Genomic DNA, 72,089 nt, shown 5'->3' on the forward strand with positions numbered 1-72,089 from the left:
GGGACCAGTGTGGTCGATTTGAGGAAGCAGTACGTCGAGAACAAATCATCCAAAGCCTGATCATGCCGCGAGCAACAACCCGGGTGATACGGCAACCCAGTCCAAGGCCTCAATTGCTCCAGCAACAGAGCCGAGCCAAGGGGGCAACGTCGAAATCCTGCGGCACTTTATGGAGGAGAAGACGAGGGAGATTAGCACCAAACCCTACTTTGGTGGCTACCATGAAGAGGTTGTTCGAGGGACAATAGAATAAGATGACGAATCACATAGCAAGACATATTTTTGATGTAATTAAGTCGATGGTCGTCAATGCGATCAACAATGTCATCCTAGGCTTGGGACATATAATTAGTTCATACCGATCCAATAGAATACGACGTCTTACGGGTATGTTCCTTCAACTTTTAATTAATTGAACGGCGGAAATAATTTAGGCCAATTGATCCCACTACTAGTGAGAATTTTACAAAGGCCTGAAAATCCTATCTACTATGAGCTTAGGATGCAAGAAGGTCAAGTTTATCGACCTATCTACCCTTAACCTAGGGGGTAGGAAGGGTGTCGACTTACAAATCCTGATCAATTGATTAAACTCGTATTACAACAATTAGGTGCTGATAGAGGAATGGTCATGGTAGTATATAAGAAGCCACATCCTGATTGGGTTGACATTTTACCTTACCCAAGAAAATTCAAAATTGTTGACTTTGTTGTTTTCGCTGGCGAAGAAGACTAGTCGACCATTGAACGCATTGGTCGATTTATGGCCCAATGCGGAGAGGCGGGACAAAATGAATTCCTGAGACTTAAGTTGTTCCCTTTGTCTTTTTATTTGATATACGAATTTATCTCCTAATTCAATCCATACTTGGGCTAATATGGAAAGACAATTCTATTCTCAATTTTATAGAATAATGCCTGAAGTATCAATTGCTAATTTGGCCAGAATTCATCGATGCGATAATGAATCAATCCTTCAGTTTGTTGCTTGATTCAAGAGGGCTAGGAATACATGCCTTACTTCACTCTCAGACAATGAATTCACAAATTTGGGTTTCAGTAGATTGAAATTTAATCCTAGAGAAAAATTCGAAGCCAAAATTTGCCGATTTATTTCAATTGGCAATGAGAGTGTCTACGTATGAGCAATTACTTAAGGACAAAGATAAATGGCCACATGAAGACTTTACACAAAATGTGCCTTCGTGGAAGAATAAAAGTCATATGATGAATCTGACCAAAATATAATTCGGCAAGAAAAAACCAAATTTGCCGATGACAAGGGAACACATGATGACCCTTTATTATCTAATTTAAAATAATCGAATGATCCATGAATCATTCAACTCTTTTAATGGGGCATTTGTTTGCACCAAAAAATGACTAATTTTTGGTTATTGTCGACGGGTGATAGACTTAGTCGATGATAACAAAATTTGGTCATATATGAACATAATTATCGACAACTTGAACAATCGACAACCAAAAGGAATTGATAAAATGTGGAGTTGACAATCTCGAATCCAACCGTCAACGTAGCGGAATAAAGCAACCATCAAAATAGTGGATTGAAGAAACTTTATAGGTAGTGGAGTAAATGTAACCATCGATGTAATTTTTCAGTAACCGTTTGTATTCTCCCCTTGTAACCTCCGTTGATAACCCTCAAATGTAGGTTTTAAATAGCTACATTGTACTCTTTGGAGCCCCCTCCTCCCCATGCGCGCACACACACACAAATAAACAAACATGTTATCTTTCAATCTTGCACAGTAGTTATAATTTTCAAACTCGCGTCGTCGATTAAATTCCAGCGATGCATATTTGTGTTCTCAAGTTTTGTCGTTGATTAAATTCCGGCACAGTTTGTATTTGTTTGGTTCCGTCTGAAGTGATTATGGTCAAAATCTTTGTCGTCGACTAAATTTCGACACGATTTATGTACGTTTACTTCTGTTTGAAGTGAAGTTATCGGTTCTCTTGTTTACCTGTGATATTTTTTGTCTGGAGTCACTATAGAACCTTCCTCCTCTTATAAAAATCGAAGAACGACTCTCGGTGAAAGATATTTCATCGTCAAATCCAATTCGAGAGGGCAGATTCTTTTTCATGGATTGACAAAAGGCAAATTTACGAAAATAAAAATCTTGACAAACCCTAAAGTGATGTGAATTCAAGCGAATGGTAGCATTTTAACCAAAGTACAAACATCTTGCACATGAAATAACCCGAATTTCACACGTTACCACAAATTGTCAAGCTCTATCTAACTTGTGTGTCTCTCTCTCTCGTGTTGGAGAAGGTGGAGGAGAGACTAGGCTCATAACACAAGTGCGATCCTCCTACGTCAATAATTGGATCATTTATTCGGATTTATGCTGATAACACAAGTTTTTTTCCTCCTTAAAAAAAATATGGAGATAAAATAGGATGTTGTATAAGATGACGAAACCCAACTCTCTTATCTTAACTTGGATTATGTAGATGCTACCATATTTTCCTCAGTATCATTTCGTGTTGAACAAGGTATATGAGTATCTTGTAACATCCAACTACTTTGAAATGTGGTAGATCCCCGTCGAATAATCATATATTATAGCAAAATGACCTTAATTTAAGGTAGTTTGAAGGAAGTTATCTTTTTCGAATGACTTTTCCTTAGCAAGATAGAATCTTGGCTGGTTAAATTCTTTTGAGTACTATAATCTTGTGTGCACGATCATAGGCACTGAACAAAATATGAACACGATTGCCATCTACACAAGACTAGCTAGAAAGAAAACTCTATTTCACACGTAAAAAAAGAAAGTTTGAAGTTCTTGATTGGTTGAAAGTCATATCTTACAACTATTGATGGAGTGTCATATCTGGGCACTTGATTGCATGCGTCAGAGGTCACGAGCGCCGACGACAAACGACAATTTAAGGCTTTGACGTTTAATCATTCGCCTCTTCTTTCCTCAACAGTCCTCTGTGCCTGTTTGTCTCCCTGCCGCCATCGAGCCATCGAGCCATCTCCGGTCCAGTCACGTTTCTGAAGGCAGAGGAACAGACTCATTCTCACTTTTTGTTTACGGATTCAAACCTCTCAAACTTAAGGATAACTAGACCTAATCCGAATAAATGAATTGACCAAAATTCCCTTGGACTTTACCGATAAATTTACCCTAAAGTCTAAAAATCCTAAATTGTGCGCTTGTACTCTCTCTCGATCTTTCGATACCGTCTCCCTTCCCTCGGTCTATGTCACCACTGCATTAGCTAGACCCCGTGTTGCATTGCCTTGCCGCTGCTATCGTTGCACCCTTGTCGTGAAGGCCAGGGAACTCGCAACCGTAACCATCATGTGAACGACCGCTCCAACATTAGGTGACCCCAAAATTGGTGAGGTTTGAGGCTTGGGACCTCGGATCTTAAGTCATGACCTCTCGTGATGGACACTTGATCATAATTGTAATAAGAAAGCAAAAAGGATTGTGCTGTTTACAAATGCAAGTCATTCAAGAAGTACTTCTTACTCCAATCTTTGAAGATTGTTTGACATGTGCATACATGAATAAATATCTGAAACAAACATACTTATGAAAGATCCATCGACTCGTATAATAATATCTTTACACAAAGAACATATGCAATGTAACTATACAAATATCTCACACATGCAATCCTAGAGATAAGGATAAATCGGTATTACAATCATTGTCCGGCGTCCATATTGATGCCAAAACTATCATTAAAATGGTACAACTTTTAGAGTGACCATATAAGTAACTCCAATAACTTAGTTTACTTGGAATTTGATGTAGCTCGTCAAAATTACTTTAACAGACAGTTTTAAAAATTGCCTTTATAAAGATTGTTCATAAAGTTTAGACACTAAATTGATCATTTATAATTTTTTGGTCAAACTTTTTAGTATTAGAAATTTGAAAGAACAACATTGTGACCCAAAAGAAAAAATCACAAACCAAACATTTTGGCTTTGCTAGTTATTTCTTTTTAGGAAAGAAACTATAAAAAAATCTCAATTATGTTTACTGTGACACATTTACGCTGAATTTTTTTTGTGACATCAAAACCTCAAATTATACCCGTTGTGATATATTTACCCTAAACTTTTTTTGTGGCATAAAAAACCCCGAATTCGTACTTATGTGACACATTTACCCTCTATCAAGATTTCGTTAAATGATTTTGCAGCCAAAACAACAGTTGTTTTTATTTCACTTAAGTTCACGTAGGCGGATTTTTGATAGTTCTCATTGATAGAACTTTGACGGAGGGTAAATGCGTCACACATGTATAACTTTGTGAAAAGTTTAGGTAAATGTGTCGCAATGATCATAGTTTAGGGTTTTTGGTGACTTTTTGTCTTCTTTTTTTTTTTTTTGTAAGAAACAACCAGCAATTGCAATTTACCTGTCAATCGAGTATAAAAATAAAAAAATAATTATAGAATACGAATTTTTATTACTGGTTGAACAGTACTGGCCGAAAATAATATTTATTTTATAAAATAAAATAAAATCCTTAAAAAGTGGAGGCCCAGATAACCAGTATATTTGACCAAAAAAAGAAAACCACTATATAAACCAGCACTCTCGTCACTCGTGCTCATTTCTAAGCTCTCCTACCGAAAGAAACTCAGAGCTCTCTGAGCCCAGAGCTCTCCTGAAAAATCAATGGAAGCCAACCCGTTCGACTCTCCTGCTCATTCCTCAAACTCACTCGCCGGGAATAATGCACAACACAAACGAAGAGCCTCCTCTTCCGACATCAGCTCCCTCTACTCACTTCGCAAGAAGATGAACGCCATGACACCGAAGCGGCCTTGCAAGAAGATGCACATCGCGCCGATGCCACCCGTCCCGAAGCGGGTGTACACGGTGGACTCTGCCGACTTCAAGGCTGTCGTCCAGGAGCTGACTGGCGCACCCGCAATGGCCGCGGCGCCGGCACCGGCACCAGCACCTCCCAGCATACTTCCTGGTGCCAACTGCCGTCTCGCCGCAGCAGCGACCCCTCCAAATGATGAAGATGATCACATGAGCAGGCCTTTTTCTGCTGTGAATCCAGGTTTGATGTCCGAAGCATGGATGGAATATGCAAGTGAAGATTCTCACGAAGTATCAACAGATCAGAGCTCCGGGACAGCTAATAGCGATCCGTTTGGGTTTAGTGCTGTGGCTTCTAGTCATGGTTGGTGTTCGGTTGATTACCACGTTCTGAGTCCTGGGACTATGGCGAGTTTCGACCCAATAAACTCAGTCCTCTATAATTAGTTTTTTTCCCCTTTTTTTCCTCGTTTTGCAGCTGGGTTGCTGCAGTACTTAATAGGGAAAAAAATATTTGCAGGGTCATTCTCTGCAGTTCTTTTGTTTTTTTTGTCTTCCTTGAAGGTTGAGATATGGTTAATGGAATCTTAAATAACTCTTTCTTCTGTGGAAAAGAATAAAATGATCTTTCTTCTTTTAATTGCAATCGCCCTTTGATGAGTCCAAAAGAAGATGTATTAGAAGCTTCGGAGGCTAAAAGAAGGAGGCAAAATCTCTAGTCGCCCCTCTCTCTCAAGAAGTTATTAGTGCATCTGTTCGATACATGTGAACAGTTAGATTTCGTGGGATTCACGTCAGACCCACGTCATAGAATGGTTGAGATTTCCCTCTCCCTCTTAGATGACTGAGTTGTCCACATCATCTTCACCTATGCAAATCTGGTCGAGACATCATCGGTCATTGACGTGTGATAGTCACTTGTGCAACGCTGGCCATCGACTATGACTCTATCTCTCTCTCTCTCTCTCTCTCTCTCAAATGGTTCTTGAGTATTGTAATCTGTAAACAAAGAGCTTAAGAGTAATAGAGGTGATTGTGTTTTAGTAGAGATATCCGCTAGCTTCAAATACAAGTAGCACCTGCTACTATCTGTAACTTCCTAAAGTGGATTCAACTTGATTCTCGGTTATTAGTTCATAAGAGTGGATGTAGGCTTGGTTATAAGTCAAAAATTTGTATAATTGCCTGCAAAGTCTCTTATCTCTTTAAATCATTCTTCTACGTATTTGATAGAAGCATAAATTACCAATTTAATCGTTTCTGCTTCTATTGAAGTATCCTTGCAACCATTCCACAGAAAGTTATAAATTTTATTTAAAAATAACCTATTCTCCCCCTTTAAATTGTGGTGTGAGGCCTAAAGCTTTCTCTTGCACCCTCAAAGAGTTAACTTCCTCATCAGCAGGAGGCTCGTCTTTTCTCTGCCACATGAAAGATAATCAGATTCATGTGGTCCATCTTTGGCATAAGGGCACCAAAGATCTCAGAAGTTATTGGGCTAGTTCCTGCTCGGCAGTACTTTTCATTTCTCCCCTCTAACTTCCGACAACTAGAGGTACTTGACTCTCAGGCATCTGGTTTTGGCTCACCCTCTTCCTCCCTTAGAGGATCCAAAATTGGCAACTGCGATGCGAGGTAGACGGGTCACGTGCGTTCCTAGTTCTCCTAGCCCTAGCAATGGATTCTTGCGAGTTTCTCACTCGACACTTATGCTACATTTGATAGTCGGGATAAAATTCAGAATATAATAAATTTTATCTTATCTCGTGTTTGGTGCTTGCTGAAGACAGGATAAAGTCGGATATAAGAGAGGGATATAGCTCGGATAAAATTATCCCTTGGGGGAGATGAAATAAATATGGATAGGATTTCTAATATCTATAATATAAAAAGTTATTTTTCTCGAATAACAAACTTGTTAAATTAACAAATTTAAAATAATATTTGAATGTAAATCATATTTAAAGTTTAATATAAAAAAATTCAAAATAACAAAAAAATAACAATAATTTCATTGTTATTTATTCTTATTTTTATTTATATATTCAAATTTCTTTCTATCTTATGATATTAATCTCATATATATATAAATAAATACATTTAGTATTTATATTTATTACATATTTTAGGTATATTAGTATAGTTTACTGTTTAATAAAATTTTATTAGAGAATGATGATGGAAGGGGAAAAGAGAAATAAAAAAAGAAAATAAATAAAAAAATAAGTAAATAAAAATAAAGTATGTGAGAGTGCTGCGAGAGATTTTTATTATCTCCGTTCGTCCAGTTTTTATGTTCATTTACATTAATATAACGTTTATAGCAAATAATGGACATGGTAAGATGTGAAAATATCCGACTTTATCGTTGCGACTCATCAAACAGTAGATAGGATATAACAAATCTATTGAATTTCATATCGTATCCTTTACTATCCAATCCTATCATGACTAGAAATTCGGACGACCAAACGCAGCCTTAGAGATTGAAGGGACATGATGTTTCTTATGTTCCCATAGATGGGCCAACTTTTTAACACGCTACCTTCCTCGTGTGGATCCCAAGTTCAACAAGCTCGTAGCTCCATGTGCCCTGCACATCACAAGCCAGAAAGTCCCCTAGGGAGGACGAGGAGGAGGAGCACGAGCCTAAGAATGACGAACGATAGTAATAGAGTAACGGCAAAACGCGTGCGAAAATTTAATAGCTCAGATGGTTGTATCTGGGCTTATTTATACTTACTTTGTTTCTGGGCCTTTGGTTCATGAACCAGCCTTCCTCATTTCATTGGCCTTACTAGCGAGCCAGGTCAATGGGCTCACTTTTGACTGTTGTTGGGCTTTATGCAAGATTGGTGTTATCACCGTTAAATGGTGGATATATTAGACAGATAAATAAGGGGAAAAGTATAAAAAAAGGGCCTAATTCCCTAAAAAATCCTAAACTTTAAGTCTAGACCCAAATCTGCCCCAAACTTTTTTTTGCTACATAAAAAACCACCAACTTTGTATGGATTCCCAAATCTGCCCTCCGTTACATTTCCATCCGATCTACATCGTTAAGTCCACTGTTGTGCCACGTGTCAATCTGTCTTCTTTTATTTGACTTTTTCTCTCTCCTCACTATCTCCCAAGTCCACCTTTTTCATAATTCTCGCTCTTTGTCACTCTCTTTCTCTCTGTCCCACATTAACGACGTCGAAGGTGATGACCCCAACGACGTCGTCGAGAGCGAATCGGGATCTGCAGCTCCAGTCGTCTATATCATCCTCCCTCTCCGCTCTGATCTCCGATCTCCAGGACCACCACAACGGCAGCCACGCCGCCGCCGCCGCCGATAGCTCCGGCGCTGTCACCATGGACTACCTCCTCAAGAACATCTACTCCGACGACAGTCCCGCCACTGCCGACCCCTCGCTATTCAACCACGGCGGGGTGTCACTGCCGGGCGGGGGCGGCGCCAGAGTCGGGACGACGGTGGATGAGGTGTGGAAAGAGATCGTGGCGGGGAGCGACCGGGCAAGCGGCATGTTAGAGGAGGAGCTGACTCTAGATGATTTCCTGATGAAGAACGAGGCTGTGAGGGAAGAGGACGTGAGGATTGGTGGTGGTGGTGGTGGTGGGGGAGCAGGGGGTTACTGCGGGGACGCGGCGGGGGATTTGAACGGGCATTTGATTCAGGTGGGGGGGACGGTGGGCGTGGGCGTGGGCGACGGCGTTAGTAACAACAATGGCGGAATTGTGGGGAGATTGATGGTCGGGAGAGGGAAGAGGAGGGCCGTGGAGGAGCCGGTGGATAAGGCCACGCAGCAGAAGCAGAGGAGGATTGTCGACGAGGTCCCGAGAACGCAAGCAGGTAATTTCATTTGGTCTTCTCTGTGTGTCATGAGCTCTCTCTCTCTCCCCTACAACACCCAGATCTGCCCTTGCTCGACAAGCTTCCACACCTTTTGGTCATGGAGGAGGGAATCCAGACTCCCAGCATCGTCATCGTCGGCAACCGGTCTTCCGACAAGTCGAGTGTCCTCGAGTCCTTCGCTAGCATCAACCTGCCATGAGGGCCTTGTACAGGGTGCGGACCACCATACGATTTGTGGACTCATGGTCCTCCGGATGCTGAAGAAGAAAATGAAAATTTTCTGCTAACCTTTGCTTTGGGTTCGATGGAGAGAGAGAGAAGATGGAGAGTTCCAACAGTCAATGATGTGGAACTTGGGCGAGGGTGGGGGGAGAGAAAATGAAAAGGAAAAAAACGAATAAGAAAGTTAGACAGGTACGTGGACTTTAACGTGTACATTGGACGGAAACCTAACGATGGGGTAGGTTTGGGAACTCATTAGAAGTTTGTGGTTTTTTAAGGGACAAAAAAGAGTTTGGGGTAGATTTGGATTTGAACCTAAAGTTGGGGGTTTTTTAGGGAATTAGGCCAAAAAGTCCTAAACCTTTGATATTGATGTCAATTTAGTCTTAAACCTTTTTTTTTGGCGCCAATTTAATCCTAAAATTTTTGTATTGATGCCAATTTATTCCTAAACTTTTTTCTTATGCCAATTCTGTCCTAAACTTTTTGCATTAGTGCCAATTTATTCCTAAATCTTTTGTCTTTATGCCAATTCAGTCCTTTCGATCAATTTTGGTCGGATTTTGCTGACGTAGACGCCAACCGGCCGGTAACCGGTCACCGGCATTGACGTGGACAACTTTTAATAATATTTTAATATTTTTTTGAATTTTTATTTATTTATTTTTTCTTTTTTTTTCCCTCCCCTCCCTCCTTCCTCCAGTCGGTCGCCGAACCGACGACTAGCCATTAGCGAGGCTCGCCCTTGCCAGCGATGGCAAAGGTGAGCCTCGCCATGTCTAGGCGAGGCACGACCTCGCCGGAGGCTGCGAGGTCGAAGGCCTTTGGCACGGCCTTCGGCGAAGGCTTGAGCCTCGCTCGCCAAGCGTGAGGCCGCCCTCGGGCCATTTGGCGACAGCGAGCCTCGCCAGTGGCCGGCGAGGCGACCTCGCAGCCATCCAGTGAGGGCGAGCCTCGTCGGCCTCTGGCCTTTGGCCGTCAACAAAATTAGCTCAAAATTGGCCGAAAGGACTGAATTGACACAAAGACAAAAAATTTAGGACTGAATTTGCACAAATACAAAAAGTTTAGGACTGAATTGGGACCAAAAAAATGTTTAGGACTAAATCGGCACAAATGCAAAAGGTTTAGGACTGAATTGATACAAAAAAAGGTTTAAGATTAAATTGGCGCCAATTCAAAAGGTTTAGGACTTTTTTGACACTTTTCCCAATAAATAAGGATAAAAATCACAAAAAAACCTCGCTTATGATTGCTGTGACATATTTATCATAAATTATTTTTTGTGACGCCAATCATCTTAACGTTGTAGCTGTGTAATGCAGAACCGTTTAAAATCTACCTACGTGGACGCCAAAAAGCAAACAATATTCACACAATTTAAGTGAAATAAAAACAACAGTATTTTGATTGAAAAGTTATCTAACTGAATATTAACGGAGGGCAAATGTGTTACATAGATAGTTTGGGCCTTTTTATATCGCAAGAAAAAAGTTCAGAATAAATGTATTACAGTGGGTATAGTTTATGATTTTTGATATCACAAAAAAACCGTTCAGGATAAATGCGTCGACGTGGGTTTAGTTTTGAGTTTTTTTTTCTTGTGGCTTTTTCCCGATAAATAATTTGAAAATAGATAATGAATTTTCATACCGCTGGACATGGATATTGATTCTATCCTCGCAACCTCCTCCGGATACGAACGACGCACGAAATCGGCAACAGAAAAATCACGCCCCGTAAAAACGGCGTCGTTTCGAAAGGAAACTATTACGATATTACGCGTCCGATGTCGAACCCCAAAGCTGAACGAAACCCCGCAAAAGTCATGATTGCTTTGCTGAGTTCGTGACTCGGTGAAACCACCGAAGCGCCCCCAACTCGATCGCCGCCGCCGCCGCCGCCGTCGCCGTCGGACTCGCCGCCGCCGCCGAATCGCCGCCCCCGACTCGGCGACCATGTCGTGGCTGGCTAGATCCATCGCCAACTCCCTCAAGCTCGACGACGGCGACGACGAGGGCGACGACGATCGGAGCCCTCGCGCCGCCGGGCCCGATCCCTCTCCCCTGCCGAAATCGGCCGCCGAGCCGCCGTCGGGTTCGCCGCCCTCCCCGTCCGGCGAGTCCCCTAGGGGGGTCAAGGAAGACCTCTCGGAGCTCAAGAAGACCCTGACCCGGCAGCTCTGGGGCGTCGCCTCCTTCCTCGCGCCCCCGCCGGATCCTTCCCCGCCTTCCCCGGCGCGGCGGACCGCAGATCCCGATCGGAGCTCCACTCCGCCGCCGCCGCCGCCGCCGCCCGGTGGGCCGGCTCCGCCTCGGGAGCCGTCCGATCAGGAGGATCCCGACGATGAGGCGCTGATCGCCGGGATACGAAGCGATTTCGCGGAGATTGGCGGCAGGTTCAGGAGCGGGATCTCCAAATTGTCGAGCAACAAGACCGTGTGGGAGTTCACTAAGATCGCTTCCAATTTCCTGCAGCTCGGGCCGGAGGGGGATTCGGTGGATAAGGATTTGGTGGGAAATGCGGTTGGAGTGACGGAGGAGGTCTTAGCTTTCGCGAGGAACATCGCAATGCATCCCGAGACCTGGCTTGATTTCCCTCTACCGAACCATGAAGATGGTTATTCTGATGGTATAGTTGCTTTTCGATTCTATGGAGTTAATTTGTTATTGTGGGTCACGGAATCAGTCGTTCCTGCATCAGTGTTGTATTGCTGTTTGGTGGGTACAACGTGCTTTCAATTCAAATCTTCGATTTAGTGGAGTTTGATTTAGGTGTTTGACTGTGTTGTCAGTTAAATTGGTCGCATTGGCTTTATCTTTATTTGTGGGTTTTTGCTGGAGTTTATGTTTCTGGCGATTTTATCACATTTTGTTAGTGAAAAGGTAGTGGATACTGAGTTTGTTTTCATGACTATGATGAGTTGGGCTATGACTGGACTATAGAACATTGTAGGGTCGGTCGACAGCACTTTGTTCTTCAGAGTAAGAAAAAGAACATCTGTGTTTTCAAAAGATCACTTTCTATCGCTTGACACCAGGAAAGAGTACTGGAAGTCGCAGAGGATTATAATGGAAACGGTTTCCTATCGTTTTGTAGCCCAATCTTCTTTGACAACCCATTCAGCTAGTAGTGGATGATGATTGATGTCAACGGTAGCATGCGTTAGTAATGCATGCACTAACTGCTTTAACTCCTTCCTTGGGAGTAATCCAGATGAAAGTAGTTTTACAAGATTTTCAAATTTGTGTTTTTGAAGTGTTTGTTTAAATCAGTACAATTTTAAGTTGTAGAAGCCTTCCGTTGGAGGATGGACGAGCATCATTTTACTTTGTGAGTAATCATGAGAACTCGGTTAACTTTTTTCTTGCTTTGGCTATAATCAATTGAGGTAGGCTTGAGGAGACACAAACACGTGGCAAGTAATGGGGTAAACCATTATTTTCAGTCTGATTTTAATTTTCATTATACATATCATATTGTGGCGTTATCTTGGTCGCAGTTGTGAGTTATTTCAGTCTGCTGGGCTTGTTTTGATCTTCATTCTTTTGCCAGATTTGTAATTACTGCATATAGTCATGTTGAAGCTTGATTGTAGATTGATAGTTTGGAATCAGTAGCCTCCTTGGCCCTCTTTACTTATGATGGACATAACATTCTATAGTATTGTTGATGTAGCCACATATCTTTAACAATAACTAGTTTGATTTACATAGGCAGAGTCCACGGGAAATTCTCCTTCTCTATCTCTCTCTCTCTCTCTCTCTCTCTCTCTCTCTCTCTATGTCACATACACAAGCACAGTCTTCCTAGAATAATTGATTTGGTTTATAATTTTATATGCTTGGTGTATACCAGTTAAATATGTTATTCTCTCTGTTCGGATTAGATTTTTTTTCAAAGAAGCTTATCTTTAGGAGTTCTGCATTAATGGAACTACCTAAATTGCTTCTGTAGAATTCGAACTGTCTGATGCGCAAGAAGAGCATGCTTTAGCTATTGAACGGCTTGCTCCAAGATTAGCTGCTCTTAGGATGGAACTCTGCTCAGAATACATGAGCGACGGTTGTTTCTGGAAGATTTACTTTGTTCTTTTGCATCCCAGACTCAACAAACAAGAAGCTGAACTACTTTCAACACCACAAGTGAGTAGTTTCACGCATTAAAGTATTTTGTGAAGTACATAATACTTATTGATTGATGGTTATGGTTCTCTCTTATGAAGAAAGTGAGTTATGCATGATCTGTTGTGGAAATGGGTCACCCACTCGGCTACAGAGGTTGCCTTTTGTGAGCGCATATATATTTCCAATCATGATCTGGCTTTCTTAGGGCAATGTCCCACCACTTTTATGTAATGGTTGCGATGCTGTATTGCATTATAGATCCCAAATTATTATATATATATATATATATATATATATATATATATATATATATATATATATATATATATATAGTTTCTCTATTACATGATAAATGTGATCAAAGTGTTCATTGACATTACAACAATGTCTATTTATTTTAGGTGCATTTGATGCTTCATGGATCAGGTAGCCATGAAATTGCATGTCATCCTGGTCCTAGTAGCTAATCCACGTCAAATGATGACAACTAATATAAGTCACTAGTGTTGAGCATGCGCTATGCCTGTTTGCAAAGTTGAATAGATATGTAAGAAAAAAAGAGATTGAGAGTTACCTTAGAAAAGAAAAAGGGCAGTTATTCTTTGAGGGGAGAAAATTGGTGAAGGATTGTTAATTTTTTGAGTGGAGCAAGTGGGTGGTGCTTGGGTGGTGGATGGAATTTAATTGTTAGTCTTTTCATATTATATCATGACGGGTAATTTTGGAAGAATAAAAGTGTTGTGAGATGAAATGTGTTTTAACTTAAATATACAGATAGTTCATATATTTTTGACCTCAATTCCTTTAATTTCAGATGTTACCCTTCATATAGTCTTCCAGCCAGAATTAGTTATTTTGACATGCTAGTTCTCCACTGAGCTACAGCATTGATGTCCTTTTTGTACTTTCATTCTTGTTTTTTATTACGCAAGTTATATTCTTTAAAGGCTTAGTGGGATGTGGCAGGAAAAGTTCTACGACATTGTGTACATCTTTTGTTTAACAAAATGCCTGTTGATCAAATAACTATGACAATATGGAAATTTCGTGCAAGAGATGTGACTTTCTCCAGCTGTATGCATATACTTGGATTTGATACTTTTGCAGAAAGAGCAAGTTGCTAGCTGACTTTTGCTAAAAACAAGCGGGTGTTTCGACTGGCTTTTCTTTTTGCGTTAATTGTGTGATACCTTTTTGCATTAACCACTCAAAATTGTTAAAACACGTATGAATATCGGCATATGAAATTACCCCACTAACAATTAACATTTGAACATTGTTTAAACGTTATATATGAACAATGTTCAAATGTAATTCGAAATCACCCAACTAACCTCATGGACCAGGTAAGACGCAGGCCATCCAATATGCACCATTGAACCATAGGTGCGGACTGTCGAGCATTCTTGTCGGTTCAAGTGCACTTTTGTTGATTTCTCCATTTTGAGTGCTTTAATCTCACTCTTATTTGTCCTAGAAGAAAAGAAACTTCTTATAGAAATTTTGTTTTTCATGAGATTTCAGTTATGCAAATTATTGCCATCGGTCTTATTTTTTCCTATTGAGTGTGAGATGCCGTGTGTCACCTTCCTTGGTTGCAGATAGTGGAAGCAAGAGCGATGCTGATGCAGGAATTACAGATCCGGGGCAAGGCAAAAGTTGAATCAGACTGGTCTGGAAGGGATCTAAGAACAGACTCGGGGGATTCATCACATGAAGAACATTTATCCGTACCTTCAAGTGCTCAATTTGAATATACACCTTCTCAAGTATCTGTTGCTGGAGCAGCTGAACCCGCAGCAGTGGCTGTCACTGAGACGGAGAAACATCCAGTGGAGACCACTGAAATACAAATTGTTGACAAATCTGTTGTCGAGGAAAAAACAATGGATCAGAAAGAGTATCAGCATTCACATTCTGGATCCTCTTCAAGGGTCTTGGACGATAAGTCTGAAGATGATGCTGATGATTGGTTGAGGGAGGAGGAGACTTTGGAAGGAGCTGATGTCAGAGGAACCACCATCCATATAGAGAATGACGAGGACGTATCATTTAGTGATCTTGAGGATGATGATGGAGACATGCCCGCAACTTATAAGAAAGTTGCCTATGGGTCTGATTCGTCCACAAAAGATTCGAGAGACTGGGTTCAGCTTGGTGGAAGTTCTGATGACTCTAGCAAAGAGGTGAATCCTGGTGGTAAGAAAGGTGGTAAATCTGAGAAGGTGACTGATCGTGATCTGGAGATTAAGGAATCAAATGATTGGCTCAATGTTGATGACATCGATGAGGTATGATTATACAATTGTACACTTCCAAGATGCTTATGTCCGTACATTTCTTTCAAGTTGCCTGTTCTATCGTCAAATACTTCAGTTATGGTTTTCTCAGTCTAATTAAGGCTCTGGAAACTGATGTTTGTACATAAATTCACGTCTGAAATCTATCATTGTGTATGGAATGTCCCAAGTCCATTTGCTGCAATTCAGTGCAACTTGCCCATCGTTCCCATCGTTTGTTTGCCAAACTTTTTTTTTTTTTGGTGACCCAGGGAACCCCCGCACGGCCGACAGCCGGGAGGTAAACCCTGGGGGCGACACGTGCTAGCCACCACACACGTGCACCGGTTAAGTCACCCTGCGGCACCCGGGATTCGAACATTCAACCTTTTGCGAGAGGAAGAGTGCGCGCTCCGGCAGCGCCACCCAGGTGGGTGGTTGTTTGCCAAACTTTGGTCATATGAAAATAAAAAAAAGTTAATTGAAGGCCTAATAACATTGGGACATTGTTCAAATAGCTGTAAAGACATTATCTGAAAGAGAGGCCAAGATTGTATGGGCAGAGACTTAGGTCATCTGCAGAAGTCCACTCTTAAAATTAAAGACCCAGGAGAAATGCAAACCACTGTATCCATGGCAAATCACCGATACATTTCCTGAGTTGCATAGGTGTTATCAGCTCTAGTTCGTGGTTCATGCAAACCTGACTGACTGAAAAAGCCTGTTCAGGTTTTATTATCTTGTTTAAGAGATTTCTTGTTCTGTGAATCATCTACTGGTGATCATAAATTGCTGTTAATAACGTAGACAATGCCTCAAGGAGAAAATTGCGTCTCTTTTTATCACTTAAGTGAAAATTTTTAGCACAACTTGGTTGGGGATTAGGCTTAATATGAGGATGATTCTGGAGCTGAATGGAGAACCTCTACTATGCTATGTACGTGTTTTACTGTAGACGATCTTCGGACTTGAGAAACTTTCCAATGTTGTCTATATGATCCAGTTGTAGCAGAAGGGACCGTGGAATTGGGTTTGGAGTATCCATACACATGAGATAACTTAGATGGACTATATTTTCCTCTATTCCTAGTCGGACATCATCCACGTGCAAACCTAACTAAAATATAATGTTGGTGATGTTCAAGTATTTAATTCATACTGTTATGTATGGATTCATCGGAATGATCATTACGTGGATGAATCATCCTAAAAATTTATGCGTAAACTTCATTCACTTTCTTTGAGATTATTGAACGAGGATTATAAATGCGTTGAACATCAAATCTATTAATGATCGATACACTGTAGCTCGTTGGTAAATTTGTGTGGCAATCTTAGTCGGTCTGGCAGATATGTGGAGCTGATGTAACGTTCAATTGAAGCTTCATTGGCCTAAACGTCAACAAACAAAACCAAAGGAAAAGGGAAAAAAATTACACAGTTGCGAGGCAGCCGCTTGTATCATGTCCTCCTTCGACTTATCTTAAGTTTTATGGAGATCTCTGGAATCCGAGGTAATTAGTGTGCTATTATCATATATTCGCGACGGTTATTATTGTCCTTTCATGTCTTCAATCAAATGGTTCAATGTAATTACACAGTGACTTAGATTAAAAAATGGGCGAAATACAACGGTTTATGTCAACTCAAGTTAATCGTATTGTATCGTGTTCAGATATCTCTAAAATATTCAAGTTGTACTTGACATATGTTATCTCGTCGCGTTCGGAAATTTGCTCTTCATTAAAATATGAGTCCAATCTATGGATTGACCTAGTCATTTCATCAAGTTGCCATCCAGAAAAAAGGGAAAATTGCCAACCAAGGAGTTCTCTCCGTGTGCTAATTGAATGTGCTTTGAAGGATAAAATGACGGATTTGGCTGGTCGGTGAAACTTTTTTCCTACTTTTCCGGGGGATTGATCCCCGTCTCTTATGACCAAGTCGGATGCGCGGTGGTGCTAGGTGAGGAAAATTGATTTCGAATAGGAGGTGGTTGTACACGCTCCAAATAGTTAAATTGAAAACTGGTTCCGACACCACGCTGGCAAGAAACTTGAACCTCGTTATTTAGGAGTGAGCATGGTCCGGGTTGGGCCGGTCCAACACCTACCCCAAGGACTAATTCGCATAGTGTTGGTCCTCAATTTTTGAGATTAAGGACTGACCTTATTGAGCCTGGACCGAGGACTGGACAGACCCAATGGGTCCGGTCTGGTTCTAGAGTCAACCCGGGACCAAACGATTATTTTTTTTTTTGGTTTCATTTTTTGTATTCTTTATAATGACAAATACACTATTTCAAATTACATATCCATCAACAATGCGATATTGATCAACCAAACTATGAACAACAGTACATAATAAACATGAATATAAGATAGGGTAACAACATAATGTCACACTTGCTAAAAGCAACAAACCATGAAGACAAACACGTGAAATACAATTAAACCATAAGAAGAGCAAAATACATAATATAGGCGATTAATTATACGACTTCATGTCATGTCCGTTCCTAAAAAAACAACACGCGAGTTGAGCAAGGCGAGAGGCCGAGGCGAGCGAAGAGGGTTTCTATTTTTTTTTTGGTCGAATTAGGGTTCGGTTTCTTTCTACTTTCTGATTTACATGGCAAACTGAACTACATAAAAAAGAAGAGAACAGAGGAGGAGGCGCTAAGATTTAGAATAGACAAAAGCATATAATATAATATATAATATATATAAGGTTGGTCTAGGTTAGATCAATCCTAAACTCCCAGGTTCAAGGACCAACCCGCACAGTGCAGGATCCAGGGGTCCTAGGACCAAGGACTAACCTAGTCCCCTTGGGAACCGGAGCAAGACCGGCCGGGTTGGGCTGGTCCAAGGTTGGTCCAGGGTTGGCCCCAAACCGGTGCTCACCCCTATCGTTATTTACCTTCTCAGTGTGGAGAGCAACTTCCAATCCGGAGTTGGGCTGACCCCTTTGCCTGTCGGATAGAATGAAGCTTTTGATTGTGGGCTTCTCATCAACAACCCAGTCAATTAGGACATGACCCAACATTATCTTTTAGTTCAACCGTGAACTAGCTCCAACCTTAAGTGGAAAATTGCTAGAATGGTCCTAAATTTATTGCAATCGTGTCAATTCAATCCTAAATCTTTTTTTTTATGCCAATTCAGTCTTAAACCTTTTACATTTGTGTCAATTCTGTTCATCCGGCCAATTTTGGCCAATCGGTGCTGACGTGGACGCCGATCGGCCAACGTTGATCTGGCGAGGCTTGTCCTCACCATCGCTGGCGAGGCCAACCTCGCCAGTGGCTGGGCAAGTTCAACCTCGCCAGTGGCTGGGCGAGTTCAACCTCACCTAGTGACGGCAAGGTTGAGCCTCGCCAGAGGCGAGCGAGGCCGACCTCGCCAGTTGCTAGCGAGGCTCGACCTCGCCCAACCAGGGCGAGGCTTATCCTCGCTGTTGCCAGCAAGTATGAGCCTCGCTAGTGGCTGGGCGATGTCAAGCCTTGCCAAGGGCGAGCGAGGTCGGCCTCCCCCCGCCCCCGCCTCTGGCCGGTCACCAGCTGGAGGTTGAAGATGAAGGGAGGTAAAAAAGGCAAAGAAAAGAAAAAAAAATAAGGAAAAGTAAAAGAAAATAAAAAAGTCATAATTAAATAAATTTGAAAAAAATTAAAAAATTGCCATGTCAGCATTGATCGGACAGCTGGTGTTGGCTCGCGTCCACGTCAGTGCCAGCTGGTCAAAATTGGCTAGATGGACTGAATTGACACAAATGCAAAAAGTTTATGACTAAATTGGTACAATTATAATAGGTTTATGACTATTTTGGTAATTTTCACCTGAAGTTGTTGCTTGTGGCTTCAAAGGTGTTTCTACATTTGGCGCAGCTTTGAACTTTTGGGTCTCTAAAATCTCATATATTCCCTTGAATTAAAGTTGGGGCGTTGGAAAATATTTTTTTTTTGTGATTATTTTGAATGAAAGCTAGCATTGACAAAGTCTAAAGCCTAAGGAGGCTGACTTTATAGCAAAAAACCCTCTCTAAGGATTAATGAATTGTCGTTGCCTATATTGCTCTTAAAAATTTACTAAAATTTCACTTTACCACCAAATGCCCCTCTGGGTACTGCATGGTCGAGATCTGGTGCGACTAGGGTCAACTAGCCGAGGCTTGATTAGCGGAGATGTGGTGTGACGAGGCTCAATAAAAGCAAAATTTGGTCGTCGAGGGTCAACCATTTGAGGTTGAGATCTGGTGCGACGAGGGACGATCAGCAGAGATCTGGTCACTGAGGGTTGACCAGTTGAGCATCGACCAAAGTCGCCTAGCCCACGGTCACTTTTGGTTAACATTGATGCTTGCCTGTGGTTGTTGCCGAAGCTCACCCAATGTCCTTGCCCTCTCTGCCGATGCTTGCCTAGTTGTTGCCTTTTTTTTTTTATAACTAAGTTGCTTTATAAAATATACGCTAAAAGTTAATCATCTAAAAGCTATTTGCCATGGACATGAGCAGGTTCTTAAAAAGCTCAAGGAGAGACAAATGAATGAACTCTCGAGTATGGTGAAGATATCTCTCTATAAGTTCTCTCCGTATTCCCTCTCTCAAAGGAAGAAAAACAATGGGAGGGAACTTAGGAGGATCTTGAGTGGGGAAGGTAGACTTTACGTTAGATTTGGCTGGCTATTGCCGGGTAGGCATATAAGTAGCCTCTCGCGCCTGGGGTGACAACATGGAAGGCTTGCCATTGTGCGTTGCTGGCCTGTGCTACGAACACTGCTTGGTAGCCGGTTTGTCGGCAACGTACCCCCTAAAGCTATTTGCCTTAAGCGGATACAACTTTAGTCAAAGGTATGCGGGGAAATGGCTTTACATTTTGTGAAGGATGTACAAACTTGGGGGTTATGGTTTCATCCGCAGCTCAAGTTGCACTCCCGTTTGCCACAAACACAACTACACAGGTTGGGGGAAGGGGGCACCAAGTTGAAATGCCAGCATCAAAGCTGCGAGGTTTCGCTCACATTATTGCGAAGAAGCTTGGCATTGTCTCTTCCATGTCGAGTGCAAAAAGTAGCAGTGCTTTTACTATTCAGAGGTGTCCCAAATGTCATCGAGCCGAGATGCAACAGAATATCCTGAGGCATCAACATCTCCACCCCCTAATCCTCAGGTATACTGTGTTCACTACTCACCATAGAATCGTTCAACTTGTGTCCTTTTTTGTATCATACTAAAAAATCTAGGGCGAGGGGGTGGCCCCAGCAACGATCCCTTAGTCGCCATGAGAAGCCTCACTTGGAACTGTCAGGGTTGTGGGCGTGCATCGACAGTTCAATAGCTACAAGACCTTCTAGATGACACAACCGGAATTGGTTTTTTCTTTCGGAATGGTTTTAATCATTGTTCTGTGGTTTTCCCAACTGGTTCATAAGGCGGTCTATTACTCGAATGGCGTGGAATTGGAGCTGTGCGAGTAGTTGTCACCTGTCAGTACCTAATACTTGTCGAATTTGGGGCCGTGAAATTGTTGTGATCTGGGACTATACGACAGATGTTTTGGGCTACCATAATGGAAAGGTCATCACGCAACATGGGGCCGATAACTTACTGATAACACTTGCTGTCGGGTTCAATCCTGGATGGGCCACTACCTGACGCCTGCAAGCAAGTTGATTCTCATTAAATCAGTGGCACAAGCTATTCCTTATTGAATCAGTGGCACAAGCTTGGAGAGTTACTACAAAATTTGGGTGGGGTAATGATGACCATAGCGATCGGATTCATTTTATTCGGTGGAGCACAATCACAGACCAGAAATTAAGGGGAGGTTTAGGTATATGCCGGATGCATGAATTTGATCAGTCTTTGTTTGCCAAACAAGGATGGCGTGCACTAACGAATCAAAACTAGGGGCAGACAAGACCCGCAAAATGTATCTTCACTGGACATTCTTTTTTGCAAATACTTGTCTGGTTCACAAGTACGGAAGGACTTGATGCGAATAAAAAGCGTCATTCTACAAGGTGGCCAATGGGTAGTTGCCGACGGCAAAAATATTGAGTTTTGATTTGATCCGTGGTTGTGACTGGGAAAACCATTAATGCCACCGAGATGGTCCCAAACAATATCAGACATGTTTCTAACACAATAATACCACCGAGAGGTCATGGAATGTCGAAGTTATTTCAAATCAAGACCTATGTGATTTGATCCGACTCCTGCGTAGAGTCCCAACCTCTCTCATATCATGCTAGTCAGGATACTTTAACTTAGTCTCCTAAAAGGTTTGAGCAGTATCCAGTTAATTCTGCGTGTAACTTTCTCTGCCACTCCTTGTTTGCACAAACAAGCCTCATCTTCCACTTAGTCCAGATACTCCCGGCATCCTGCTGATTGGCATTCTGGAAGGCCAAACTGATTCCAAAAATCAAAGTTTTCCTTTGGAAATGCCTAAGCAACTCTACATCGACACGCTCTAACATCCATCATAAGATTCCGGGGATCGAGGACATGTCCCGTGTGTCGGATTGACCCCAAAACGACTTACCGTCTATTTTGGCAGTGTCCCTTTGCATCCTGTGCGTGGTTTGCGATGCCTATGTCATTCACACTACTCATCTTTCATGTTCTAATGTTGCAGAATGGCGTTTTTCCGGGAAGCATCAACATTCTCCTGAGTTGGAGCAACGATGCTTTATCCTAAAATGCATAAATATTTGGTTAATCTGGCTGGAGCGCAGTTGAGTCTTATTTAGCAATGTTGAACAGTCCATTGATCGAGCTGCATCTTCTATGTACTTTTCAAGAATGAAAATGTTTGTGCAGTGGAAACATTAAATTCTGTTTTTTCAAGGGTGAAAATGTAGCACCTCGAATCTTGCATATCGGGGTTCACTAGATAGTAGTGCCGGATCCCTAGGACTTACCAAATCCTAGATTCGGGTAATCTACAGAATCAACATATGGTTGTGAACTAAAATTGTTGAGGAAAACTCCTAATGAATTTTGAAGCTGACAAAACTTTCTATGTTTATCTTGTGAATCTGACATGCATTCCATTCCAGGTTAATATATTCTGGAAGTTCAGAAGGAAATATTAGACTTTACAAGTTCTCAGAACTAAAAGTTCAGACTCAGAAATGAGAAGTTCTGACTTTACCATAAAAGTCATTCAGATTCTAATTTTGAAGGACTCAAATTTTACTGAAGACCTACGCTGACTCAGGTTCTGAATGTAAAGCAAGAATCAGAAATTCTTCAGACGCAGACGCAGAAGTTTTTCAGACGCAGAAGCAAAACTCATTCAAAATGAAACACAACAGCCAGTGATCTGGCATGTATTTTACAAAAGGAAAGTTTTGATTGTCTCAATCTAAAGCTATAATTGATTGACAATCAAACATTATGACAAGTATACATTACAACGGATAAAACTCTACTTATGGAAATCAAGATTCTGATTGTATGGGCGACCAGAATTAGCGGGATTCAGATTTTATCAACCAACGGCTACTCAATCCATTTTATACAAATCTGTCCAAGATGAAGATTGGAAGATGATCCTCTGAAAACTGTCCAACGGCTAGTTTGGGAGTGAAGGAGTATAAAAGGAGATCTACGAGGAGCAGAAGGCAATGTACGAAATCGAGAATCAAAAGTCCAAAGTCTGAGCATACTCCGATCCTTTCTCTTGTCTTTCTTGAGCTAAATATTAAGATCTTGAGGGATACTTTGTAAGAGTGATTGTGTGAGATAGAGAATCCTATCATACACAAGAGTGCTGTCACTCAGAATCTGTAATTCCTCTTGATTACATAGTGAAATCCAGCGAGTAGGCTGTCAACGTGGGAGAGTGGACGTGGGCTTGCTATAAGCCGAACCACTATAAACTTGTGTGCAGTTTTTCTATCCCTTATCTCTTACTTTACATACTGTACATCAAGAGCACTGTCTATATAAACTGTTTTGAATTTGAATTTTATTCAGACTCAACTGTGATCAATCCTTTCCGTTATAAATTGATCAAAATTGTTTAAGATCACCTATTCACCCCCCTCTAGGTGATCCTTGCTAGCTACATAAAAAATAACATATTAGAGTCATCACCAATCAATTTAGGTAAACTTAGGTCGATTGGATACCCATATAGCCCGAATAGTATCGGTAAAGTTAACTACCTTGGTGCACTTGTGAAGGAGTAGGTCAAATGAAAGCCTGAGATCTTAAGTCCAGGGGTTCTGTTAGGCATGCATAGGTTAGCATCCATGAAGCCCTTTCAATACTGCAATCTTATTTTTGATTAAGTCCTAAAGCATTCATTAATCAATTTTTTGTTTAAAATCTTGAAATGTCGCCTATACACTTATTGAAAAATGATAAACGAGGCCATTTTATTTTGTGTGATGGTGTGACTCCATTTGTGAGTCGAAACCGTGTATTTAGATGTCAATTAAGATGCAAAGTTCAATCATGGCATGCAAGAATGACATGACATAACAATAATCACATACGGCGAGAAATGACAAACCAGATGCAACAATCACAAGTGACATGACTTGGCAAGTTGGATGAAAGACATAACGATGAAGTGACAAGACATGGCAATAACAACATGCAGCATGACATGGCAATTAAATGACATGACAAGGTAATAATAATCACATAAAATATGGCATGACAAATTAGATGGAAGACATAAGGGCGAAATGACATGGCAATAATCACATACTGCATGACAGACGAATCAAATGAAATACATGGCGATAATCAACTAGAGCATGACATGACATATCAAATGCAAGACATAATGGTGAGAAGACATGACGTTGCAATAGCCACATGCAGCATGACATGGAAAATCATATGCAAGACATGGTAGTGAGATGAAATGATGTAGTAAATATTACATGGAATGGAAATTGAATCACATGCAACATGATATGGCACATTGGATGCAATATATGGTAATGAGATGAGATGACAAGGCAGTAGTCGCATGTAATATGACATGTTAAATTAGATGCAAGACATGACAACAAGATAACGTGATTTGGCAATAGTCACATGTGACAAGACATGGCAAATCGGATACAAGATACGACAATAAGATGTGATGTGAAGGCTACACTATCTAAGCCGTCATTCATTTGATTAACCGCTTTACTTGGACATGGTGACGTTTATGTAGCAATGCATCCGTTCCTTTTGGCCAAGTTAAGACAATCATTTTTCGAATTAAAATCATGAAATGAATAATGGCATGCACAAGCCTAGTTCATGGATTTGAATAGCGATAGCAATTTCGACTTTTGGCCTTATTGTCATAGCCTATCCTATGCTCGAACCCAATCTCCAGTATATGGCCTATGAGTTGGCTATTAGATAAACGGGTACTCTAATGCATCAATGCAATATATCTACAACCTTATATCCCCTCCAAACTACACAATTTGTATATAAAAAATAACAACAACACGCATTCTAGCGTATTTTCATTAGAGCCATAAATGGGTTCTCTAAGAACATGCATTTTTCAACTATTCAAACAAACAGTATGATGACATATCCTAAGCTTTCGAGATTTTATTTCGACCTTGCAACAGCCTAAGAGGTTTTTCAACTACTCATACATATAGCATAACGCTATGTTGTTGATTCTATGATTCTAAATATATATTATGACAGTCCTAGCATGCATTTTTGTTTGAAATTGAAAATAAGGGAGTCAAGACTTACTTTCAAAACGTAAGAGTTTCGGTACCTACACAGACAGAAAAACACACGAAAGCAAGAGCAATGTGAGAACGGAACTCAATTTAAGAGCAAAAGGATAAAACATAGACTCAACATCCGCCTCCAGATGGGTTTGCTCACTTCATCTCGAAGCGTGTGCGCCTTCACTCGACGCTTGCTCTTTTCAGGCCTTTTTTGTATTCCATGCAAAGTTGGACTCAAGTGATTTCTGCGTCGTGGGAATGCTTTGATCGATATCTTTTGCACAAGCCAAATCTTGCTAGGTGAAATCGCCAAATTACAGAGCCAAGATTTCAATCAATATTGGGGCCTAAGGCTTTGGGTCTATGAATCGGCCGCTGTGCTTCAGTGACTTATCATTTTCAAAAATCATCATTCGCCATAACTTAGGGAACCAAAAACTTTGCTTTGATTCTGAGACCTCTAGAAACGATTTTGCGCTTTAGGGCCTTTCTTCGAGTATCAAAAGGTTTGACCGAAATTAGACTGGCAATTACTTTCTTATCTGACATCTGTTTAACCTAATTTTTGTTGCGTGGGAATGCTTGGATTAAAAATTGATCTGACAGATTCGGGTGGTAACATAGGTGTCAAAAGACTGGTCTTTGCTAGTAGAACCTATATTTGAGGCCTTAAATCTGTTTCGTGCCTTGTATCCCACGGATCAACCTTTAGTCAACGCGTGATCTGTCAACGGGTTGGCATGCAGAGTAGATGGAGCAACTACTGTACAGAGGATGGTGTCAGTAGAGTCTACTGGGCTGGGATACATTTTGATGAGACCGGATACGTGGCAATAGTTGCCATTGACTAAAGGCCTAGGGCGATCCCCCTTTGGCAGAGGAGTGGCCTGTTATATCAAAACCTAAAGGATGATGATACAAATAATCCCTAAACTTTAACTTAATGTACAATATGATTTATAAATTTTTAATTTATTCAATGTAGTCTCTCAACTTTAGTCTAATGTTCAATGTAGTCCTTGTACTTTTGGTACATGTTCAATATAGTCTATGAATTACATGAAAATATTTAATGTAGTTTCTGAATTTGAATTCATGAAAAGACTACATCGAACATTTTCATATAGTTCATGAACTAAATTAAACATGTATAAAAAATTCAGGGATGATACTAAATAAATTAAAAGTTCAGGTACCACATTGTATATTGGGTTAAAGTTTAAGGACTATATTGAACGAATTAAAAGTTCAAGGACCACATTACACATTGGGCCAAAGTTCAGGAACTGTTTGTGTCATTTTCCCAAACCATAATAAAGCTTGCTGGGAGATATGCTCCAAGACCGACGCTTTTGTTGACAGACAGTTAGTAGCTAGTGTCCGCCTTGGTCCTAGGTGCGCAATGGCCTCTCCCACTTTTGAGTTTGAAGCCCGATTTAAGCTTATCAAATAAACTCTCGCAGACAGACAAAAAAAAAAAATCTCACAATCATGTTCAATATAATTGTTTCATCGGAAAGGGAAAAATACCTTTCAAAGTATGGATTGATTGGATATAGCCCGATAAAGGTTGTGAAGGGTACTCTATTGATTAATAAACAGGAGATGTAAAAGGCAAGAAATCTAAATGTACGAATACCGAGAACAATCGTTGTCAACAATGTAAATGTATTGGAAATGTAATGATAAGCTGAAAGTAAAGGTGAGCAGCGTGTGTTCTTTGATCGATCATTTGCAAGATTACAATTTAGGTATTTGTACCTACAATTGGTAGTTACATAAATAGTGACTAAGAAATCAAACATGCCCTAGGACTCTGTTTGTTTCGCGAAAAATAAGTGATTATGAAAATATTTTTCTAAAAAATTGCTTGCATCGCATGAAATAATTAGCCAATAAAAAATATTTTCGTGGATGCTGGAACTATTTTTCGTTCGTTCATTTGTATGCGATATAAAAAATCATTTTTTGAAAAATATTTTTCAAATTATTTATTTCCGGAAAATAAACGGAGCCTAAATGACTTTTATTGTCTAGCAATGCTTATCTATAGACGGTTATAAAATCCGAGATCGTCGACAGCACGTTCTGACGATTACATCCTGTGCTTCTCCTCAATCGAGCAAAACTTGGTTTCCATCTGATGGCTTCATTATTGGGTCTTCTTGTTGTCTAGGTCTTAGCTTATTTGTAGTTCATAATCTAATAGAAGCGAGTTGATTGCGCTTGACTAGAGAGTCGACCGATTAACATGTACGTTAGAGTCTACAGGTTGTGGATACAGTCGACACTATTTTGTAATTTTTACTGCTCGAGTAATGAGCAACATATTACCCAAAAAATAAATAAATAAGAGAGCAGCAAACAGCACGGCCACCCATTTTTCTAATTGCATTTAACATGATATCATTATTATCTTTCTTTAAATAAAATAAAATTGACTATCGATTCCCTCTTATGTTATAGTTAACCCTTTATGTCTTTCGGAATCACAAAATTTCACTCAATAAATCCAAAATATCAACATGTCACTAATATAAAACCTAAATTGGCATGTACATTTTTTTATATTGGGAAAATAACACAATTGGTTCATGAACTTTGATTCAATGTGCAATGTCCCCAAACTCTTAATTTGTTCAATGAGATCCCTGAAGTATTGGTAAATGTTTAATCTAGTCTATAAACTATATAAAAATGTTCAATCTTGTCCTTCCATTACTTCAAGTTAAATGAATTTTACTAATGTGGTTTTCAATCCGTTAAGTTTGAATGGTAAACAAAAAAATTACATGTAATATTCATCTCAATGCAAAATACAATAGTCCATGTCATCAAATAATGATGGGCATTTTAACGCCCTAATTTTTTTTCCTTTTCTAAAGTAAATAGATAAAATGATGAACATATCGACTCATCGTTTTTAAAAAATCCAACTTCGCAAATAATAATTTACGACATCAAATAAATTCTGATTTGTTGTTTGAATAAAGGAAAGGACTATATTGAACATTTATCTACATTGAACAAATTAAAAGCGTATGGATCACATTGTACAATGAACCAAAGTTTATTGATCCTTTATGTCATTTTCCTTATTACATTTTGTGTTGGACCTCGTAGAATATATGATATCATAATGGTGCCCTCGTGCTAGAGAAGGTCATGGCGAGACGAGCTGTCTATAGCGTCACAGTAATATTACGAGGGTGGGAGACCGCGGGGACAACGTCTAAGAGAGTTGCTTTTCTTGAAATTGGAACTTACGATCATACTTTCTGAATTCTTTGTCAGGTGTAGCTTTTTCAAGTCGGCATCTTTCTCATGGTACATGGGTTTTACTCCATTAATTTCATTAATGTTTGCTTTATGCTCTGTATGTTTTCATGTTTTATATATGTACACACACATAAACAGAGTATTGAATTCTTACGGATTTCTAGAAAGATGTAAAGTAAGTTGACAATGCACTAGTGTGAAAGGAAAGGGCACTAAGGTAGAAAAGGACACACTGCAATCACTATGTTATTCCGGATGCTTACAAGAAAGAAGAAAAATGTAAAGTTGACTCTCCAAGTCGACGTAATTTGTCTTGGTACAGAAGTATCCTTACAGAAGAGAATTTGAACTAGATAAAAGTTTCACCATTCTGCCATCATCACTGTCACTCAGCACTAGAAGGTGGCAAGTCTCCTCAGGTCAATTCGGAATAAACTTACAAGTCAGCTTGTCGTTTTTCCTGTGTGCTATCCGCTCGCATATTCGTCGAGTTCTTTTTAACATAAGAAGAGGATGCAAATACGAAGGCTCGATTGTTTGGAGGCTCATTTAACACCCTTTAAGTCTAGCTAACTAGTTGCGTCCAGGTCTTTGATTTGTGCAGGTGAGCATGACCCATAGCAGTTCGCACGCATTTTGTGAATTTTGAACTGGTGGCCTTTTTCGACCAAAAAAAAAGGGACTGGTGGCCTTCAATACCTGAGTTAATAGTTTTTGACGCCCAACTAACTATGGGTTCGGATGCATCTAGTTACTCTCTACAAACTTAATATATTGCCATCATATTCTTTTAGCATGGGACATACTGATCTCTCAAACCACGCTTTAGCATGTAGAAGTTATAAATTTGATTGCTAACCCGCAAAATTTACAAAAGCGCTAACTAGAGGAGTATTTGCCGGGTCGCAACTGTTGATTGTCAAGTGATCTCGAGTCTAATAACCAAAGATCAAGTGATTAGAATGCCTTTGCCTTAGAGCTAGGGAGGTTCTCAATGACCAACGGAAAAGTTGGGATGTGACGCTTTGCCGGGTCCTAAATTTGCCTAGTCGTTCTAGTAATTGATTAACCTTTGAACATGTGGTCAAACCTCTGTGTGACATTCTTTCCCCATAATTATGTGCGTTCTCTATGATTCAAAGCTAATAACCACAAAAATATAAGAACCCCCAAAATGGAAGACCAGTTCACATGATGTCTGTTGTCTCTTATTGCGCCTCTCCCAACATACATTTGGTGGAAAATGCACAATCCCAACATAACATCAAGCACTAATTCTCTTTTGTAGAATAATCTCTCTCTCTCTCTCTCTCTCTCTCTCTCTCTCTCTCTCTCTCTCTAAAGTTACAAGCAGAACAAACTCTCGTGCCGTCTTACATGGGCAACTGATGGACAAGCCCTTTTTGGGTTTGGTTCTTCTTGATTAAATTCCTGTGGTCGTCCTAAATCAGCCATTATTTTTCTTTTCGAGCCAACAAGTATCTTCCCTGGTTGTCTTGATTTCACACCCATAAACCATTTGTCTTTGCTCCCTCTTCTTTGGCCTATAAATACCCCCCACATGCATAGTTCGCTTCTGTGATTCTCTCAGCTCTTGCCCAAAATTAAAAGTAAAAGCATCCAACTCCCAGAAATTAAACATGGCCAAGATGGTTGCTCTGTTCTTGATGATGTCTCTCCTCCTCTGCTCAACTAAAGCCTTCGGGGGGCGACCCGGATCAGCCTTTCCTCAAGAAAACCCCATGACATCTCACCACGAGGTTAGTTGGTTTTGTCCAGAAGCTTTCATATGAGAATTGAAAGGAACGTATGAACCGAGTGATGTTCATTTTTGGTTTTCTTGTTCCTTCTTTTCTTGTTTTCAGAGGGTCGAGGCGGAACACGTTGAGGGGGTTGAAGAGAGCTGCGAAGGAGTTGGCGAGGAGGAGTGCTTGACGAGGAGGACTCTCGCTGCTCACCTCGATTATATTTACACTCAAAAGCAGAAACCATGAAAACATTAGTTGGATTCTTGTGATACATATGTAATACTTTGGTATATATTAAGAAAATCACTGTCTTCATCGAGTAATTGCCCCCTGTTTAGCTGAATCTTTGTGTTCTTCTTCAGTCATCTTCTCGTGTTTCATCGTGTTTGGTGCAACGATGGGATCAATTCTATGAATCTAGCGTTCGACTTCTGCTCGAATTTTTCTTCTCTCTGGGCCTTCTCTGGTTGAAGCTACCGTTGTTTGAGGGATCATATAAATGTTTGATAAGCTTTTGAACTGAAATTTCTCAAAATAACATCAAAGGCAGCTTCCGATATTTTTCTATTGGAGTAATTTGTGATGGTTTGAATTCCGATATGGCTTATTCCTTGCTGTTCAACCCAATTTACACGTGAAGAGAGGACGGACGTCAAAATTTTTGCATATCACTGATAATCTATTCCGAAATTTAAGCTTTTGGGCCGGTACTTAATTAATTGATCTAGAAACTTCATAAGAAAAATTATGTTCCGTGTGCACCAAGAACAGCAATGAAATTTAGCTAAAACTGGCCAATGCCCCATAGCCAGCATGTGACTACAAGCCCACCAAAAGCGCGGTTATGAAACATGCTGGTTCATCACACCAACCAACTCATCCTCTGTTCTGCTCAATAGTTATTGACCTCCGAATAAATATAGTCTACGAACAGAACCAAAAGGGGGACGATGGATTTCAATCTTTTTTGTGGGTTTCATACTGTTTCATCTGTTTCCACACGTTCCGAATTGAATGTAAGCAACCACTTAGATTGATTCTGGTTGAAAAAAGATAATGAAGTCGCAGCAGAGGAAGACGGTTGACAGTTGTGTGTGAACGTGATTCCTGGCCTCATTGTGTGGTAAGATGGCGTGTGCGTGCGTGCGTGCAGAGCCGTCGACATAAATGTAGAGAAAGAGAGAACTCTTGGAAACTGTTTGTGTTTTCAGGACTAAAGATATGAGATTTCCATGTGCTTATGGACGGGCATGCGAGCAATTTGAAGGGACATGACAGAAGGAGTAATCCAAGAAAATGTAGGGTTGATAATAAGAAGAGAGAAAAACCAGGTTTTACATGCAAGAAAATAGCATCCCTAGAAAGGGTCCATGCCATAAAAATAGAATATCATTTTTATTTAATTTAGGGGGCATGAGTGCTATGACAAAGTAGCGTTGCGATGGTGCTAAAGAAAACTGAGATATTAATAATATGAAGTGCTTATTTGATCCTTTTAGTTTGGTTGAATCTGCGAGTTAGCTCTTTAACTTTTCCAATCAAGTCTTTTAATTCTTCCGATTCATGCAATCGAGTTCTTTTAATCACTTATGGTTACTAGTACCGTGAGAAATCGATATCCTTTTAGAGAGAGACCCTTGTTTAATCCTCATAATTGATAGACATCTCTACATATCTCGTGATAAATATTGCTCCCTTTCTCTATCTCATGTTTCTTTTTTATTTAATTCTTCTTATTTTCTCGTTCTAAATATTTTGCCACCTCGTTGTTACGTCACAATGACCAAATAACTTAATTGCATAAATTTAAGAAAGTATAACGACTTGAATGTAAGAAAAAAAAGACCTAATTGTGCATACATTCAAACTTATATGATCATATCTCAATTTAACTAGTCCCCCCTTCGATGCAATGACATTTACTTGTAGGTTTTTACAGACTACTAAATCTTACACGAAGTCCAGAGTCACCGAACTTTTTGACATGACATAACACATCTCATGTATGCACGTTCACATTTGCGATTAAATCTTTGACAGTAGTAAAATGAGCAAAGATAGAATAAAACTGAGCAACCGAAAGCGTAATAAAGACAACTAAAGGGCTTTGACAAAAATAAAAGTGTTCTTCGCTAGATACTAGGGATTTGCTTTCTTCACAAAAGTGTTTTCTTCCTCGTTACTTACCCAAAATTTTCTTTAATTTTTTTCTCATTTCCGTTGCTTGCTGCCTATACTAATAACTATAGAGTGGGTCCAAACCCTAAAGATAAAGACTTGCCCCTTACGATCAGTTCCTTTCTAGTTTCTCCAATGCCCCAAGAGTCAATCCTTGCACATTATTTTTTTTTGGTAAGGTCAATCCTTGCACATTATTGTTGTCTATATATGTTAAGAGTGGACCCATCAAATCGTTCGAAATAATTGTTACGTATACTCGGCTGGTGTGACCTCAATACACATGAACCATTAGATTATGTGGATCTCACAAAGGTTCACATATAATGACAGCCCCCATGCATTGAGCGCACATATTTAGGCATTGTACTATTAACCAATCCTGAGTTGCAGTAGCAAAAAATGCGAGAAAAAAATGCCATATGCATCTATAAACTATTTGGTTGCCCAAATAATTGAGAGTAAACTATATTTTGATGTCCTTAGACATACCGAAATAACACATATAACTCAATTTCTAGCACTAGTCACCCAATGTTCTATATCAAAAAGCCCTCATTGGTGGACCCTTGTGCGTGCTTGCCTTCTTTGGTAAAAGAGGCACACACACCAAAAAAAAAGTGGCACGCAACAAAAAGAGAGTAATGCAAACTAACAGAAAGAGAGCGGCCACTTGAACCTATCGGCCATGAGCGTCCGAAAGAGGTTTGGAATCTCACACCGGCGTTTTGGATCATACTATTAGTAGTCAAACATAGATGCTCTAGACCAAATCTTTCGAACATCAAGAAAACACCATACATGGATTTGTAGTATTCTGACTTAGCTTCTTATATATGGTTGGTACCCTTCACTTTCTCCTCGACATGGTCCAACATTAGCACTCTCTAGCCTTTGACTGGCCTTTTCCTCTTTATCTATACGTGGCACGGGGATACCCCTTGTAAGGTTTAGCAAACTGATGTTCATTACCAATGTTTGAGTGCTTGGCTATTGCTCTCTCCAACCATGAGATGGCGAACCTTATCTCCTTCAAGCCCTCACATCACAATTATGTAATGACTCGGGAAAGTCTGCATCACCTTTTTCGTGGATAGCTAGTTTTTTATTATTTTTTAATTTTTGGTAAGTGATGGAGTTTTATAGTGATTAGTGGTTGCTAGTGGTTGAAGGTGCTACAGGAAATGCTACATTAAGGAATTGTTGGTAGTGGAACAGCCTTTTGGAGAGTGCACTTGGGGTGTCCTCATTGGAAGTGCATCCTGATAATGACTCTTTAAAACCACTAATTATCATACATAAATAGAGAGAGAGAGAGAGAGAGAGAGAGAGAGAGAGAGAGAGAGAGAGAGAGAGAGAGAGAGAGAGAGAGAGAGAGAGAGAGAGAGAGAGGATACTTGTGTTTAGCCATGGTGTTCTTGTCCTAGAGTTGTTGGTATGTAGTCCTTACACCCATCTCATTGTAATGTGTTCTGCGTGGTGAGGTGCAGGACTACAAACTCAAATACCTCCAAGAGTTAAATTTCAGGGCCCAAACCACTTAGACATCTTACAGAATTCTACAGAACTTATAGAATCAATGGACTGGCGTGCTAACTAGTAAGGTAGGTCTCAAGGTGGGTGTTGATGCTTTGTTCCAAAGAATTCTTATAAAGAAGTGAGTGAAGTTATGTTGGGGAAAATATCAACATGAATCAGTAGAATAATGAAGTCAGACTTGAGGCGTGATGACACTCTTTTTAAGGAATTATTTGCCCCACAACATGGTTACCGGTAAAAATCCTCCAGAATACAATAAAGTCTCGAATGAGAATACCGGATATCAATTCTAGTACTTCTCCAGGATCTCTCAAGGGAAACAATTGGAAACTATGGCTGTATATCTTTAGAAGGAAAATGAAAATTATAAGTTCAAAATAGTGAACAAAATTATTGAATAAATATATTTGAACGGATATAGTCTTTCAAAGATGTAGAAGTTATGTCCGAACAGGCACAATCTTCCAAAGGTTTAGAAGTTATGTCCGAATAGGCACAATCTTTAAAGGTTGTAAGAGTGCATAATAACCGTTAGGCAAAAATATTAAATTTGAAATTAAATAATTAAAAAATAACCATTACTCTATTATGAACAGTCACATTGTTTCAATATAACACAATGGTTATTTTATAATTACAAATCCAAATTTTAAAAAAATAATTATTGTTTAGTGCCAAGTCTAGTCCACGTGCGCACTCACATCTTTTCGATGTGGAGCAAGGCACCTCGTAGTTTGTTTGAAAACAAACTACCAACAAGTTATCTATTGTTTTCAAGCAAAGTGGAAATTTTGAGTTGGGGAATTGGTGTAAAACTTGAAAGGGAGTATTCTGTTCCACAAGTTTTAGCAAAAGTTTCCTTTGGATGTGACTTTCAATAACGCATTTGCTATTTAAAGGAAATCTGAAGAGTAGTAGGAGTCGACACCCCCGTTCTCTGGTCATGCCAGATGTTAACCGAACCGGTTTCTGCACGTGCCACATGCCTTAACTTTACACTTACCTTAAGTTTACAAGTGCAAAGATAGTCCTAAAGTTTACTTGCGCTGTTTGTGTGAAATATTTACGGAATCATTGCATGCAGTATCTTTGAGAGGGTAGTTTGCTCCTTCTCCGTCAATATCGTTCTGCTGTTCGCAAAAATTTGCTTACAGTTGACACTACGATCAATGCGCGCTTCTTGTAGCTGTAATGACTGTCTGTGATAATATATTTCTTGCATTGCATCTCCTTACCTGAACAGGATTGAACCGATTATGCTTCTAGCTTGTGCTTTCCTTGCCGGCGATGTTCATAGTGCTTCTATTGCATCTTTAGGATAAGTCGTGTTCTTTACTGGTGATGTTTGTGTTGAAAGCAGAAGCAGTAACAAAAATATTGATTACAGCTTCCATTGCGTCATTGATTTTGTTTATTATCACATTGCATTTCTTGAACTTTGAGATCACAATAACAGTCGTAGAAAATAGAGTTTGGTGGTTGTGACCTCAGTTTCCTCACATTTTCTGAATAGGGGGAGAGACTCGACATCCTGTGAGAAGGAATCTTCTTCCATTAGAGTGAAATATCTTTGAAAAAATTGAGAAGTTAATCGCTCGAACCAATGATGCGTTTTGACCAACGTTGTTAAATCTGGAAAATGGTTCACTGGCGATGTTTTCTGGGTGAAGGAACCTTAAAGATAGTCTAACGATGTTAGGTTAAGATGGGACATTCATTTCTCTGTCCCAACACAACGGCACCATTTCTCCTGACCCTTTGAGCCGGTTCGCTCCTAGAATTTTAACCTTACAAGGGATTACCATCCCACACTAGGTTTTGAGCAATGAAGATTTGATCAAAATCGCTTTGAAGTACACAAGTGTCGCGATCCTCTTTTCCAGACGTCAGTCGTGTCGGGGCGTTGGGGAAAAGGATTGGTTTAAAGTTGATGCCCAAGTAGGCCAACAGCTCTCAATTAGGCGCGGGCTCTCTTAAGCCCTTACCTTACTTGATGTTGGATTCATTTTAAGTTTGATTCAGCCAATGAACATTCTATGTGAAATGGGGGTCACCACTAACTCATTCGAGTCAGCTAGGAACCAAGTGAGGCATGGGAGATTGCCTCATTTTCTACGCAATCAGAGATTTTTTAGGGTTAGGAACTTGATTACACTAATAATTTCTATTATTGCTCTTTCGGTACCACTAACTTGGTTGGACTGTTTATCTAAGTGATCATACGGTGTTTGTTACCAATCACGAGTCCTAAAGGCCATTCGATTCGCAGAGTGTTCATGTGATGTTTTTTAAGGGTTTATTATGATTCTAAGGCTTATCATAACCATTCTAACAAGAAAAAAAAACCCGATATTCATTGGGCAAAGAATGTACATGGCTTTGTTCGAAGCCCCAAACATGATCCCCATGAACTTGACCTGATATCGAGTCGGGCAAATAATATAGAAGGCTTTATTCTTTAGACTCGGGATATGATCCCCATGACCTTGATGCTAGAGACTAAGCCTAGTTCCTAAATCTAAGCTAGATTAAGGCAGGCCTAGCTTCTACTCATTTGATTAGGTGGAAGTCCTAAACTAGGATTAAGCTACATATTCAATAAGAAAAGTGATTCTAAGTCTAATTTTGATTTTTATTTACTAGCTAGACTATTTTAACCAAGTTCTAAGCTATTTTGATTATTAATTCCAATGTTTATTAACTAAGCTAGCCCAATTAATACCAAGCTAAGCTAGTAAAACTAAATTTAGACACCACCATGGACCACCATTCTTAGCTCTCGGCCGCCGGTCTTCGCTGGTCTTCGCCGGTCTTCGCCATCAATCTCATCATTCATTAATCCACACATTAGCAAGTTCAATCATAAATTTCAATTACCCATCAATGTCATAATCAACTAAGGGTTAATTGATTAATGCTAAGTGATTATTAGCCCCCACTTGCTAATATCTCAGGGAGCGGGCTTAATCACTAAGCACCTAATTAGAGTCTAATTTCCATTCTTAAGCTGTCCGCCAAAGGATCATGCATTGCTAATCATGATCAAAGAAATCAATCATCAATTCTATCACAACTCAAGGTCAAATAAACATGCATTTAGGCTTATTAGCCTTGCAATCCACCAAGTCAATTAGTTGACCAAACTGTCAACTTCTCTGTTTTGCCCTTGATTCTGACCGTCTAAGTTTTAATTCAATAAAAAGCCTTAACAAATTCCAAATATAGTTATTCCAATTTTTACTTAAATCTTATGATGTTTACTTCAACTTTCATTCGGATCACATTTCCTAATTGTGGTCAAATTAATATAGAAAATTCAATTTAACCCGATTGCTCCAGATTATGCCCTGTTCCAACCCGACTCTTTAAAAATTCGGGAAAAATACAAAACGACCATCAAATGATGCCAAATTTTATGAAATAACAGCTCATTATATTCTGTGCAACTTTCTTTTTTTACCTTTTGTCAAAAAAGACCCCAACTATGTGAAATTATGCAATTTACCGCAAGGACACAATCTGTATCAGTTTTGTAAGCCAATTCTGACTTTGATCTTATTCATCCAAATTGACCGATTTATTATCAATAGAATTTCATGAAATTTTGGGGATTTGAATTGCAAGACCTCTCTTGCAATTTTGAGCTTCTGTAAACTAGTCCTCCGACTATTTATTATTTGCAAAACAAATTTGGTCGATGTGGAGACAACATTTTCGGATCTAGCTCCACTTTTCTTTGGTATCTTTGGACTCAAAATTCATAGCCTTAATGACATTCAAATTTAATGAACTTTATATCAAATTAAAGCTCTGTAACAGCTATAATGCATGTGAAGACAAGTTTTTCTAATTCTAAATCAATTTTCCCGTAAAAATCAAGGAACACAGGGAGGTCAGAATGGACTTCAAATCTTCTAGCAATCTTCGAACACAAGCACATGAGCCTAAGCACATTCATCTACTCCTAGAACACATTCAACTCAGTCATTCGAGCATTCAAGCACATCTTCAACATTCTAACATAAAAGCTTATCATTATTGTTGGGGGCAAACAATACAACCTAGAGGGAGGTGAATAGGTTTTTTTTATTTATAAAAGACTTTGACAATTTTGTGGAAATTGGTAGTTATCATGCAAAGATCAGGTTAAGCAAATTGATAAAATAACATGAATAGGTTGATTGCTAGTGTAAGTAAGAGTGAGAGAAATAATAGCATACAACGATATATAGTAGTTTGATTTTTTCCCAAAGCCTACATCCACTGTCCCCACTAGCAGACACAAGTTAGGCTGAATTGCACTAATAATTTGCTAGAAAAGTTACCACCTGCAAACACCCATCCTATCAAATGATAGATCACACTATCAAGAATCAAGTGTTGCTATTACGCGTGTACACTTGATCTTTCTCACAATCACAAGCCATCAAGAACTCTATAGTGAAGATCATAAGAGAATGAAACATTTTTTTGCTAAGAACATAGCTTTCGGTAGATTTCTAGATTTTATATATTGTGCATCTAACATATGGCCTTCAAGATCTCGTTGGAGATGTCTTAGAGAAGCAAAGAACTATTAGAGATCAGTTGGTGCTTCTATCTAGAGATAGAAATGGCCATACAATCCTTTATCCTAAGTATTTGCAAGCTAGCCGAAAATAGCTGCTTCTATTGTCCCTATGTTGATGGCTCCGCCAAGTCTGCTAGAAAGCTCATTTCCGGTACTGTGATGTCTTTCGGTTCTTTTCTGGTGTGCATTTCCAAGCGGCAACGGCTATATTAGACTCCTGCAACAATCATCTTGAATGGTCGTTGCTCCAACATCACTAATGACATGATATGTCCAACATTGACACAAATATTGTCATCGGCTGATCTTTTAGTTCATTGGTGTTGTTTACGAATAGAACAGATTTGTGATCTTTTTTCTTCCCAAATATCAGTTTTGTCTTTTATATACTATCAAGAACATATGCAAATGTCGCGCCGTGCCCCGCCCGAAGCGCGCTTGGAGGTGCTTTCGTTCATCACGAATGGTAAGGTGTCCCGTCACTAAATGGACGAGGGTCTCTCCCCGACCATACCTCACGAGACAGCGGGTATTTGTTTTCTTGTACAGTCTATTTAATCTACACTTCATTTTGGAGTCGTCATTAGTCTTTAATATTTGACTAAAAACTCTATTGAGACAAGGGAGAACCATCTCGATTTTTGCGAACCGGAGATATCATGGATAGGGGGACTTGGTTACGTTAATGACTTCGATATCGAAATTGCATAGCATGCAATTTCTCGAGGCTTATCCGCTAATACTAATCATTCTAAACGAGGAGGAATCAATTAATTATGAAAAGCACAATCAATTCAAATTACAAAGCAACAATCTTAATATCGTCCCTAAAAAGGAAAATCAATCAAAACAATCAAGATCTAGTGAAGTCCTAAAGGCTTGTTCATTTTTAGGGGTTGTGTATTTTTAGGGGTTAAGCCCCTTTTAGCGATTAGGCCCTTTTTAGGGGTTAAGCCCCTTTTAACCTCTAAACTAGAGACTTTTCAAAAGAACAACTTGTGCACCGCAAAAAATTCTAGCATCACTCAAAAGGGGTGGCCACAAGTATTCTGAATTATTCTGCAATTTTTGGAATTTTTTATTTTTGATTTTTTTTGAAAAAATTTTCATTTGATTTTCCTACTTCCAGAAGTCTAAGTTTTCCACATTTTTAATTTTTTTAATTTTTTTATGAATTTTCTGAATTTCCCCATTTTTTTTAATGAATTTTATGAATTTTTTTCCATTTTTTTTATGAATTTTCTGAAATTTTTCATTTTTTTTTATGAATTTTCTGAAAATTTTTCATTTTTAATGAATTTTCTAAAATTTTCAATTTTTTCTGAATTTTCCTATTTTTAAAATTTTTTTCCTGATTTTTCTATTTTTTTTTCGTTTGTTCATTATTTATTATTTATTATTATTTTTTTATTCCCCTAGGAATAAATTGGACTGGTTCAAACCAGTTCAACTGTGTTGGACTGGCCTAACCGGTCTCCGGCTGACCCTCTGGCAAGAACGGTGCCAAAACGGTGCCGTTTCTTTGATTGTTCTTTTGGGAATTTTGTCGAACAAGTGGTATGTATCTAAACTAAAACACATTTCCCTCACCGAGACTTCATCCCCATCTCCGGCGACCCTCCGCCGGTGCTCCGGCCACTACCAATGGTCCTAAAGCATCATCCTATTGCCCTCTACCTACCAGCCACCATCGGACCACCGCCAGACCATCGCCGGCCGGCATTTTCTAGACTAAACAACCTATCCTGAAAGTATCCTAACCAAGAACAATTCTACTAACACAACAAATTCTGATCTAACCATTTAATCTAACAAGTAAAACATGCATTAACATATCAAATGGATAAGAGAGGACTATCTTGGACAGTCATTGGCCGTGAGAACGCACTCCGGCAAGGTTCGAATGCTCCGGCGAGGGTATTTATGGAGGCCGACTCAAGGATTATGCAAAAACACGATCCAAAATGCATAAAACAAGCAATCAATCGATTAGAAACATGAATATGGAATCATTAAACACATAAATAGAAAGGAAATCGCTGAATCAAGCACGTACTGGCTTGGTCAATCGCTCGAGCATTTCAACAAATAGTTGGTGTGTGATTGGGAAGGAAGTTTACCTTCTTCACCGGCAACCAAAATGGAAATTTCTAATTGCTGGGAAGCTTCAGCTTGGCTCTCTTACACCTTCTCTATCAGCCTATGGGTTTGGCTTTGCCGAGTAAATACTAATGATTTTAAGCATATTTTTATAATCAACAAATGTTGGCTTAGACATGATCACATCAAGTATTTATATATCTCCCATTTTTTGGGGATAAGGCTACTAGGAGTGCTATAACTTTCATACGGCGCTCACTTGAGTGCCATAACTTTTTTTTCGCTCACTTGAGTGCCACTTCCGGCAAATCATCCTATGTGGATTTTTTATTTAATTTTTCATATCTACGTGGAAATTTTTAAAAATAAAAGGATGAATTTATTACCACGTCATGTAACATAAAAGAAAAGAGAGAAAAACATGAAGGGAGAAAAAAAAGAAAAATAAAAACTTAGGGAGAGAGAGAGGGTCTGCCATGGCCACTCAAGCTCTAAGCTTCAGCCGGCCATGGCCACTGAAGTTTCAAGCCACAATGGCCACCGCGACTGAAACAAAGATGGGGATGCCAAAAGTCGGAGGTCAGAGGGAACGATTTCTCGCCAACAAACAACCGATCAGCTGCTCCCCCATTTTCTGCAATTGGGTAAAGGTGTTCCGCCATGAGCTAGAAGCTCGATCAGCCATGGCAACCGAGAGTTAAAGCTTAGGAGAAAGAATGGAGGGAAGGCTCTCTGCATCTCTTAACCTTCCATTTCTGCACCTCAATCACCACCTGATTCCATCCAAATTCACGAGCCTCTTTACTCACTTCAACTCCCTCATTTCGCCTCTACCCTTGAGACCCCCCATGACCTCTGCACATCCCGCCGCCGGCTTCAATTTCTCTTCCACAACCTTCTCTCTCAAAAACCCTAATTCCCCTCCTAAAACCCAACTCAGGAAAGAGCCCCAAAGTGTAATCCCTCATTAAGAGCCTCTCCGTCTTTGAGCGAGCTCTGATCGGCGCTGCCGGAGGCAGGATCACCGGCTCGTTCACTTACGTGTGCTTGCGCCCACTCGACATCATCAAACCAAGCTCCAGATGAAAGGCGACTCGGAACTATACAAGAACACGTTCGATAAGTATGATAAGTGGAGTGAGGAGGAAGTCTTGAGCGGCGAGATGTGTGGCGGAGCCCTCGCCGGATTTGGGCTCAGCTAGCCAAAATTCCTAAGTGCTACAGTACCCCAACCATGGGGAAGATGAGTGCTACGGTACCCCAATCATGGGGAAGATGAAGTTCTTCATCGTGCCCATTTGCAAATTAGATTGGCCAAATAAAACTAAAAAAATGATAAAAAAGCATAAAAATTGTCCACGTCAGATTTTCCGGCGTCCATGTCTGATTTTCCGGCATCCATGTCAAATTTCCAGCTGCCAAATGGCTGATGGCACTCAAGTGATCACTTTTTCAAATTTTTAGTATTCAAGTGAGCGAAAAAAAGAGTTATGGCACTCAAGTGAGCGCCGTACAAAAGTTATGGCATTCCTAGTGTCTTTATCCCCATTTTTTGTCATCAGCAAAAGAGATAAAAATAAGAACTGTGGACAATGTGCAAAAGTTAACTTCATTCATTCAAAAGCACGGGAGTCCAGTTAACATCAGCAATAAGAAAACAAGAGTACAAAAAATAATAGTATCAAAGAGGTGTGAGTGCGTTTTCTTTGCTGGGAGGAGGTAAGAGGTTTAGGTTCCTTTGGAACAGGGTGGAGGGGATTGTAACATTCTAACCTCAGGCAGGATTGTTTAAGTTTTACTAGATATCGGGAGATGGAAGATATGGTAGTCTTGATTTCCCGAACATCATCTTGGAGTTGAGCTAGGACAGCAACAGTAGAAGCAGATTTTTCTAGTCATGGTGGTTGTGTTGATTGTCTCTGTACTAGTGTCTTGGCTTTCTGTTTTCTTTCCTTTTAAGCTTGTTCTGCCAATGTCTCCTTCAGAATAGCTTTTGCTCGTTTATCATCTCCTTGGCCTATAAGGATCACTTCATCCTTCTGATTGACTCATCCATTAGGAGTCTCAACATCATTTTTTCCAGTGTTTTTTTCCCAATTTCTATGTTCAGCAAGCTCTGAGGGGCGGCATATGTAAATTCGATGCCTTTGTGCCAAAATAAGCGAGTGAGAGGATTGATGAACCTTGACCAAGTGATGAACCTTGAGCAAGCGACGATGAGTGAGCAATGACGATGGTGATTGAATGACGGTGACAGAGAGGAAAAAACGCAACAGTTCAATGACAGTGACCGAACAATGCCTATTTTGAGAGATGCTCGTGTGACGCCACTTTTGGGGTGGGTTTCGTGCGACATTGTTTTTAGCCAAGCTAGCCAAGTCGTTTAGGGTGTCCCTGTGGACTCATTTTTAATATAAAAATGCCAAATCGGCTTTAAATTTTTATAATAAAAGCCACGTCACTTTTTTGGCAAGAATTTCTTGCCAGAAGCACTTATGTGATCGTTTTTTCTCCAATTTGACACTTAAGTTTTGTGGCAAAAACTTTTGGCACTAAAGTAAGCACCGTACGAAACTTTTGGCACTTTTAATGTCATTATGCCTTAAATTTGAAGTTGCCCATGATTTAATTCAGGTTTTTGCGTTTACTTAATGGATCGTGATTCTATTTGAAATTATGTTTGTGTATGTTGAGAAAAATTGCACCTGACACATTATATCTTATTTTAATAATTTTTTTAGGTTGTAATTGTCATAGATAGAATGATTGATATGTGTCTTCAATGAGTGATTTTAGTGTCACAAATAGATTGTGAAGGAGATCTACAGTGTGGGAAGTCTTTAAAAGGATTTCTTGCGCAGACAAGAGCCAAAAAGAGGCCGAATGGTTATATTGTGGGGCTCCTATTGATTCTTCTACTAGTCAAGGGACTAGTTCCATGCGTAATCAATTGGCTAGATGTAAGGAATACCTATATGTGAACATGGAGAAAAGTAAAAATATTGCATGATTGTTATGAGTTATACGTGGAGGAAAGAAGCAAAGTGAAGAGACATTTTTCTAATACATCTCCTATAGTTTGTCTTACTACTAACACATGGACCTCTTATCAGAATTTAAGTTACATGTGTCTCACTGCTTATTTTGAAGATGTTGATTAGAAGTTACAAAAGAAAATTTTAAATTTTGTTAAATCTCAGGTCATTCTGCCAAGATTATAGGAAGAGTAATTGAGAAATGCTTGACTTGTTGGGGAATTCAATGGGTATTTTCTTTCATCGTAAATAATGTGAGCTCAAATGAGTAGGGAGTTCAATACTTGAAAAAGAGACTTAACTCTTAGAACTCTCTAGTATTAATGGGTGAATTACTCCACGTGAAATGTTGTGCTTATAGTTTGATTGTGAGAGTGGGGTTAAAAGATATAGATGATTCCATCGTTAGCATATGCTTGGCTATGCATTATATGAGGTCTTCTCCTCCAAGGATGAACTAATAAGAGTTGCATTGAGCTAGAGAATATTGAGTCCAAGAGTCTTGTCTGCTTGGATGTGAAGACTCGTTGGAACTCGACATGATGTTAAAAGCGGCTTTGAAGTTTCAAAGAGCTTTTACCTTTATTGGATATTCAAGATAGCATATTTGTTGAAGAGTTTCTCAAGTTGAAAGGGTTGCCTACTAGTGATGAATGTGGGTATGCCCGTCGACTTCTTCCTTTTCTGAAGTTGTTCAATGATACGACTTTAAAAGTATCAAGTTCTTATGTTACCGGTAATGATATGGCGAAGGATGTCTATGGAGTTTCTACGATGATTGACGGATGTTGGGAGAATGAGGACAAAAGTTTGTAGGAAATGGCCAAGAGAATGAAGATCTTATTCAATAAATATTTTGGAAATGTGAATAACATGAGTCTTGCTTTGTTCATTGCCTGCATACTTGACCCTCAATATAAGTGGGAGTATGCAGACAGGAACTTCACAAGAGTAACGGCATCTCTGACGTCATTGTTCAAGCAATACCGCACTAGTATATACCCCTAAGGCAACTTGAGGTTGAAGAGTACAAGGACGATGAGTGTGTCAAAGTCCCCTGTGATTGGTGCAGACATTGTGACTACAAAGTATCTTAGCCAAACAGTACAACAATATTTGAAGGAAAAATTTGAATTAGATAAGTATTTGACGGAAGGATTTGAACGTTATAATCCGGCTTTGATATCTTATTTTGGTGGAAAGTGAATTCTTCGAGATATCGTATCCTCTTCCCTTCCATTGCTCGAGCTATTTTGGTCGTGCTCATCTTGATTGTAGCATCAGAGGCCGCATTGAATATAGAAGGTCATGTACTTGACGTGTTTTTGTAACTCTTTGACCCCAAGTATGGTGGAGCCTTTTATATGTGCTCAAGATTGGCTATGATCTGTGCCACTTTCCCTTTCGATTGAGGATGACTTAGAAGAACTTGAAAGGTATGAGCTAGGTGAGAAAATATTACTATGGAATACTTATACCCTTCTATATTATAATTGATACTTTAGTTTTCATTTTCATTGTGAATTTAATGCATAGTTGTCAACTATGACCATGGAGCCGAACTCGATATTGGTTTCTCTTGATGATTGATGGACATGGAGATTGGTACTTATTAAAATAATTTCTTATTTTTATTGTGAATATAACTTTGAAGTTTCTTGGTTTTTGTCTGATGCAATATATAGGGGGATTGCTTCTATTGTCATTCTAGTCTTAGTCATTCGTTGAGATCATCTCAACATAATCTATTTTGATTGATTAATGACTACCTTACTCCTGGACCAATAAAACTTGGGACAAATGCGCTAGATTGTTATTTTTCTCTTCCCTTTCAATTGTGTATAAAAGATTCATTTAAAAAGCTTTATGCACAGAAAATGTGACTATTAAACAATATTTCTTGCTGAGGATAGTTGCCATGCTAGGACACTTAGTGTACTAGTGTGAAATATCTATCTTGTCAGTTGACGATTTGCTTGGTGACAAATTGCTTGGTGTTCCACCCATCTGTCATTAGGTTTTCATTCTTAGGTTTGTTTTACATTTTGAAGGCTGAAATGGAGCGCTTTGAAAATGTTGATACTTCAGTTCTAAAACAACAACGAGAGAACTTTTGGAGTGGGAACAAGAGAAAAAGTCTTCACAGGTTTGTCTTCGAGGCACAGGTGAACTTGAAATGAAGTTACTATTCAATTTGATAATATCCTGGTCTAATTTGCAAGTTCTCCAGGTGGTGTTGTAGTTGAAGAAGAAACAAGATGTACAATCTCAACTTATAACTTGAGGAACTGTGTAGGAAAAGTTAATGTTTAAAGTAGTTGCCTGTAGATAGAATTTTATCATATGATAGTGACCATGTCATTTATGCCCATATGGTTGATTGCTAGAGAGACTTCTTTCTGGTTGCACGGTGCTGAGGTAAGACACATGCCTCTTTTGTAACCCAAAAGAGAAGTATATGATGTTATAGATTTGACCGATCAAATTGTAGTCAGACATCTGCTTCTACTATATGCTTATCAATTATTCGTATTTTGTTTCGTTGAAGTTCAAAAAAGGTGATTTGCTTCAAACCAGCAATCGCACGCTTTGTGCAGGATTTTCGGCATGTCCATCTCTTGTGAAGATAAAAAACATCATGTTAATGAGAGAATTGCTCATATAATATATGACAGTAGACCACAACAATTATAAGCCAAGGCTGCTTTTTTGAACTTTACCTTGTGAAGACGAGGTCCAAAAAAAAGGGAGGAGGAGAATTGAAACCTGAACCAAACCGAGTTTTCGATTCTGGTCATATTCGGTTCGGGTCAAAGCAGACACACATCCCTAACGGTTCGGTTCCAGTTGGGTTTCCTGATACCGCTAGAGGTTAGGATATTCTCTGATGGTCTATATTTGTTCCAACAATAATTTGCTTTGTCAATTCTTAAATGTGCACAAATGGAGGGATGCAAGCCAGTTTCCATGACTATGGCCACTAGCTCTCATTCTAATATAGACACAAAACCTACGCTATATCAAAGAATCATCGAAGCTCTTTAATATCTCATGAAACCCGATTAGAACTGAATCGTTGACATCCCTAGAGGTTAGGATATTCTCTGAAGGTATATATTTGTGCCAACAACAATATGCTTTGTCAATTCTTAAACGTGCACAAATGGAGGGATGAAAGCTAGTTTCCACGCCTATGGCCACAAGCTCTCATTCTAGTATAGACGCACAACTATACACGTATCCTTCAATATATCGAACAATGTTCGAAGCTCTTTAATATCTCATGATCACATGTCCAAGTATTCCATATGCAGTCAATTTTGTCCGTCAATTCACGCATTAATCAACTGTGACTTATTTTCAAATTGTGAAGAGCATTATACGTTATATCAGGTGCACATTAGATCAAAGAATGTGAATCTTATCAAAGTCAACTTTGGACTTTTATGCCTTTTGTGATGCAGATTGGGCACATTGCTACTTGACTTGATGATTGACTACCGAATTTTGCACCTTCTTAGGTAGCAACTGCGTATTATGGAGTGCAATGGTCGCTCGATCTAGTGACATGGCCGAGTATCGTGCAATGGCATCGACGGCTACGGAGATTACTTGAATATCATTCCTTTCGAAAGATTTAGGTATCCATCTCTCAAGTCCACCAATATTATTTTGTGATAATGTTAGTACACTTTATATGTCGATGAATTATATGTCGGTGAATCCTGTGTTTCATGCCAGAACTAATCGAGATGGATTATCATTATGTTCCATTTGTGCATCAAATTGTTGATCTCTTCACGAAGCCATTGTCTACAAATGCGTTTGGAAACTTATGTCACAAATTGGAAATTTGGGATTGTTGCATTTCCAATTTGAGGGGGAGTAAAGGCATTGATTTATCGATAAGGGGAGAATAATTTAGAGATGTCAATCAAACTTCCAAACAAATTCTTTGGGAGAAAATTAACTAATCAGTCCTAAACTTATTGTATGAATGCCAATTCAATCATAAATTTTTCAACTTTGACAATTTAGTCCTAAACCTTTGCATATAATTCCAATTTAGTTATTTCGGCCGATTATCATCACAAATCGCTGATGTGTCATCACTAGTTGTCCTACATGGCATGCCGCCATATGAGTGATTTCCAATGAAAATTGGAAAGAATTACTATATTGGAATTTTGGACAAATATTTAGGATTAAATTGGCAAAATTAAAAAGTTCATGAATGAATTGCCTTCTGTACAATGGGTTTAGGACCAATAGTCAATTTCCCCAATTCTTGGAGATGTTTAAATCAAGGGATTGAATGCTATTGCAACATAAGGATCTTTTCATTTATCATCTTCCATTGTTGTATTGTTTTCTTATGAAGCAACACACTTTGTAATATCTTTGGGTTTCTGACGAGGTTTTACCTCGAGTCAAAGTGGGTTGAGCTCGGATAAAACCCAAAAAATCTTGGGTCAAAATTGTGGTGAATTCAAAATTTGAGGTGCTAAAAAAGTCAATTGATCATTACCAAGGGCCAAAGCGGTTATTAAACAAATGCAAATTAAACGTCCAACAAGGGGGATTAATTGCAAGCAGGTGTCTCAAAATTAGGAGGAATTATTGCAATCAGTTAAAAGAGATCAATCACAAAAGTGGAACTTCTACGGAGAGAAGGCACGCACAATCACATAGAAGATTTCTACTTTCAGTCGATGCAGTTTATTGACTTCGCTTTCCTCGTAGTTTATTTTTAGTTCTGTCAATCTTTTGTTCCTAGTCAATTTGCTCTTGTTCTCAAAAATAGTTGTGTAGTCATTCCTAATTCATTGTACTAGCATCCGTATACAATGTTCTTCCATGCAGGGTGTAATTGCATATCGCTTGGTTACGTCGACTGCCGTGTTTGTAGGTGATTATTGACTTGTCCATTCTACCACTGGTAATTAAACAATCGGTTGACGATTCATATAAAAAAATGATTTTCTAGAAATATGTATATGTTACGGGCCAAAGTTTCCTGGTCAAGTACAAGCCATGCGGCGCTTAGTGAGCTGGGATAATAGACCAACCTTCCCTCAATAGATTGCTCCAAATAACAGTATGACGAATCGGATCCTCATAATCGATTATACATCATCAAATTTAGCTTGGGCATTCAATCCGTTGAATGAGACAAATAGATTATTTCATCACAACAATCGGTTTCGACTTGCAGTGACCATCATCAGGAGAGAGGTATCAGCTTACGACCAGTTTGTGTGTGGGAAGCCAATCCTGCCTTTAGAGATCCTTTAAGATAAAAAAACATCTCATACATGTATTCTTAGCACAAAGACATTGACACCACTCTGACGAACTAGTTGTATCAACCCTTCTGCATTTCTCACACTTCATCCCAAAGCCACAAAGCCCCCCGTTTTAGCTGTCACGCCCCGAACCTCGAGCGCGCTAACATGCCACCTATGGTCGTGTAATGGCAATGTCCCAGGACGCGTCGTCGACCCAATCATTCTAGCTTACGATTAAAAGCATGCGGAAGCGAACTTGAGAACCCTAACAACAATCAATAATGCGGGATAGTAAGGAAAACATTTTGAGAAGGAAACCAAGGAAGTTATTTTATGAACACATCGTTAACCTTAGGAAGATACAATATACGAGCCTATCACAAGGCCACTTCCTAAAAGACCACACATAAACAAAAAGGGATTTGGTAGTTGGGTTAACCTAGGTTCACTATAAAAAAAGGGGCTATAAAAAAGATGGATATCCAAATCCATCACCACAGTTGGCCATAACCCGGAGGAGGCTCCGGGTCAGACTCCACTTCGTCCGCTTCGGACTCCATATCATTCGGACCGGTATCCGGATTAGTAACAGCCCCATCCGAAGGTTTGATATCCATTAGATCCCAAACCTCTTCCCTGATACCACCAGTTAAAGGTCAATCAAAACCCCTAATGGGTCCGAACAACCCATCTCCGTCCCTAAAGAACCACGCGATGAACTCATGTGGCTTCCACGTCGCCAAACCTTCATCCACCCAAACGATGGTTGCGTGCTTCTAGTACACCCTATTCGGCCCCACCGGATACTCAGTTATAATTGTACCCATGTCCATAGGTACCCCAAAAAGAGTGGGAGGGCGATTCATACTCGAGGGTCTGAAAGCAGTTAACAAACGATAATGAGATAAACTCAGCAAGTTAATGACCTAAGTCTCGATTAGGAAGTCAACTCAACATAGCACACACAAACATGCCATCACACAATCGTAGGTAACCCTACCTTGCCTTGGCACATATCCTGCATGTTATAAACCACCATAATAATGCAATAAGTATATAACATAACCAGAACACATAGCAACTTTCTCGTGCACAATGCACTCATGCGTGATCCAATTATCACGGCCACTCAGGGCACGCCCGTCTTTGCATGGGGGTCTTCCGGCTCAACCGGGTATTTATCAGTCTATTGATCTATCACGGCCGATCAAGGTACGCCCGTCTTTGTACGGGGGTCTTCCGGCTTAACCGGGTAATTCCATTACGGCCACTCAGGGCACGCCCGTACTCCAAACGGGGGTCTTCTTGCTCCACCGGGTAATTATTACGGCCATTCAAGGCACGCCCGTACTCACACGGGGGTAACGGTTTCTCAATATATGATCACGCCAGCATTTCAACCACTCAAGCCAATTTCATTTTTCCTCATTCAACCCATATAGACGTGGTTGTGCTCAAATAACAAAATACTGCAACTTTCATGTCAAAAATGCAGTAATAAATTTACACATGATTACATACATACAATTAAACCGTCAAACTTTGCATGCTTCCCTTTTTTAAACATCATTGCCCTATTTAACTTATAAAATTTGACATATAAACCCGACACCTCGGGTTTACTATTTATGTCCACGGAAACCCTTCTAAAAATTAAATAACAAGGTTTCACATAGGACAATTATTATTCAGGGCAAGACGGACAATAAACAGTATGAAACAGACATAATTCAACATTTAAATTAAGTAAAAAGCAATCATATAAAATACACTTATCGCCCTAATTACGATAACTTATCAACCAATTAGTGATAGCTTATCACCTTATTGTGATAGCTTATCACTCGAAACCGCTAGCTTATCGTCCCTCCGACGATAGCTTATCACCCTTTTTACGATAGCTTATCATCATTTTCTTGATAGCCTATCGCATAATTGGCGATAGCTTATCACTAAAACCTCGATAGTTTATCGCATTTTCTCGATAGCTTGTCGAGTCCACTTATCATCTATCGCGATAACTTATCACCAACGCTTATCACTTATCACGATAGCTTATCAACTAATCCCTCATTAATTAGCACTAAGCATAATTAACTTAATATAAACTCATCCTAATCAAGTTTAATGTACTAATAAGGGATTAGGGTGATAACTCACCCAGAAAATGATTCCGATGACACGAGCGCGACGGCGGTGGCGAGGGCTATGCGTGACTCGGTCGGGAAACAACACGAGATGATGACGGACGGCTGGACAGTGACTGAACAACAGCAAAATAGCATCGGTGAGGGCTGGTTTAGCTTCGGTGAAGGCGGACCGGCGGCGAAAATGGCCCGAACGGACAGCACACGGCTCCGGGCGATTACGGTGAGCTGTTGGCGGCGGCGGCGGCTCCATAGCAGCTCACGGCAGCTAGGGACGGTGCTGCTTGCTCTCGGCCGAAGGGAAAAGAAGATGAAGGAGAGAGGGAGGCCGGTGGATGAGGGAGAGAGAGGAGAGAGAATGAGAGTGAGACAATGAGATTATCTATCTTGCAAGTCTTCTATCTCAAGCCAAGATCAAATCTCTAAATTTCATCATTTCTTCACATAAATGATCAAGACTTTTGTTTCCATTTGTCACTTCTCAATAAATGCTAGAAGGGCATTTTGGTAATTTCACAAAGTATAGTATAAAATACTATACGTGTGTATGGGCTAGAATTTTGTACGGGCTCATATAAATCAAATTTGGGCTCAAAAGGATAAAGAATGGGCTAGAATTGCTAATAGGCTTGAAAATGGGCTTAGTGGGCCTCATTGGGCTCACTTTGTCTTGCTCGGGCCCAATTGGGCCGAAGCACATTGGGCCTTCGCTCGTCCCACTTCTTCGTAGGTTCCAGTTCTTGGCCCGTTAACTCCTTTTCCAAGCATTTCGAGCAAACTGATAAACCGAAGAATTAATGAGACGACGTCCAATAGGTTAGTCTCGAAATCCTTAAAAGTTCGATTCTCAATTTCGGATTCTAATTCATGGTCAAAATCGATCAATCGCAACTTTAGTATATCTCAAACTAACGGGCTTCTTTTAGGAGTTACGCATATTCGACTCGTGGTTGACTTGATATCAATCCACATTTAAGCTTTCTCGAGCCACAAATGATCTTGGTTGTCATGTAATTGCGATGGGTCAATCGCTAGTTCCGAAGTACACGATCAATAGGGATTGGTTTAGGGTTGTTCGCAATCCATACAATGGTCAAGCGGAGTCACCCGCGATCCGATTGTATACTATTGGCGAAACATTCTATAACTGTTCCTTGATCGTCTATAATGGATCAAAATTATCCCTCGTCAATCCTTATGATCGAATTGTCAATCCATGGTCGAGTTCTCAGGTCGTGCATACTTAATTCCTTAATAGCCTCTCCTTAATGGTTAGTCTCTCATGAGTGATCAATTCAGAGCGAGGTTTAACTAATAGTGCATCGATGAATATAATCATTTCATTACATCCAGAATAGGGTTGAAACTTGAGGATGTCACATTAGCCCACATAGATATAAGCGGAATCATGCTGGGAAAATCCCCTATGTTGTTTTAAAGATGACAAAATAATCAAAGACTACTAATGTGTATATTGGTTGAGTAGGATAAGGTAATATATGTACAAGCCAATATGCAAATGGTATCCTTTCTGCAAGCTGGATGACCTATGGTGAACAAGCTTAGAACGAAGATGTTTGGTAAAGTTTGGACAGACCATAGAAAGGTGAACAACTGGATGGATCTTGATCGAGAGTTAACAAGTCAGGAGGAACAGGGATGTCTATGAGGACTTGGAGGTACCAATATAAGGTGAACAGATGGAAGGACCTTAGATATGTGAACAACTGTGTAGGCCACGATTGCTAATATGCTTAGAAGGACCAAAAGATAGAAGATTGAATCACTAGCCGGAGTAGCATATTGTTGACAGGATCAGTGAATTACTAGCAGAAGTAGCTCTCTCTATCAGATAAGTAGGAGGTAGACTCTGACAAAAGTATAATGATACTATTTTGGGAAATTGCCATTGTTAGAGAGACGTTTTGATGTTGACGAGCAACAGAGAGACATTCTGTTGCTGGCGACAGTAGAACCAATGGTACTTGAGGAATTTGAGTTCGAAACGATCATTGAAGGTTGGATGGCTATAAATTCAATCAAAGAGAAGTAGTGGAGTTGGGTAGAAAAGAACAAAACTAGTCTATTGCCTTGAGTACTCTTCTTTGCTTTGTTCTTGTTGGTAATAGTTGATGAGACTAGCAAATATCACCTAAAGGGGTGTGAATAGGTGATTTGAATGCTCATTGATCGATTTTAATACGAAAGTGATTGATCTCAAGTAAAGTCTGAACAATGTTTAGATTTTAGTAAGACTTTGAATGCCAAACAAATAAATGTGCAATAAAAGGAGTTTTAGGGAAGAGAGAATATGCACACAGATGTATAGTGGTTCGGTTTAGATCAAGCCTACGTCCACTCTCCCATGTTGACAACTTACTGAATGGATTTCACTAGATGATCGATTAAGAGCTTACAAGTTCTGAGTGATATTCAGATGGATCACTCTATCTCTCTTGCAATAAGTCTCTCAAGATCACAAATTTTAGCTCAGGAAAAACAAGTAAAAATTGGTCAAAGTTTGCTCAGACTTTGAAATGGATGATTTTGGATTTTGTCTCTCTACTTTTGCTCTTTGACAGTTTGTCTCTTTTTATACTCCTCCACTTCCAAACTAGTCGTGGGACAGTTTTCAGAGGATCATCTTCCAATCTTCTCCTTAGACAGATTTGTATAAGAAGGATTGACTAACCATTGAGTGACAAAGTTTGAATCCTGCTAATTCCGATCGCCCATACAATCAGAACTTTGGTTTCCATAAACAGAGCTTCTCCATTTGGAAATAAACTTGTCATGGGATTGATTGTCAATCAATTAAGGACATCCTGCAATATTAATGTTCCTTGCAAAATAGCCTTTTAAGATCGAATCAATCAAGACTTTCCATTTGTGAAACCCAAGCCAGATTACTAGCCATTGCATTCATTCTGAATTAACGATAAAATCTGAATAAGGTTTGATTCTTGACTCGCCTTTAGAATATAAGTCAGGGTGAGTTGTCCTTTCATTTCCAATCATAGCATGAAATTCTTCAACCGTTGTACACAAAGTTTGAACTTTGTTTGTTGCTGTGTAGAATTTAGACTTTTCCTTCTGATCATCGTAAAGTCTGAACATCCAGAAAGTGACTTCTTGGACTTAGAAAAACTTCAAAGATATTTGTTAGACTTTTAATAACTCCTGGACAGTTTTGTCAATTTCAAAATATATTATGAGGTTTTCTCAACAATAGCTTTGTATTCCTGATAATATTTGTGTGAGGTGTCACTAGTTGTGATCGTGATAATAGCAAATGTACAAGAGTGATATAGGTACTTGTGTCATGATAGTGTGATCTATTATTTGATAGGAGCAATACATGCTGATTGTGACTTGTCTTGAAGATTACTAGTGGATCATAACCTTGTTGTGGCTGTTAGTGTGGAGAGTTGACGTAGGCTTGGGGATAAAGCCGAATCACTGTAAATCTCCATGTGCTATCTTCCATCTCCTTACTATTAGCATTATGTACTCATTATTATCATTATTTGTTTGATTGTAACACACACACTTGATAATTATTGATCTGTTTCTACTTCTGTCAAAGTTTAACTTGTTGTAATCCACAAAATTTTTTCATAGTTCTCATGCAACCTATTCACCTTGCTTCTAGGTTGTATCGTTAGCCTCAACAATTGGTATCAAAGTTTTATTGATTGTTATTTAAAGTGTTTTCCTTTTGAGCATAAAGATTCTTTATGGATAACATTATGGATATAGAGAATGGAAGTGTTTATCCGAGGCAAACGAGATTACTATGTGGGATATGGTTGAGAATTAACCAGCAGTACCTCCACCGGCTAGACCTCTAGTTCCACCAACGGGATAAGAAGTTCCACAAGCTCCACGTGTTCCTACTCGTGAAGAGATTGAAAGAAGGCTTCAACTAATGCTAAAGCTATTTACTTTTTATATTGTGCATTGTCTGCATCTGAATTTTATCGAACTTCTTCGTGTACTACAACTAAAGAAATCTGAGATGGACTCCTGGTTATTTTCGAAGGAACAAACAGTGTGAGGAAAATGAAGATGAACATCCTGTTTGGAAATTATGAGACATTCCAAATTGAACCACATGAAGAAATTGAGGAAATGTCTATGCACTACAATGACATCACAAATGGGCTTGTTGAACATGGAAAAATCTATACAAAATGAGGAACATACAATCTGATGGGTTTTGTGATCATTGGGCCGCCCATGTTGGGCCAAACCCAGCCCATTAATCTTGAAAGAGCCCATAAGAGAGAAATAACCGCCGAGGCAGTTATTTGTGAGGTAGTTATTTGTGAGGCAGACATGTTACGTACATTCTGTCAATTGGAGTGTGTTTATTCTAAGAAAAAACAAGAAACTCTCTCACTCAAAAAGGAAAAAGGGCTCTCGCTCGACGATCGAAGAATCGTACTCTCTCGGTGTTGCAATTGGAGCATTTAATCCGTGAAAAACAAGGTACGTCCTTCTTGGTGATGTACTTTAGACGATCGGTGATTCAAGTTTTTCGACTGGGCACGTTTTCGGATATGTTTTCGGTGTTATTCGATAGTTCGAGTTTCCGTTTTAGAATGTGTTTTCGAGATTGTGTTTCTCAACATTGGTATCAGAGCATGTGTTCTTGTTTCCTGATCGTTTAATATGCTTATTACACGGATTGATGGCCGAAATTCGTGAAACGGCACCGACGAACGCTCGGGTATGAAAACCGACACCCGACCGTACTGTTCGGGATCGTTTCTCTAAATTTCGTGTGATAAATTTTATTTTTTATGGAATAGGGTCGTAGTGCTCGTCGAGACGAGCAAAATGACGGGTGGCACGCCGCCGGGGGAGGCCGGCAGCGCCTCCACGCGCCGCCGCAAGCGGCGGCTACGCCGGCATGTGCATCGCACTTGCGCAGCGGTTACCGCCGCGCACGTGCGCCGCACGCGCCATGCGTGCGCGTGTGGGCGTGGCTGACGTCACACTGACGTTAGCCACGCCGGTTATATTTTTTGGGCCGAAAGGCCCGGCCCGGTATGCCGGATATGATTGGTTTGGTCCGATCCGACCCAGTTGCTGACCCGTGACTCGACCCTGCTTACCCGTTGAACTGACCCGGTCATTCGTTGACCGTTGACCGGCGTTGACCACCGTTGACCTGCGTTGACCACCGTTGACCGGCGTTGACCACCCAAAAAAAAAATTTGGTACTGAAAGGGGGCAGAATGTGTTTCTTGCAATATTGTATCATGGATTAAAAAGTAATCCTTTGAGTTTTTTTGCATTTGTTGCAGGAACGATGGTACGAAGATGTCAAACCCCCATTATGGCTAGGACGCCTGAACAGAAGGCAAAACTTGCAGAGTTGAGAGTTGAATTAGATAACTATCGATGGGAAAATGGCAATTTGGAGGATCACGTGGTCAAGGTCAATGAGATGATACAGAAAATCATTTGGAACGGTTATTGTATGCCGAACTTTGAGAAGATGAATGTTTTGATCAACACTCTTCCATCTGAATGGAAAAAGGTGTTGCATCAACTATGGAAGGTCAACGTGGTTCCAGCCTACAAAAAACTCTCAATGGATTTTGTGAGAGAATATTATAGGATTGAGACAACAAAGATTTCGACCCTAGGGATGAATACAACTTGGCGAAGAATAAATGCGCCATGGAAAAAGCCTAAGGGATACCCGACAATCTTTTCTTGGTTGCCAAAGAAGAAGATTGATTTTTCTAAGAACTTTGATGAATCTTTCCCTGTGTATAGGAAATTGATAAGCCATTGATTTTATTTTATTTTAGTTTGGTTTTAGATAACCTAGGTGGATAGTACTCTTCATGTTGGTATTCATGTTTCTTTTCTATGCTAGATTCGTTCCTTATGTAAATAGTTCTTAGTGAATGAATGTTGATGGATATTTTTTTATTGTGAATAGTTTATGGTACTATTCTATCATAATATCTGTCTTATTAAAATCATGTGGTTGAGTGGGAGTTCTAAAAGTTTTAGTAACTTTAAAGAACGTAATTTTACCTTAATGATTATGTTAACGATAATTTCACATTAGGATTTTAGATGATGATTGGGAACATAGTGAACTTTCGAATCTAAAACCTAAATGAAATTATTCATTAATATAATCAGTTTGTGTAAAATTGATGCATAAATAAGTGGCATTAATAATTCGTGCTTGTCTGTCTGATATGTTCAGATTCAATGGCTTCAGCAACTAAGAACATAATAGCTGAGTTGAACAAAGGAGAGAAATTGAACGGCGAGAATTATGAAATATGGAACATGAAAATCCAATATGTGCTAGAAGAACAAGAAGCACTAGAAGCTCTTAACCAACTTATGGAAGAACCTGAGGATGGGAACACTGCATAGCATAAGAGAGACAGAGATGCATTTGCTGTATGGAAGAGGAAGAACTCGCTTGCTCGCATCACGTTGTTGAGTAGCATGGAGAATGATATCATGCGAGAGTTCAGGCATTTTGAGAATGCCAAGGAAATGTGGGAAGCATTAGCAGCGAGATTTGGTGATACGTCGGTGATCAAGCTGAGACAGCTCACTATAAGGTTTGACTCGTATAAGAAGCCTTATGGTCAGTCCATGAAACAACACCTGAGAAAGATGTCGAACATGATCGTTGAGCTGAAGGATGCTGGACACATTCTGACTGATGAACAGCAAGTGCAAGTAGTGATCCGTTCCTTGCCTCAAAGCTGGGAGCACATGAAGGTGCACCTGACCCATAATGAGAACATCAAGACCTTTGAAGATGCCATGCGCCATCTCGAGTTAGAAGAGGATCATCTCCTGGCGGCGAAACCAGAAACTGACATCTATTATGCTGGTTCTAGCTCACATGGGGCTTCGAGCTCCAAGCGCAAGCGCGTCGAAAGGTTTATGAAGTGGAAAGGCAAGGGAGCAAGTTCTTTGGGTAAGAAACCAAAATTTAATCAACAAGACAAAGGAAAGCGTTCTTTTGTTAAGAAGATGTTGAGGGTGAAATGCTACAACTGTAGCAAGAAGGGCCACTTCGCTCGCGATTGCGGCGAGCCAAAGAAGGTAAACTCCCCTTGCATTCTTGAGAACTTTGCCTATGTGTCAAGTTCTGTATTTTTAACTGAGTCTAATCCTTTGTGGACTGTAGATTCGGGAGCAACAGACCATGTAGCGAAGGACAGAGATGCCTTCGTGGAGTTTCGACGGGTTCCGACCGGAACAAAATGGATCTATGTAGGGAACAACTCCAAAGCTGAAGTTAAAGGAATTGGCACCTGCCAGTTGATGATGCGTGGTGGACGAACATTGTTCCTACATGACGTATTATATGCTCAGGAGATTCGTCGGAATTTAGTGTCTGTGTTAGTGTTGGTTAAACTTGGTTTTAATTTAAACTTCCATAATAGTGGTGTTGATTTGTATTTGAATACGAATTACTATGGTTGTGGATACTTTCTAAATGGTTTTATTGTACTAGATGTTGACTTTGGTGACGTTAACGTTTGTTATTCCCTATTTACATCTTCCAACTCTTATGAAAATGATGTGAATGTGTGGCATGCTAGACTTGGTCATATTGGCCAACAGCGAATGCAAAGATTAGCCAAAGAGGGCTTATTAGGCAATATTGAAAAAGTTGATTTGCCGATTTGCGAGCATTGCCTGGCGGGAAAAACAACAAGGAAACCATTTGGAAAGGGTACAAGAGTTGAGTTTCCTTTGCAACTAATCCATTCTGACATCTGTGGTCCAATGAATGTAAGAGCAAGGCATGGGGCTGTGTATTTCATCATATTCATAGATGATTGTACTCGATTTGGATATGTCTATTTGATTTCTCATAAATCTGAGGCATTAAGTTGCTTCAAGAAATTTATGAACTTAGTAGAAAATCAATTAGATAAGAAAATAAAAACGTTTAGATCCGATCGAGGTCGAGAATATTTATCTGATGAGTTCAGAAATTTATGTGATGAAAAAGGAATAGAAAGACAGTTGTCTATTCCATATACTCCTCAACAAAATGGTGTTGCCGAGAGGAGAAACAGAACCCTATTGGAAATGGTTAGGTCTATGATGGCACAAGCTAACTTACCTATCACTTATTGGGGTGATGTTTTGTTAACTGCTGCATATGTACTTAACCGTGTGCCTTCTAAATCAGTTACTTCCACTCCGTATGAGTTATGGACAGGTAGAAAACCCGATTTAAGTTTTCTTAAACCTTGGGGTTGTGCTGCTTATACTCACGAGCCCTCTCACAAGTATGGGAAACTGGGTCCTAGAGGCAAGAAGAGTATTTTTATTAGATACTCAGAGCACTTGAAAGGGTATGTGTTTATAGGTGAGCAAGAAAGTGGGAGTATTACTGAATTTGAATCACGAGATGTCACATTCTTAGAGAATGAGTTTCCTAAGAAGGGCGAAATAGGTGAGGACTACTCACTTTTTGAAACCTTGGATCATGATAATGAAATTGATGAAGATCGTCCAAGTGGGAGCAATGTGAGAAATGAGGAATTAAATTCGACTCAATCTCAATTGCAACCGTTTGGTGAGACGATACCATCATTATCTAATCCAAGTGGGAGCGTAAAGGAGAGTGATGTACCACGTGCACAATCTTCCGTACGGCGAACAAGTCGCAAAAGTGTTCCCCGACGACGTTTTGACATTGAAGGGGAAACTTTTATGGTCGCTCCACAAGATGAAGATGAGCCAAGGAATGTAAATGAGGCTTTAAATTGCCCTAATAAGAAAAAATGGATAGATGCAATGGAAGAAGAAATGGAGTCAATGAAATCCAATCAAGTTTGGGAATTGGTTGATCTTCCGAAAGGACGCAAAGCTATTGGGAACAAATGGGTTCTCAAAATAAAACGTAAATCTGATGGCTCAATAGAAATATATAAAGCTCGCCTCGTGGCGAAAGGGTATAATCAACAGGAAGGAATTGATTATGAAGAAACTTTTTCTCCTGTAGTGAGATTTACCTCAATTCGCCTTATTTTGGCAATAGTGGCAAGTATGGATCTTGAATTACATCAAATGGATGTAAAGACTGCTTTTTTAAATGGAGAATTAGAAGAAGAAATTTATATGGAGCAACCTATTGGCTTCATTGTGAAAGGCCAAGAACAAAAAGTATGTCGACTTATGAGATCGATATATGGCCTTAAGCAGTCTTCAAGACAATGGTATACATGTTTTCATAATGCCATAGTGGCGTATGATTTTACAATGATTGATGAAGATCATTGTGTATATATCAAAGGATCCAAAGATCAATTTGTGATCTTATCATTATATGTTGATGATATACTAATTGCCGGAAGCAACATGGAGTTGGTTAATACTGTTAAGAGTTGGTTATCGTCCAATTTTGAAATGAAAGATATGGGTGAAGCTACATATATTCTTGGAGTTAAGATTTCAAGATATCGTTCCAAGAGATTATTGTTTCTTTCGCAAGAGACTTATATCAATAAAGTTCTTGAACGATTTTGTATCCATGACTGTAGACCCATTGATACTCCTATTGCAAAAGGTGAAGGATTGAGCCGTAGGTTGTGTCCTAAGACTCCACAAGAAAAGGAACAAATGAAACGCGTTCCTTATGCTAGTGCTGTTGGGAGTTTAATGTACGCTATGATGTGTACAAGACTTGACATATGTTTTGCAGTTGGAATGGTAAGTAGATACCAATCCAATCCAAGTCAAGCACATTGGAAAGCCGTTAAAAGAATCATGAGGTATCTAAAGGGTACTAGTGATTATTCTCTGAGTTATCAAGGAAAGGATCTGCGACTTGAAGGCTGCTCAGATGCTGACTGGGGAGGAGATTTAGACGAAAGGAAATCTACCTCTGGATTTGCATTCTTACTGAATAATGGCGTCATATCTTGGAGCAGTAAGAAACAAACATGTATAGCATTATCCACAATGGAAGCCGAGTTCGTGGCATTGTCAGCAGCAGTACAAGAGGGAGTTTGGCTTAAGAGATTTTTGGATCATTTAGGTGTTGTTGAGCATGCTGCAAGCTCCTTGTTAGTCAATTGTGATAGCCAAGCAGCGATAGCATACACCAAGGATCCGAAATATCATGGCAAGACCAAACATATAGATACCAAGTACAATTTTGTTAAAGATATGGTAACACGAAAGGATGTGAACTTGCAGTACATATCTACGCATAGGATGATCGCAGATCCTATGACGAAGCCAATTCCTAGAGATGTTTTCAATGGTCATGTAAAATCTCTAGGACTGCGTAGATGCTGATGTACTGAATATTGTAATTTTCCTTAATGTTCACATTTAAATGAAATTGTTATATCATTGTTAATGCCTATGAATTTATTTTATTTATGCATCTTAATACTTAGTGTATTATGTTAAGAAAGTATGTCGGACAGATAAGATTAACCCACTCATACGAGTAATCGCCTCTATTTACTGTGTGATAAATAGAGATGAGACAATTTTAAGCTTATTATCTAGGTGATAATCGAGAGCTCAAGCTTAAAATATAAATGTCGCCTTAGCTAAGTGCTAAGATGAGGACATAAAATTTACTATGTCCGAAAGTAAAATAGTCCACATATTTTACTTTATTTGTCTTTGATGCCAGATATGAGTTCTAATGGATTCTTTAGAAGAGTAGATACGTGAACTTAAGTTTAGACATTGAGTATGTCTGAACTATCATCTGTACGGTATTGAATGTAAAGACATACGCTCCATGGGAAAGGAGTTCATACCGTAATACGTATTTCATACTACGTATGCATGAGACGACCGATAAGAGTGGCAAAAGTTCTTAATCTTAACTTTATGCCGTGTGAGACTCTTGAGGATACAGAGTTCCTCATTTAGTGCCCTCACGACTCTGACTTATTCTCAAAGTTTTTATTTAGTGTTCGCTATCTTAGGGTGTTGCCAATGGTCATGAATGATTCGATCTAATGGGGCATTTCTAGAAAAGCGTGCTGGACTGAAATAGAGAGGTTTAAGGAAAGAGGAAGATCAATTTATTTATAATGTCACATTCTATTTTTGTATTCACAGGTCAATCAATTATGATTTTAAGTAAATCATAGTTGTGAATACAATATACGAGATACTAAAAGAGATCAAAAGAGATATAAATGTGACTGATTGATCTAGGGTACTGCATACTATATCTACTCGAAAACGTTATGCCCAAATTTGAGCTGTTATGTATTCTTAACAGATGCATGGCAACGAGCTCTCGAAGTATGCTGGTCGCACGGATTATTTGCTAGTATGAACACTGCAAAGAAGAGAGAGTTATGTTTAGCCCACCATGTGCGAGTGGGAGATGATGGGTTTTGTGATCATTGGGCCGCCCATGTTGGGCCAAACCCAGCCCATTAATCTTGAAAGAGCCCATGAGAGAGAAATAACCGCCGAGGCAGTTATTTGTGAGGTAGTTATTTGTGAGGCAGACATGTTACGTACATTCTGTCAATTGGAGTGTGTTTATTCTAAAAGAATGGGTTCATGTGAAAACATCAATCCGTGAAACCCAAAGACTTTCAACCCTTGACTTTGGATAAGCTTATTGGAACTCTCGTTGCTTATGAAATCGCCTCCAACAATGAGCCAAGTAAATCTGAAGGTAACAAGTTTATGGCATATAAAGCTAACACTCGTCATGTCTATTATGAAGGATCGTCCTCCTCCGACAATGATGATAAGGACATGGCCTCAGCAATCCAAGAACTCCAAAAGCTCTTGAAGAGAAACAAGAAATTCTAAAGGCTTAGACGACTCAAAAAGAAGAGAAAATTTCGGAAAGCAAAAGTTTCAAATGAATCCGAATGGGAATCAATTGACAACAACCAATGTGAATAACACCACTAGAAGGTAGATATGAGCACTGTCCAGGATCTGTAGAAGATTATTGTCGAATCTGGTCCTATTGAAATCCTAATGTTATCAACAAAGGATCTCAAGTAAGGATGTGGGGTACAAGAGTACGTGTGGAGAATCATAATAGTACTCGTGTCCTAATAGTGTGATCTATCATTTGATAGGAGCAGTATATGCTAATTGTAACTTATCTTGAAGATTATTGATGGATTCTAACCTTGTTGTGGTTGTTAGTGTGGAGAGTGTAAGTAGACTTGGGAATAAAGCTAAACCACTATATATTTCTATGTTCTATGTTCTATCTTCTATCTCCTTACGATTAGCATTATTATATGTATTTATTGATAGTAGTACTCGCACTTGATAATTATCAATCTATTTTTGTTATTTTCAAAGTTTTTCATAGTTCCCATATAATCTATTCATCCCCCTCTAGATTGATCGTTAGCCCCAACAAATCAAACTACAACAATTACATATAATATAAATGTCTTGGAGCACCTAAAAATGTCTCCATGTCACATAAGCAACAAATTCATACTAATTCGGCCTCAGCTTTCCCTTGATAAGTTAAAGGAAGAAAGTACAATTAATCATTCTTTAGCGAACTCAAAGAGAAAGTTATCGACTTAAGGTCATGCGTCATCGATTCCCGATTAATTAACTTTTAATATGTGGCAATTTTCAAACCATGTTCTGTGCTTAGAATAGTCGCTTTTTGACTTTCCGGTTCATGTCATCCATTGGTGCCGCAACTTAATAGTGTTGCGTCTTTTACTTTATCACTTCCTTTAACATCTATTGTATACAAGCACATGGTATTTTGTCCTTTAATGAGTATGATATTCAGCAGCTTATGATTCTGGTGAGGTACTTGCATAATTTTGCCCATTATTAGACATTCAATGGTGAACATTCAAAATTAATTGACAAATTGAAGTCTTTTTGCTGATCAGTTCTTGACGTGTTAAACATTTGATGAAATATTCATCTTTTCAATCAATATCAATATCTCATGGTTTAGTGAATGATTTGAACATCCTTTATAACTTACAAATCCAAGAAAAGCATTCACCTTATATTTGTAAAATTTCTTGGGATTACTGTATATTAAGACAAAAAAATATGAACCGAACTTTAACAGCTTTAAGTTTTTGGAATAAACACTGTCAACCGTTCTAAATTGGGTTATTAAACAAATGTATAATCTAATATTTAGGTTCATAGTCAATGTTTAAATATTATTACACTCCATTCATGCGTAGTCAAGGATTTGACCTAAGATTGAAGTACGGAAATTAATAAAAAGTGAGACAAATGAGGACTCTGAATTGATTGATTTGAATTTGGAACCTCCGATTCCAGTGAATGAAATAAATTGTTAGATGAAGATGTTTTTCATAATTTAAATTTTGTAATTGAATGGTTGTATTTAGCCTTACAATATCACTTGACAGAGGAAATGGAAGTGCTTCATTAAATTTGTACGACACTCAATTCAGTACTAAAACTTTTCGAGTAATCATTTTAGTGGCACATCGGTTAAAAACAATCACTAAAGTAACTCTGTCAATATACAGAGTCCTCCGTGGCTTTTTTAATGAATTTCTAAGTCCGATGTGTTTTTTTTTTTCAATTAATCAAGTCCAAAGACAATGATTCCGTGAGGCCTCTTGGAATTGGCGGTTTATTTTTAACTTCCAAATCTTTTGCCTCAACAGCTCTCGAGAGTAGGTAAGCATGGTGAAGAAATTTTTTTTGAGCCATTCAAAACCCAAAAAATTACTTTAGTTTGCCCAATTCCTACATTTAGGGTTAGGGTTTGAAGTACATTTTGGATTTAGCTCCAATTGGTTAATTTAGGGAAAACAAATGAACAAATAGACTTCATTTCACACTATTTTTATTGACTTCAATATGTAAGACAATGGTCCCACCATTATTTTTCATCCGCTTTGCAAGTAAGAGGAGATGTTAAAATATAATCTCTTGTCACTTAAATACTTATTTTAAGTAGGTCTTATACACATTTAGTCTCTTTTCACCTAATAACTTATGGCTTATCTTAATTAACTTTTACTTATTGCTTTTTACTTGATATAAATCTTGCAGCAGACGCATTTTGAATTTTTTTTTCTAAAACTCTTGAAACTTTCAAAACACTCAAACATTGATACGTACATTCGCATATAATTTTTTCAAAATTTTTCTGAATTTAATATCATTATAAATTTTGATGGGGAAGTAAATTTTTTTAAAGAGTATTTAGCGGAGGATCGTCTTAAGTTTTGGCCAAGCAAGTTTTGCATTCACCTTAGTACATATGAACCCATTCCATTTCGACCGTTAAAAGGTATGGGTCTCACACGGGGTCCATTTGATTGATTGATTGATTGAGATGGACAGGGTTCACATGGCGCCAACCAAAGATTAGATGGGTCTTCCACTCGACTTTTACCCAAAATTGAAATAAATCAACTAGCTACACAACGGCCAAAATAATTTGACTACCCAAATTTCCCAATTCCGTATTGCTTTCGTCAAATATTTATTTTATGCTTCCTTCATACCAAAAATATGTCCTTGTAAAGATCTAAGGATTTTCAAATTCATTAACTTTTGAATAAATTGGAGTCCTAGAGTCAATTGATGAGCCAGGTTTTGAATAATCATTTATCTATGTGTATTTCTGACTGCCATTTCCTAAGGGACAATCCATGTGATTCTATCCTAGCCACACTATGCCAATGAGATGGTGGAAATGAATAATAACTATTGAAACATACTTTTGTATTGTTTACCCAAGTAATCTTCTTTTGTAAACTGCTTTTTCCCCCATGTATGGACTTCTTTATAGACCATGTCCAAGCAGAAAAAGCAGGTGCCTGTAGCTTGCTGAAGCCCACCATCCAGTTGGCAAAAGAGTGGCGGAGGGAAAAGACGACAAAAGGTAATCTAAAGTATTTTGTCCAAAGTGCATTAGACATCTCATCATCCTAAGAAGTTATGTCTAGGCACATTATAAACCATTGTCTTAACGAACAGCGCTAGGTTTACTATAGTTGGTGTATTAAGTAATCTGTTAGACTTGTAAGTGGACCTTTAAGCAAGTGATGAGACTATATTCAACAATCAATCGCCCTTTGACAGCATCATATATTAGCAAAACCAATTTTGCAGATCAATCATAGGAAACATAGCATTACTCTTAACTCAATGACAATTTGTATGACGATAATATTAGCAAAGTATTAATTAAACTATGTTTGTTTCGTGGAAATTAAATGATTTGAAAAATATTTTCTAAAAAATGATCGCTTGTGCCACTTGAAATAATCAGCCAATTAATGATATTTTTATTATTTTCAATAATTTATGTCTAAACAATTTCGTGGATGATAAAAAAAAATTTGTTCATTCATTTTCACAAGTGATTTTAGTGATCATTTTTTGAAAAATATTTTTCAAATTATTCGTTTTTTGCGAAACAAATGCACCATTAATAGACTTTCCTCGTATTTTGTTTTCTTACTCGGCATGCATATTGGGTCACTTAACTTAATATTAACTTTAACCTCAGAAATCTTTCCTAGCTATACTTCAAAAAACCATATGAAATTTGGGGGCCAGCTCCCACAAGCTCGAAATTTCTCCTCCGATTTTGGGTATTTTTGTTTGTCATGTACGTATACATAGAATGGTGGCTTGGCTTTCGCCTGCTTTTGGATATTTTCAGAGTACAATATGCACCAACCTAAGTAGATTATGGTCATTAGTTCTCTAGGAGTTATTTGTCTGCCACATGAAGCCTACTTAGTAGTTAATCATTTGGTGTGGAAAAGGATCGGACATGAATGTAGAAACTTACCTGTTATGTTTATGTCCTGTACTTGTTGATTAACGAGAAAGAAATAAAATAGGAGGAAAGAATATTCTCTTTACACAAATGTCAACTAATGAAAGGATGAAATCGAATCTGTGGCATGCGGTTCACATAGATGGAATCTCATAACAGTGTCTTCACATGCCCTTTTCGTGTAGTTCTTGCTTGGTACGCTCTTTACGAGTCTTAAATTTCCTCATAAGTCGGTTCCACAGACGTCATGGCATAGAATAATCTATGGGTACATAGACAAAAGAGACTGCATTGTCTAATCAAAGACAAAGAAGGAAACAGGAGGAGGACCCCTTTAACCTTTGTTGCATTTTTGTGCATAAGGAATTTTTCTTTAGCATGTCGGCCTCATGCAACCCATTAATTTATTCCCTCTTTAAGCTTCCTTTTACCTCTCTGGCCTTTTGCTTTCAACCAATTGCATTGCAAATGATGTTCTACCCCTAGTTGCTTTAGATTAAGTGTAATGCTAGATATACTAAGACTGATTTACAAAATTCTTGTATTATGCAACGTGGCAGACTACGAATGATCCATCAAACAAGTGGGCATATTCAACAGTTAATAGCATTTTGACACATCATTTTGTATACGGATTTTGCTGACGAATTTTAGTGACAAACTAGCATTTCTCTTAAGTTAAGGCCCCACTCCAAAAATTGGAGCCCTAAATCAATCATGTGATGTAGATAGATGGTAAAATTCATTTTTTTTCCTAACAATGTCCTGCCTAAATAAGCATTGGTGCTGCAATTGCCAAACTATTTCTATTTCCTCTTGCTACTAGGATGAAAGTAACTGTTATTAATAAGTAGCGCAACAAAAGCAGCAGTATACCATAGCAACCGATTAATTAAGAACAATAAACCCGCAAAACAGTACTACAAAAAAACTTGGTTTTAGCGACGAATTTTGCCACGAAAAATTTGGCAAAATTCGTCGCTAAACGAATTTGCGATGAAATTAGCGACGGAATCGTCGCAAAATTTTGCCATGGAAAATTTCAATTTTCGTCGCTAATTTGCGACGAAAAAAAATTCGTCGCTAATTATTCGTGGCTAATTTGCCACGAAAAAAAATTCGTCGCAAAATTCATCGCTAATTATTCGTGGCAAAATTCGTGGCTAATTTGCCACGACTGTATTCGTGGCAAAATTCGTGGCTAATTTGCCACGAACTGTATTCGTGGCAAAATTCGTCGTTATTTTTTTCAAAAATTTTTTTTGTTGGTCGCGAAATTGCGACGAAATCTTTTCGTGGCAAAAATCGTTGCTAATTATTCGTGGCAAAATTTATCTCTAATTTGTGACGAATACATTTCGTGGCAAAATTCGTGGCTAATTTGCCACCAAATTTTTTTTTGTCAGTATTTTGCAACGAACTTATTCGTGGCAAAATTTATTGCTAATTTGCGACGAACACATTTCGTGGCAAAATTCGTGACTAATTTGCGACCAAATTTTTTTTTTATCAGTACTTTGCGACGAACTTATTCGTGGCTAATTTGCCACCAAATTTTTTTTTTGGTCAATATTTTGCAACGAACTTATTCGTGGCAAAATTCGTCACTAATTTGCCACGAAAAATTTTGACTTTTACCATGAATATTGTTCCGAAACGAATTTGGCGACGAATTTTAATGAATAATTTAGCGACGAAGTTTGCGACGAATGTTGTTTAGGAACGATTTCGATTTGAAATCTAATTAACAGCAATTATAGAATTTATATTTAACATTGATAGAATCACAGTCAAGACAAGAACAAACACAAAAAAGAAAGAAATGGAACAAAGCACTAAATTTGTATGAAAAATCCTTGAGAGGATCCAACAAATTCAATTGCTTCAAATCCAGTTCGCTCTCTTGTTGCTAACTGTTGATCTTGCCAAGAAGTTCTTTCACATAGTCACGTAGTCTATAGTATCTCCAAGAATCGAAGTCCTGTCCATCTGTAGCGCAAACATCACAATATCAAACTCCTAACCCCTCTTAATTTTTTCACATCTATTCAACAGCAGAAAGAGGGGTGTTCAAAAAAGAATATATTAGGCTATGCTCACACAAAAGACCAATTCCAAAGGGCATGTATGCAAACCGAACCCTTATTGTCATGTAGCATAAAGAATGATAGAAGTACCTCTTACATTAATTTAGTGAACCCAGGGCACAATTCTCTGCGAACTGACTCGTCAAATATCTAATCCAAAGTAATATCTTGTAAAGCCACCAAAAGTGGTCTCTAATATGTCAAGCCCTGCCTAGTTTGCAAAGACAAAAACTGGAATAGACTGCCAAACCAAAAGGAAGACCGTCATTAATCATTCCTAATTACATACATGGCAAAATTCACTTTTAACAATTTCGAGTAAAACAAATAACAGATAACAACACAATATGGCATTATGATCATTCCAAAGATTCTTCAAAGAATCAGTGCCAAGTAATTTAGATCCTAGCAACTCTGTTCCTAGAATGCACATACGTGCGTGAACAAGGGAGAGAGATAGCCGAGCATCAGCTTGATTAGTCCTTTGTCTCTCGTGTACATGTGCAAAAACAGTTGTTGAACTTATAACAGTTGTTGAACTTTTAACAGAATCGATACATGTGCATTGAACAAATGCAACAACTAATAACTTGTCCTATAAATAAATAGATAATGCTGAAGCAAGCTTACCCTCGAGTTTGAAAATTTTAACTAGCAAGGATCATCACCATCATCAGGAATCTCATTATCATTGTGTCGCTCATCATTGTGCCTATCACCTACTGGATTAGTGGGAGGTACAGGAGGAACGTCATCGTGATCGAGGTTGAGGTGTCGCATGATCAATTGCAAATGTTGTTTCACTCCTCTTATTTCTTCGTCCTTCTGCACAAGTAAATGTTTCAGTTGGTTCAATTCTTGGGTCATTTGCTCCTCGTGTTGTGTCCTCCTTAAAAAAGCCGCATTGGAGGATGAAGTTGCAGCAGCCGGCGTTGTGTATATCCTTGACAAGGATCCCATCCCAAATATTTGACCTCTTCTCATTCCACCCGATGCCTCCACCCATAATGCCATACTGTCAACCGATGGCTCGGACGCAGTAACACCATCACCATCACCATCACCACTAGCAGCAGTGCTCATTACAAGTTCATCATATTTGTCCTACATTAACAATATAGATGAAAATAAAAAAACTTCATATATATAACTACAAAATATAACCTTACATACCTTAATAGCTTTTGCTCGATTGCCAGTCCATGTCTTATCTTTTTTCTGAAATGTGCGTTCAAATGTAGCTATAAATGTCGGTTCCGTCCCCAATTCATCTGCCTACAAAATATAAACATAAATGAGTAATCATTGAATTAACTTACAACATGTTTAACAGACTTACCATTCTTTTTCTATGCTCCCCGATGTTGATAGAGCCCCCAGCATATGTGGCAGACCCTTCACTAGAGCTAGAAGCTCGATTCTTCTTATTTATTTCACTGATTTGCTTATACTTTTCGATGTCTTAAGTTCTCTTAATTTCCACCCAATTGTCAGCTGTAATAAAATCCGGCTTTTCTTGACTTCTCTTTGCTCTATTCATCACATTTCACATGTGATCAACAACTTTCTTCTTAAAAATTTTTCTAACTTCTTTCTCTTCCGCTTCATCCCACCTGAACTTCCGCTGCAAGCAATCGATAGAAAAACAATTGTACACTCAGTATGCTAAACCGAACTTAGTTTGTGAGAAAATAGAAGGACAAAACTTACCTTGAACTCATTCCACCACAATTCCTTTACTTCTTTTGGAGCGGTGGTCCAACTACTATACTGCTTCATCCAACAGTTATTGATTATTTTATTAAGTTTCCTCACAACATACGTAGCATCCGTGAATCTGCATACGAACAATTCAGTTGACATCCATAATAATTTACCTATACTTAAAAAAATAAAGTACTTACGAATCTCCAAATGGGGATATCATGAATCGGCTATCTTCTTCATCATTCGAGTGTTGCATTGAAGAAAAAGGTGGAACCGAAGGCGATGGAATTGAAGTAGATTCAGTTCGCATTTGAGGGTCGGAGGAAGGGCCAATGTGTCCATCAGCATGTACTGGTTGAGGGTTAGATGAAAGGGCAGGGGAAGAGGAAAGGGGCGGAGACGAGGACGAGGAAGGGGAAGGGGAAGGGCCTGGTCTTCTTTGTGAACCTACACCACGACGCATGTGACCTCCACATTTATACTAACAAGTTGAAAGGTTAGACAAATATGTTAAAAAATATGAACATGTATTAGGGACACATAATGACGTACGTCGTGAAGCTTACCATTTTGTTTTTGAGAGCAAGATATAAACTTGAGAAAATGAAACAAACTTATTACCGCCCCTGATAAAAAGCAAGATGTCCGGAAATATGTACGAGCTTAATTCTTTAGCTCGTATTTTGCCACAAATAACGGTTGTGGTAACTGTCTACAAAAACATTCAACAAGCACTTAAATATTAGCTCTTTTCAGGTGATTATTATAGAAGAAAACATGAGTGAGCATGTAGGCCTACGGAAAGGTCCCAAAAAAACAAGAATCTAGATAATTCAAAGTTGAGCATGTAGCTGGCGGATGCTCAAAAATATTGTAACTCACGAGGAAAAGGCAAACACAAACAGCTTGCCACCTCTCTTAGATGATGGGCCACCCAGTACATAGTCTTAAATGAATTACTAGGTTAATTTTGCCTTGTACAGATGATTAATTTCTCGCAAACAGATTTTTGGAACACAAACAGATTGAAAAATTAAACTAGTATGAAAAATTAACATATTGCCACACAAACTAGGGGTGTCAATGGGTCGGGTCGAGTTTTCATGATACCCAACCCGACCCGAAACAATGAATATATATGCTTGGCCCGACCCGAAACAAGACCCGAACATGATATAGCCGCACAATCGGGTCGGGTTCGGTTCGGGTCTCGTGTTTAGAGGTTTACTGATCATTTCTTGCGGTCGATTCATTTTCTCAATAACTTTATCAGCACCTTGTTTTGCTCAAAATCTTCATTTTGTCCCATACCTTACAAATCACTAGCTTGGGCAGAGTAAACAAGAAAACGAAAAAGGACGCAGCATATATTCTTCAATCAAAGAGGTCATCTATATGATTTGCCAAATATACAGGGGATTAAATTATTACTTTCCATCTGCTCAAAAGGTTTTAGCTTAAATCCTAGCTGCTTCTGTTGAGATTATTGACATAGAAAGGCTTCGAGAGTTAAGAAACTTGAAGCACACGGCTGTATTCAAACAAAATGAATTGTGTAAGTCTGAAGCTAACATGGCTTTAATGTCTG

At 39.0% G+C, this 72,089-nt stretch overlaps 5 protein-coding genes across 5 annotated transcripts; all 5 read left to right on the forward strand.

Annotated features, from left to right (window-relative positions):
- The first annotated feature begins 4,682 nt into the window (after nt 1–4,682).
- LOC130135598 (uncharacterized) lies at nt 4,683–5,282 on the forward strand. The gene has a single exon (XM_056305135.1). It carries the CDS (start codon nt 4,683–4,685, stop codon nt 5,280–5,282), a length of 600 nt encoding a protein of 199 aa, XP_056161110.1.
- Nucleotides 5,283–8,042: 2,760 nt separating this feature from the next.
- Nucleotides 8,043–8,893, forward strand: LOC115676837 (G-box-binding factor 4-like). The gene is made up of 2 exons (XM_030599846.2): nt 8,043–8,691; nt 8,754–8,893. Exons 1-2 carry the CDS (start codon nt 8,043–8,045, stop codon nt 8,891–8,893), a joined length of 789 nt encoding a protein of 262 aa, XP_030455706.2.
- Nucleotides 8,894–10,722: 1,829 nt separating this feature from the next.
- On the forward strand, nt 10,723–15,527 carry LOC115676887 (uncharacterized). Its single transcript, XM_030599914.2, has 3 exons — nt 10,723–11,547; nt 12,874–13,061; nt 14,645–15,527. The coding sequence occupies exons 1-3, from the start codon at nt 10,875–10,877 to the stop codon at nt 15,338–15,340; spliced, it is 1,557 nt and encodes a 518-aa protein (XP_030455774.1). The 5' UTR covers nt 10,723–10,874; the 3' UTR covers nt 15,341–15,527.
- A 14,257-nt stretch (nt 15,528–29,784) lies between these two features.
- Nucleotides 29,785–30,380, forward strand: LOC115676919 (phytosulfokines 3-like). The gene is made up of 2 exons (XM_030599954.2): nt 29,785–30,075; nt 30,181–30,380. The coding sequence occupies exons 1-2, from the start codon at nt 29,956–29,958 to the stop codon at nt 30,307–30,309; spliced, it is 249 nt and encodes an 82-aa protein (XP_030455814.1). The 5' UTR covers nt 29,785–29,955; the 3' UTR covers nt 30,310–30,380.
- Nucleotides 30,381–57,712: 27,332 nt separating this feature from the next.
- Nucleotides 57,713–58,175, forward strand: LOC130135581 (uncharacterized). The gene is made up of 2 exons (XM_056305103.1): nt 57,713–58,018; nt 58,104–58,175. Exons 1-2 carry the CDS (start codon nt 57,734–57,736, stop codon nt 58,125–58,127), a joined length of 309 nt encoding a protein of 102 aa, XP_056161078.1. The 5' UTR covers nt 57,713–57,733; the 3' UTR covers nt 58,128–58,175.
- Nucleotides 58,176–72,089: the final 13,914 nt, after the last annotated feature.

Source organism: Syzygium oleosum, unplaced genomic scaffold, assembly GCF_021117445.2.
Source record: "Syzygium oleosum isolate NSW1041296 unplaced genomic scaffold, Sole_v2.1 Sole_v2.35, whole genome shotgun sequence".
NCBI lineage: Eukaryota > Viridiplantae > Streptophyta > Magnoliopsida > Myrtales > Myrtaceae > Syzygium > Syzygium oleosum.

Excerpts from the sequence above, each read along its gene's own strand:
- LOC130135598 (XM_056305135.1), top strand. The coding sequence starts at position 4,683 with ATGGAAGCCAACCCGTTCGACTCTCCTGCTCATTCCTCAAACTCACTC.
- LOC115676837 (XM_030599846.2), top strand. The coding sequence starts at position 8,043 with ATGACCCCAACGACGTCGTCGAGAGCGAATCGGGATCTGCAGCTCCAG. Across the intron at positions 8,692-8,753 it reads GGTCCCGAGAACGCAAGCAG|ATCTGCCCTTGCTCGACAAG; the intron begins GTAATTTCATTT and ends TACAACACCCAG.
- LOC115676887 (XM_030599914.2), top strand. The coding sequence starts at position 10,875 with ATGTCGTGGCTGGCTAGATCCATCGCCAACTCCCTCAAGCTCGACGAC. Across the intron at positions 11,548-12,873 it reads TGAAGATGGTTATTCTGATG|AATTCGAACTGTCTGATGCG; the intron begins GTATAGTTGCTT and ends TTGCTTCTGTAG. Across the intron at positions 13,062-14,644 it reads AACTACTTTCAACACCACAA|ATAGTGGAAGCAAGAGCGAT; the intron begins GTGAGTAGTTTC and ends CCTTGGTTGCAG.
- LOC115676919 (XM_030599954.2), top strand. The coding sequence starts at position 29,956 with ATGGCCAAGATGGTTGCTCTGTTCTTGATGATGTCTCTCCTCCTCTGC. Across the intron at positions 30,076-30,180 it reads CCATGACATCTCACCACGAG|AGGGTCGAGGCGGAACACGT; the intron begins GTTAGTTGGTTT and ends TCTTGTTTTCAG.
- LOC130135581 (XM_056305103.1), top strand. The coding sequence starts at position 57,734 with ATGCGCCATCTCGAGTTAGAAGAGGATCATCTCCTGGCGGCGAAACCA. Across the intron at positions 58,019-58,103 it reads ATTGCGGCGAGCCAAAGAAG|ATTCGGGAGCAACAGACCAT; the intron begins GTAAACTCCCCT and ends TGTGGACTGTAG.